At 45.7% G+C, this 72,089-nt stretch overlaps 2 protein-coding genes across 2 annotated transcripts; both read right to left on the bottom strand.

Moving 5' to 3' along the window:
• Positions 1-28,306: 28,306 nt before the first annotated feature.
• Positions 28,307-32,160, bottom strand: LOC120845257. Its single transcript, XM_040217080.1, has 3 exons — positions 32,057-32,160; positions 30,356-30,400; positions 28,307-28,597 (listed from the first exon to the last, which is right to left on the bottom strand). Exons 1-3 carry the CDS (start codon positions 32,124-32,126, stop codon positions 28,425-28,427), a joined length of 288 nt encoding a protein of 95 aa, XP_040073014.1. The 5' UTR covers positions 32,127-32,160; the 3' UTR covers positions 28,307-28,424.
• Positions 32,161-41,720: 9,560 nt separating this feature from the next.
• LOC8032852 lies at positions 41,721-57,382 on the bottom strand. Its single transcript, XM_029981694.4, has 3 exons — positions 57,328-57,382; positions 57,057-57,101; positions 41,721-41,896 (listed from the first exon to the last, which is right to left on the bottom strand). The coding sequence occupies exons 1-3, from the start codon at positions 57,380-57,382 to the stop codon at positions 41,721-41,723; spliced, it is 276 nt and encodes a 91-aa protein (XP_029837554.2).
• Between the last annotated feature and the right edge of the window lie 14,707 nt (positions 57,383-72,089).

Genomic DNA, 72,089 nt, shown 5'->3' on the forward strand with positions numbered 1-72,089 from the left:
TTCAGAAAAGTAATATTGTCAATAAAACAAAAATTTTGTTGTTTTCAGAATTAAAACAGCGCAAAGGACTAGAGATGGGAAGGAGGACGGCACAGACACACAGCGTTGACTCACAACTAACTTCTACTGATCGTAATTGTGGAATTTATTCTTCCGCAGGTTCCCACATTGTCTTTCTTGCTAAGAAGATTGTTTTACTTAAATAAATGCCATAAGCTCCGACAATGCCCTTTCTCGTTTTCACAAAATCAGGCTCGGATGGACGTCGGCGCACAAAAAGATTTCGTCTTTATTTTTTATCTTTTGATCCAGAAAACGTCATGTTCTCAGGCTTCCAAGTGCTATCTCCATCACTATCGTTATTTTATGACGGAGCCTCAGCTTCCTGCAATGAGAAGTTAATATATGTGGGCCCAATAACCAGGCTTCATTTTCTCGATCGAACGCAGCACAGGTATATTTGTATTTACAGGGTGCTTCACCAACTGCTAACGGTGAACTTTTTTCTTCTTAAGGCACTTAAATAAAGGACTGATTCCTTCAAGGTAACGTTCTCATTCGCGCTGGATGTCGGGTTAGGAACAAAAAATGCTGAATATTAATTTGATTACTAAACAAGACCCATTAATTACCTTTCAGTTTTGTCTTTGCTGGTTTATTGCAATTATACATTTGTTCCCCACGGTCCAAATATCCTATAACACTTTTACGAGTAGAAGAAAGTACATAGAAGGCAGCTTTCAACACTGGTAGTCTATTCTGCACCGATAAGGACTGTAAGCTATTCCGAAATATATTTTGACAAGTTATTTCAACCTAAACAGGCTTTTCAAGTCCAAAACATAGAGGGAAAGAAAATATATACATATTTTTCTCGTTCTCATACCCTGTCTGATCCATACTTGCTGTCCAGTGTCGCAGAGAGCACGAACCAGCACGCGTTTCTACCGTGCCATGGCTATAAACGTGCCGCGAGATACAGCAAATCTAAGCTGCTGGCTCTTGCATGTTTTTTTTTTTTTTCTGTTTTCTACCTTTTAATTTTATTATGAAGGCAGTCAGAATAGATTGTTTTATTGTTAGGGCTACAATACTTGTGGGGGTCAGTTTTATCAAACTTTTGCAACAAAGCCCGTCACGAACAACGATCACTGAGAGCGTAATGTACGCAGGGCATGACAATTATTATATACACATTTCTCGCTTCGTGATTCGTGCTTCGGTCTTCTTATCGGTTAATGTTGCAATACCATTGGCTGCCGAACAATAATAAAAGTGTCAAAAACAAACACACCCAACGTTTTTTTGTTTTTTTTTTTAAGTTGTTGGAAAGTACAGCAAAGCAGGCATTTCCAAGACTTGACACGAGGGATCGTAGTTTTTCCAGCGAAGCTCGTTGCCGCAGTTGGCTACAATTTTACTTCATATGAGTTTGAGGACAGTGATTCACCGTTCGCTACAAATGCCATTCAACCAAATGACGTGCAATAAAACGGAGAGTGGGCAACTATACAGCACGTCTAAGCAAGTTCACCTACCTCCAGGATAAAGGCAATAGGGCTGATGAACAGCTGCCGCAGATTCTGGAATCAAGTTCGAACCAACATGCTCATATAATGCAAAATAAAATAGGGTTCTTCAAAGGGGACCACAAAATAACATTGAGTTTGAACGTCTCTGCACTTTCCATACTATGTTCACACAAAAGCTGAGACTACAACCATAGCTGCAAGTGCGAACTAGCACGCGCTCCTGGCTTTGAGACGTGCATTTCTAACGCGAGTGCCCATTCGGCGGAAGAACGCTTCAAAGCAGCGAACTCGAACTTTCGTGCTTGTGCCATTGGCTGCAGTCTCAGCTTAAAGGCCTGTTCACACATGCAGCGGAGTGCTACAAGCATAGCACTGACCTCACGCTAAGCGCGTGCTGACAGGAGCGCTCACCAGCCTCGTATCGCACCATCAAAATTGTTGCTCATGGCAGACGATAAGCAGCTGACGACACGTGAGCAGCACTACATCAGCGCTTCGCTGATGTAGTGCTGCTCACGGGGTTACAGACAAGTTACAGACGGACGTTCATAGCTGTGTAATGTATGCCATACACAGATCGAAAGATACTCACTGCACACCACGATGAAACAAAGTACCAACAAGATGACTGCCTTGGAAGTGGACGACATGCTAGCTGCCATTGTGTTCAGCTTTTGCTCTGACCGTTTGAACGCGAGCTATAGGCTCACCGCAACTATGAACGGCTTTTTTTATGCTCTTAAAGGGATACTGAATCAAGGAATTTAGTGTCCATAATAAGTGGCGCACGTTCTTTGCATGAGCCAGCAGCCGCCATTGTGCGCGAGCACACACAACAAAAATGACGTCAAAGACCTCCATTCGTGGTTAAAGACCGACCAACGAAACCATTTTCCGCAAGGTAGGAAAAAGGCCCTCGCGCCCTCCTCTTTTCACCCTCTCCCAAAAATCACGTGACGGCAGGGGCTCGTTTGTGTCGGCTTTTCCTGTAGGGATAATCCTCAAAAACCGCGAAATGAGTGGCTACTGCGAGCGCAACAACGACCTTGAGACGTCCAGGTGCCTTCCCTCGATGACGCGGGCACGCTCAATCCGCGAGATTGAGGAAGCCAGCGCGACCGAACGCTTTCTTCCATGAGCTGCAGGTCCGAGGCCGCTTGGTCGATGGAGATCGAAGGGTCTTGGTATGCTGGGTTCGTTCCAGCATCCGCTCTCTGGCATCGCGCGGCTGCTGGAACCATTCCCGTGTCTGCACAAGGATTGGCTTGTGCAATGAAGGGTTCAGGTCGTCGATAATACATTTATTTTTGAAAATTATAAATCGAGTGGCTTTCCCTAATCTCTTCATTACTGTTTGAAACACATCTCCTCTGATAGGTTGTTCATCCCAATTTTGGACTCTTTTGCGTATTTATTCGTCCTTACCTCTGCTTGATGACTGTATGATAACTTGATAAAGACCTTTAAATATTGGCGCGGGCTTGCGCGATCAACGCTGTCCCGGATTTCCCCGAAATCGGAAAGATTGGCGTCAGGAGGAGTTGAAGACGCAAACCGAAAATCTTGCTACTAATGAAGACGTCACAATCGAAAGATAGGTCTTTGCTTCACTTGCCTCCACAACGCCCCATCGTTTGCACTATCGCAACTTCTGAGTAACATAGCTGTATTCCACATTTTACTCATGGTTACTATAGATGTGGCCCCATAAGCTTTCCCGTTATCGAGTCGACTTTTTAACGACCGGCGACTCTCCTGAGTGAGAATAAATATTATCACCTTCCCACAACATCCACCCCTTTCTCCCCCCCTCCCTTTCCCGAGTTGGGGAGATATCAGGCCACTCCAGGAAGCAGCCTGCAGACTGCACTTTTCGGCTACTCATTCTCAACACATTCGAACGTGGAAGTAAACACATCGCATGAACAACGCCCAGTTAATTTGCAACCTAAATAATGTGGCTCTATACTGTTGTGACCCAATCAATTTCATCATCAGTCATTATTTGTTACGATTTCATGGTGAAAGTACGTTCGTCGTGATGCCACAAAAGTGATCGATTCAAAGGGAGAAATAGATTATTTGCAATTTTCCCAAGCGCCCAGGCCCGCGCGCGAGGAATTGTGGGAGAGACTGTCTCTCGCCTGGCCGCTCTGCCTTGAGATCGCATTGCCTTTTCGCTTGCCTCCTCTTAATCGTCTGTTTTTCGATTCCATTACCTATTTTTATCTCTTCCAGTGTATTTTGTATTGCTTCTAAGTGTTTCTATTCTCTTCTGCGCGCGATATTTCCTGTATATATAGTATTTGTGTCTTTATTTTGCCTTTTTCGACGGGAGTGCCGACAGACAACACGCTGCTTCGGGCGGCGTTCCCGGGGTGAGTACTACCACTGCTACGGATTCCTATCGCGCTGTTAGGTGTTAATTTTGGTTTATTTGACCAGCGTGCAGTCGAGAGGAGCCGTTTATGAGCACCCGCGCAGATGTCATAGCGGTAGACAGAGCTCTAAATCAACAATCGCGAGGCAAGAGCCGAGTGCGCTGTGATTCGGCCGACCACGCTCACTCCGTCGACTCGCACTATAGCCTATGCCTTCGAGTGCCGCTTGCTTGACCAAGATACAGCACGCCGCTTTGCGCTCGCGAATCATTTGTGCGAATGCCTGCGAAACCGTAACACCATTCGGCATATCCAACGCTGCGGCTCCTGACAACTGCACGCAGCGGCTCGAGCCCTTAGCAAGCGCCGGCGGTTCAATGTCGCGGCTTGTATGCGCCTTTGGCATGCAATCATGATCAGTCTGCTTGGTGGTTGTCAGTTGCTGACATCTTGACTCGAGCATAAGCTGACATCTTGACTCGAGAAATAAAATTACCGAAGGAAATACGAGTTTCAAGATGACTGCCTGGGCGACAGCACATCTCTGCACTTGAAAAAGGGTGTTTGCAACTGACAACCGCTTAGCAGATAGATTAAGAAAGCATACCATAAGCGCATACCAGCCGCGACGTTCGGCCACCGTCGCTTGCGAAGGGGTCGCGCCGCTGCGCGCAGTTTGGCAGGCACCGCAGAGCTGGACATTCCGAACGGTGTTACGGCTTCCCAGGCATTCGGATTAATAATTTGCGGCAATACAACTCTGCACTTGAAAAAGGGCGTTGGCAACTGACAACCCCTTAGCAGATAGATTACGAAGGCATGCCATAGGCGCATTCAAGCCGCGACATTGAGCCGTCGGCGTTTGCGAAAGGATCGCGCCGCAGCGCGCAGCTGTCAGGCGCCGCAGCGTTGCATATACCTCAGCCTGGCAAACATTCGGACAAGCGGTTCGCGGCGACAAAGGAGCGTGCTGTATCTTGGTTAAGTAAGCGGCACTCGAAGGCACACGCTACAGTGCGAGTCAACGGAGCGAGCGCGGGCGGCAAAATCACAGCGCACTCGCGGCTCTGGCGTCGCGATGGTTGATTCAGAGCTCTGCGCGAAATGAGCCGCTTCTTCAATCTCGCGGATTGAGCGTGCCCGCGTCAACGAGGGAAGACACCTGGACGTCTCAAGGTCGTTGTTGCGCTCGCAGTAGCCGCTCATTTCGCGGTTTTTGAGGATTATCCCTACAGAAAAAGCCGATACAAAACGAGCCCCTGCCGTCACGTGATTTTTGGGAGAGGGTAAAACGAGGAGGGCGCAAGGGCCTTTTTCCTACCTTGCGGAAAATGGTTTCGTTGGTCGGTCTTTAAGATGACAATAGAGAGTTTTAGTAGATCGTTCCGATACCCCCGATAGCCCCGATAACGATACTATGCATGCGCAAGGGAGGCGGTGGCGGAGTATCGGGTATCGTTATCGGAGTCATGGGAGCGATCTACTAAAACTCTCTAATGAAGGTATGGGCTTCGGGCCAAAGGAGCTCGCGCTGCAGAACCCAGGTATCCTGGGTTCAATCCCCACCCCTGCCCGTTTCGATCTGGATGAGCATCGTACCGGCGTGCGGTCGTGTATCACTACTACGTGGTGCACGTTAAAGACCCCAGGCTAGCGGTTGTACCGCACTGATTAAATCGCTCATTTACAGCTGGGAGACTCATCGCCCGTTGTGGCAGACCGAGTTCTAGGCTGTATAAACATACACACAACCCAATTTTTTTTTTCAGACCAAAGAAACATATAAAGACAAGTTTTCATCCACACAGGGGTGTCTGTTGTAAAAAGCAAGCGATTAATTGGTTTAACAAGCACTTAGCTTTCACTTGTGGAGATGAAAAGCCTGTTTTTATTCTCCTTTGGCCCGAGGCCCATGCATTTCACTGTCCTCTTAAGCGTCATTGATGTCATTTTTGTTGCGTGTGCTCGCGCACACCGGTGGCTGCTAGCTCGTGGAAAGAACGTGCGCCACTTATTATGGGCAATAAATGCTTTGGTTTAGTATCCCTTTGACCTACGGTACCCAATCACGATTCTACGTCCGCCACGTGGAGCTCGCAAACTGCAGTAAATGTTCCAGGTCAAAGACTGTAGCTTGTTTCATTATTGTTCTGCTCTTTAATGTAGGCATGGTAAAGGAAGAAAAGAGACACGTTCAACATGAATGATCGCTCTTCAGATCATCAATTTTGGTATTTTCATAAACGAAATTTTACGGTCCGTACCCATCCTCCCCGACAGGAGTGATACACCGGAGCAAGCGAAGGCAGCACGTGTTCAAAGAGCGCGGCTGCAAATTTTTCTTCCTTCTTTCTGTCAACGTCTAGAGATTGATGCTGCACTCTAAAGCCGGGGTCACATTGCTTATACATCATACAAAAGGCAGTCTGCAAACATCAGCCACCGCCATATCCGTGATTCGAACGCCGCGCCAAGTTTCCCCTCAAAATTAAGTTATCACGCGGCATTCGAAGCACGGATCTCTTGTTGACTTGCGTTCGACTGTGTTTGCAGACTGTCTTTTGTATGATGGTATAAGCTCTTTGAATTCGGCTTAAAGCAGTGATAGCGCTGCTAACGCCTCATTCAAAAGACAGTCCACAAACACTGTCTGAATCGTGTTTTCTCCTTGTCTGACGGTCTTAAAGGGGCACTGACAGATAGTGATGCCAGGGCTCGGAGACAAACCAGAAATGTTGGGAAAAAAACTGTATTTTCTAGTTTTCTTTTTTGACATAGCATTCGCAAAAAAAAAAAAAAAAAAAAAAAAAAAACGACTTTCAAGTTTTTTTTTGTTTTTTTAAGTATTAACAAACCAATTAAGCACATTTCTGCAGTGAAAGTAAAAATTTAGATCACTGACCCCATCGAAAGAGAACATAATCATCACGTACCTCTCAATTGAGTGTTATCGGAAGAGCAGGTGAAAACTTAATCACGCTATACTAAACATACTACATCTCTAAACCTCTAAAAAAAAAAAAAAAACGCGACGACGCGCTTAGTGAAGAAACACAAGAACCTCGGGTTGTCGGCCGCCTCGCCCCGTCGTTGCACCGTTTGTATTGTCTAAAAAATATGCACCAACCATCCCGAATGACTGTTGCTTTACTATTCAGTATGGCAATAAATATTTAGGACTTTGGTGAACGCTTTATACAGACGGGAAATTACAGTGCTGTGCGAGATTTCTTGGTGTATTGTGTACGCATGTGATGAAGCCGAGTTTCTAAGTCATTTATGGCGTGTTTCTCGATAAATAAATCCATATATCAGATTCTTAACTCACAACCGAGCCTCCAATACCGCATCAGCATGAACATAGCTTTAAGTAACATAACAGCAGATGGACAAAATATAGTCACATGTCAACCATTGATGAAAGGAATTGCTGTATGTAGTAGTAACATGAAGCTAGTGCGATGTCTTAAATGCCATGTTAAATTAGCATATTCAAAGGCAGTGAAGTTTAACAACACTGATGTATTTTGTCATGACCCAATGGTACAACTAGTTCTGCATTAAAGGGTAGAAGACCAAACTTAAAACCAACATTGGACGAGGTAGATATGCGCGAACCGACTCCATGCTTGAGTCATCTCTGTTGTCGCATTTCAGGTCAGGGCTCCTCAGCTCGAGATTGGAGCGAACAAACACCAACTTCTACACTCTGTGTCCTTTGAGTCGGTTCTTACTTTTGTTGTGGACACATGATGAACTTCGACTAGTTTCGTTCGCACGCAGCGGAGGAGGGTACTACTTGAAGAAGGCGACAAGCAATTGGTGGCAGGGGTTGAGAGGTACACAGCTCTTGCTACCACGTGGACGGTGGAATATGCTTCGCCGAGTCCTCCAATGCCTTCCTAGACCCAGCACCTGACAGGACCCGGTATTCGGCAGAATTTAACAACACTTTTTTCGCATCGAGACACAGCCTCTCTGCCGTCTTTGTTTTCTGGTCCATTGCTTGGCATACCTTTTTTTCACTTAAGCGCTGCCCTTTGAACTTCGGGTAGAGCGTATTTGCGGCCGCAAGTGCTGGACGCAAACAAAGTTGCGTCGCTTACGTAAAATTTCTGGTACTTTTTCCTTTTCGCCCGTTGTCAAGGTAGAGTTTGGAAGGCCCTCTTCGACTTGTCTTGTTACATTGACCAGGATCTCGTGAACGTGTGAGAGAACAGCAGTGTCTGACTAAGCCTCGGAAATTGCACGGGCAACTGCCTGCAACACGTGGAAGGTGCTCTGCACATCCCGCGAAAAGTAGTCTTCATCTAATATCGTTCTTCGTTTTTCGCTAGTCTATTAAATCTCCGCAGCGGTCACAGTTTTCTGTAAAACTTCTTTGTTCTTCAGTGACATCAAAATGCCCGCTCAGCGAGTTTCAACTGGCAGTTTTAATCATGGTCTGGTTTTCAGCATAGCACTCTTCTTGCCTCTTAGCGAAGCGAGCCGCAACCACGCGAGAGTTTCTGGTATACCTGATTACAACCTTGAACCTCTTGCAAACTTCTTGCAATGTCAGCAGTTTGAGCATGTCCGACAGCAACAAGTTAAGTCCATGAGCACAGCATCCAATATTAGTGATGCTAGAATAGCACAGACTAACAACTGTCCACGCGGTCTTCATGTTACTTGCAATGTCAGTAATAAGAGCGAAAACCCTTGTCCGTTCCAAGTTTCTCCACAACTTTCAAAATCTCTCGCGCGACGTAGTCTCCTGTGTGCCTGTGATCTTCCGTCTCTACGGCGCTGTAGAAAATAAGCTCTGGTGTATATGTACCACAAAGTTCAAGATGATCTGGCCCCGTACATTTGTCCAGCTGTCTGTGCTTGGGTACAGTGACGCAAAGAGCGGCGTTTACTTTCTCTTCCACCTGCGTCATCACTTGGGCATACGCGGCCTCCAAGAGTTGTCCACCTAAAGAATGCCTGGAAGGCGGAACGAATGCGGGCCTGAGGAGCTTGAGCGCTTCTCGCCATTATTTGTTTTCCGTAACTGATAAAGGCGTTCCACTGGCATGTATCGCTCGAGCCAGAGCCTAATCAACGAACGCTTCTACAGAGGTTCGCTGCTTGTATTGCCTGTAGGCCTCACTTGAGAGCTTGGGCTTTCATTTTCCAAAGGTGGGCGCTCTGATCATAAAACTTCCACAGATAGGCTCCTGGACCGACATCCCCAGACTCTGATCGTGTCCGGTTGTCCGATGCTGCAGACCTGACGTCCGGGGAGCACTTCGGACACCTTGCGATGTGCTGCCACCAGCTAGTTGCGTTGCGAAATTCGTATTTGGCACAGCAAAATCTGCGCACCACTGGCCATCTTACCACTGTTTAGCATGTCAAAGTTCCACCAAACGTTGTAGCGCGCCCTCACCGTGGTGCACAGTGCATAGTTTTGAAGGATCCATAGCGAAAGTCCATACCCGAGAATGATGCGCACGAGGTTTTGGAAACGGCACTGGGGAAGCTAAAGCAATATAGCAGTTCCGGCTGGCCTCTCTACGGCGCAATGCACACAGTTTTGACAGATCAACGGACCACAGCAAGCGTCCACACTCAAGTGTGATGGGAAAGCTAAAGTGATATGACTCCTCCGGCTGCCCGTCGAGAGCGCGAACGGCACTGACGGCGGGAACGAAGAACTAGGTGATATCGGTTGTTGCCAGATCAGCGAAATTACCAAAAGTTACCGTAAACGTTAAAAAAGTTGATATAAGATAATTAGGGGGGTCGCGAACTTTTGTCGAACCGAATTTTTAGGTCGAACTTTCGAGGTTCGACTGCGTCGAACAGGTTCAACGAACCTTCGAAACTTTGCACCAAATTCGACCGGTTCGACTTTGCGGACAGTGTGGCCAGACCTTGATACAAGCATGTCTAGGTTTGGAGAATTTTTTTTTATGGAAAGGGTGATTTTATTTTATTTACAGTTGCGATTAAAAGAAACCAATTCTAATCACTAAAGAAGTTAATCACTTAAGTTTTTGTTCTGTATTAACTGAAATAACCAATCGGCGATGCCCTTAATTTATCCCTTAGCCATCACCATTCAATCCGAAGCCAACTGACCAGCCTGTCGCGCATGCGCACACGAGTCGAACTTCAAAACAAGGTTCGTCGATATTTCCACAAAAAGGTCGAAAAAGTCGAACCTGGTCAAACTCGAACCTCGGCCGGTTCGCGACACCCCTAAATATAATAGTTCATTGTAAAATTGGCGGAAATATCTTGCGGCTGTTGACCTCTGTCAATATATTTCGAATCATTACGGAATTATCGCTGTTTAAAAAAAATCGAATTTTGCCAAAAATATTCTTTGAAAACAACTTTCTTTCGTCGTTTTTTCCGGCTTTCAAGTTTTTCGGAAATTTTACATCTCTACTAAAAGGTCAAAATCCTTTTTTACAGCGGAGCTGTTTAGGGCTAGTTTCCCCAGTATTTGTCCGTCGGAAAACAAATGTTGACACGAAACTCTGGACAGCTACCGCCATCTATGAGCGACGGCGGCAACCAGACAACCAACCTGCCGATTGTCTGGTTGCCGCCATCGCTCATAGAGGGCGCAAACTTTCAAGCCTTTCCAGTCTGGCTTGCCGACTTGCGGCCGGCCATTGCTTCATTCCCGCCATAGTACAGCTTCGCTGGCCTTCCTTCTTCACCAAAATGAAAAAGGTGATTTTTTTTATTCAAAACGATTGAAATTAGTGCCTGACCATTGTCATTAAAATTCACAACTTGGGGACTCAGTCTTTGTGAAGTAAAAAAACCATTTTCCAAAGCCGAATTCGAAGTTTCCGTGTCCTCCACGCCCGTGCAGTAGTGTCAAAGATTGAGCCGTCAGGCAAGTCGAGTTTTTCTCACGCCTCCGACCCGTCCCGAGCCCAAATGTCGTGTTCGCCCGCGTCGGGTCCATATCACAAGAGCGAATGACATTTTAGCGAACGGCGACATTTGAGCGAATGGTCGTTTTAGCGAATAACGGGGGCGCGCGTTAACCCATCCGTCGCGCTGCGCTTTACGCCGCTTCGCGGCGACAGTCTTCGGCAACTCATTACAAAAATGTGAACCCATTTGGCCCACCCGAAAACGCCGCTTCGCGGCGTCGGACTATTCGCTAAAGTGTCGTTCGATGAAACGTGGGCGTTCGCTAAAACGTCATTCGATCAAGTGAGTGCCTCCCGCCCGCGTCCCGTGACAAACCGCTCTTCTCCATGCGTGTCGCCTATCGCTGCGAGCCGACGACGCTTCGCTTTCGAGTTTGACATTCTTTTAAGGCTCTTTCAGCGATCTCAAATTCTTTGAGACGGTGTGAGGTCGAAGAGAACGTGCAGTGGACCTTTTTGAGCGACGCGAGGGGCCACGTCGCGCCGGTTCTCCGTCAAAGGCTGCCCCGTTGGAGTCACAACCGAAACTAAGGTACACAGACACGAAACCCAGTTGTTTTGGCAGTTTGACGATTTTCTTCTCGAAATCTGAGAGGTCGTCGGGCACCTAAAAAAGAGAAATTTGTGCGATTCCCAGACCATCCTCAATGATGCATGTGTCGAGCGATGCCATGTTTTCCGAGAGAGGATAAAAAGGCCAGTTGGCGGTGACATCGCTCCTGACTCGGATTTACGGTATTTCAAAAAGACGTGGCCGTTCTGCGTTCGTAATTGCTTAAATATCAAATAAACATGTTTTACGGGCCCTTTAAGCATCCTAGAAATCTATAAATTATCTCGATATGCGGCTGATTTCCCTACCCAAAAAAGCAATTACAGCTCGAAATTATCTCCGGCGATAAGAGGAGCGTTGTGCCGGCAGCCGCCGGGGCGGCATGTGGCCGATGAAAACGCGACATTGGGTTCAGATTGCAAACGCTGTTATTACAAGGTTTGTATGCTTTTCTAGATGATAAAAGAAAATAAAAGTACTCGAAAAATGTCAATTTTTCGCGGAGAACGAACATAATAGTGCAATGATCGTTACAAAAAAGAACTTACTATTTTTTTTTTTCGCGGGTGTGATAAATCCGGTCGTGAGCCCTCGACCGCACGCTCGCTGGACCGGTTCGTATCACCTCCAAGGGCCGGTTCAGACACTTGCGTTTGAGTGCGTTTGACTGCGTTGCGTCGAGAACCGAAAGCGAGTCACCGGCACATCTGTGCTTCGTATGAAGCGTGGAATCCAATCCAAGGAATCATATTGGCACGCGATAGAAGCAGCAGGGATGTCCTGGTTTCTCGCTGCCACAACGCGGTCAAACGCAGTCAAACGCAACTGTCTGAACCAGGCTTAAGAAATGCCTGCGCGTCAACTTACCCGCAAAACACTCAAAGAGCCAATCTCTACGATTGACGAACTAAGCCCAGCGAATGATTAGGCGGAACATACTTAAAAATAAAGTCTGCGCTGTTGCAGTACGCAGTGCAGAGCTTCATGCTTGCATTGCGTAATGCCACAGCGCAGACTTCATATTTAGGTCTAAACAGATGTTTAACCTCATCATTCGCTGAGCTGATTTCGTAGGTCGCAGAGATTGGCTTTTTGAGTGCTTTACGGAACAGTTGACGCGCAGGCATTTCTTAAAGTATAGTCCGGGTTTTATGAGCAACGAGCCACGCGCATTCGGGATGTCACACAGCAGTTCCACCGGTCGGAGGTGCAAGAATCCTTCGCCCGGTATTGGCTGACATTGGTCCTGGTTTCCGAACACGCTCCTCCCAACGCCGCAGATAAAATCGATGTGTTGCGATCTTTGATTTGTTTTTCCTTCTTTTTAATAGGGAAATCGGCCGCGTATCGTCATGATTTAGGGATTTCATAGACGCTTAGAGGCAGCAGAGTGAGTTATCGCCATATTTAGGTGATCTCAGAAATCTCCTCCGGCGGGCACCTTTAATGTTACACTGGTGATACAAAAACGGTCTGGAGATATATCCGAGGAGCAAATCGTCTGCTTTTTGCCCAGTGGTTGCGATGATGTCAGAATGCCGAGCTCTTATTGGCTGATTAAAAGAAATAGTGGGTAGACCTCGAGGCATCTAGCATTGAGGTCTACCCACTATTTTTTTCAATCAGCCAATCAAAGCTCCGCGTCATTCTGACGCCATAAATGTCGGCAGACAAATCCCTGTCTCTTGTACGACGTATGAGCAGTCTGCAAGCTGAATGCTGGTGCCGATGCTGTCTTCAGAAGCAGCGGACACTCTATCGTGCAGACGGCTTGCACGCAAACACCCCGTTCATCTTCGCAGTACATGGCGCCATGCATGGGCGACAAAATATATTCCATCTTCACAAACAGACACACTGAAAACCGTTTTATTTTTACCGTTCGAACACTTTGTCTTGCCCATCCACGCGCACGTGTTCTCAGAGATGTCCCACCTCCCTTGTTCTTTCACCTTTTATAGGGACTAATCACTGGCGGCCGTAGCTGTGTGCGCGACTGCTGGGGACCATACCTCGGCATTCTCACTCATGAGTGCGATCACTCACGATCACTCACGCTCACCGTCAGATTTGAGGTGATCGTGAGTGAGGCCGCGAGTCTCGAAAAATTGCGAGCGTGGGTGTGAGTGGGATCGTGAGTTATGTGAATTCATGACTGTGAGTGTGAGTGTGATCGTAAGTTATGGGAACTCATGAGTGTGAATGTGAGTGTGAGTCCTGAGAGCTCATGAGCGTGAGTCTGATTGTGAGTGTGATCGTGAGTACTGAGAACTCATGAGTGTGAGTGTGAGTGCGAGTCCTGCGAACACATGAGCGTGAGTTTGATCATGAGTGTGATCGTGAGTTCTGAAAACCATTGAACGTGAGTTTGAGTCCAGAGAACTCATGAGTTTGAGTGGAGTTCTGAAAACTGATGAGCGTGAGTTCTGAGGACTCATGAGTGTGAGTGTGAGCTTGAGTTCTAAGTGAAGTACTCATGAGCGGGAGTTTTGTGATCTTTTGAGTGTGATTGTGAATTTCAAGGCTCATGAGCATGAGCCTGGATCAAGACGTGAGTCTTACCGCTCATTCACACTGGAAGCGGATCCGCGTTCGCAAAGCGGTTGCGAACGCGGTTGTAGTATAAAGATCCAGTACAATTGCACGCGCACTTGATGCGATCGAGTGCGCGTGCAGTTGTACTGGATCTTTATACAACCGCGTTCGCAACCGTTTTGCGAACGGATATCCGCTTCCGGTGTGAATGAGCGGTTAGGGCAGATATGAGTCCGGTGGTTGCATTAGTCCGCCTGATGACGTGAGAGCTGCAGGGCCATCTTAGTGTGCGAGGAGACTCCCGCTTCGCAACTACTGTGTGGGGCTCAGGGTTGGTTTGGGTGTCACTCGCCTGCTCCTCCGCCATGTAAGCGCGCTGGGTCTTGTGGAGGGTGGAGGAAAGGGGGGGTGTGCTTGCTCTTGCAGGCTCCTCCTTGCCAGCGCCCTCTGCAATGTCTCAACCAGCTGTGGACGGCAGAGGGAGTATGGGGGAGGGGCGGGGGGTCGCTTTCGTCTCTCCTCGGCGTTCGCTCTCCGCTTCTCGGCAGACGGCGAGACGCCAACGGACTGACGGCGCCTCGTGGCGGTGCGGTAACGTCGGAGTTGGGGAAGCGCTCCAAACGGTTAGCGCTCCTCTCTTTGTGGCATACAAAGGCTCGTGTGGATTTCGGCTCCTGTTGCCAAGTTGGTGCCGGTGCGCATAGAATTTTATGATTGCGTCAACTATACCGTTCGCACGGCTGCGACAAAATTAAGTGACTCGCATGATCCTCATCATCACCCAATCGAACAAACAATTTTACCGTTCGCACGGCTGCGACAAAATTAAGTGACTCGCATGATCCTCATCATCACCCAATCGAACAAACAATTTTATCTTTCCGCACACCTCACCGTACTTTTCGCATATGAGTTAACACTCAAAAAGTGCAACGAAGGCGGTGTCATGTATGATCAAAGCTTCGAGTGAGATGTTTTACATTGTGCGATATCGTGCTTTTATGTGTCGTTCGGGGCAAGATAGCACAAGCGCATGATATCCAGCCAGCAATGGCCAGGCGGAGCCACGAGAGTGCTGCATTCAGCTCCACAAGCGGAGGTGCCTCTGTTAATGGGGTGGCCAGTCTGCCCGTCAGGCTGTGGCGAGCGGCGGCGACCCTAATTTCAGCAGTTCCTGTGTGCACGTGCGCGCCATGTCCCCGTTCATTTTATGTTTCGAGCATATTCTAAAGTTGTAATTTGAACACCAGTTTGAGTTGTCTTCATCACTTGTGGGGTCGCTCTATAATAATCGCCGCCCGATCGGTCTGAGAAGGCAGCGAGAAGGCAGCGAATGGGTTTACTGCACTTCCCGGTTGCCCGTCTTCGAGAGCCGGCAGTCGGACCCGCCGACCATAGTTGTTGCCCGTCGTTCATAGCTCGCAGTCGGAGTCCGTGTCCAGGCCTGCGGATCGTCCTTCCCACGCCAGCGCTGCGTTGGCTAGCTGTTCCGGGCTATCACAGTCAGAGTCTCGCTGCAGAACCACTCCTGGACCGTCACGGCCTATAGGACGAAGGGCTCGCCATTTCCGCCAGTCCTGATCCGAACCTCGCTGGTGGAATGCTCCGGGGATCGACGTGGCCCGGACCAGCCAGAACGGCCCTATCGTTCCTGCTCGGCCCCAGCCTCGTGCAGCACGCTCTTCCTCTTTCCTCACCGGCTGGCCCCCGCTCGCGCCTCGCTCGGCCGTCCTCTTCTTCTCCCGACGCCCCCATGACACTAGAATGAAATGTGGATAATTAGAACCGAACTCTGCATGCTAGAGAACAGTACAGAAGCCTGGTGTAAAAAGGCGACAGGCAACAAAGTGCACGTGAGAAGGATATTTACGCTTCGCATGAGCTTTTTCAATAGAAAACCTTTTGCGTCCTATTTTTTGCACGCCGTCACATTTTTTTACCAGACTCAAGATGAAATTTTGTAGCCGAAACAAACATAACATTTTTTCTACGAAAATCCACTATTTGAAAACTTGCAGGTTTGGAAGGTTTTGGTTGCGACCGAGCGTGCCGAACGGCTCGCGCGGTCGCAACCAAATGCACGCTTAGAACTACGAGTACCGGAACGGGGCAACGGGCATCTCGCCTCAAGACCTGATCGCCTGATCCTCGACGACACAGCGAACAATCGGCCCGATTTTTCCCACTGTATTTCTCTATGTGGCTGTCTCAGAGACTCGTAAAACAACTTGTTCAATATGTTATTTTGCCGAGTAGTCTGCAAAACGAGTTTGTCCAGACCACTTTCCAAACCTGCACATGTATTTTCGTTCACTTCAACAATTAATGTAAAATTCACTTACTTGATGCGTCGCACTGCAGTAATCCACTACTGTCGCCGTGTCGCTTCCCAAAATCTTGAAGGGAAGCGGTAAAGTTTGACGCTTGAGTCACCTTCGCGACTGTTGCAGTCTTTCACGCAGCAATAACGACGTTTATTTTTTGGGGAAACTCTACGAGTAGGCGAAATGTCACAGGAACCCGGTGAGGTCATGGAGACGTGACGTTGAGACTTACTTTTACGAAAAACGGTTCCAAAAAGGCTCACGCCGATCCGAAATGCCACGTTCACACGCGGTTCCTAAACGCGCCCGCCCGCAGTCCCCGTGCGACCCGGGTCGCCCACCTGTCTCGCTTCAATGAATTTACTGACTCCACGGGATGCGTAGAATTCGCCGTGTGCCGTGCTTACACTGAGAAGTAGAGGACGGCGGCACGCGGCGCCGCAACGTCGCGGCGCCTGCCCCACGGCCACGGCCGGCTTGCCGGCGCTCCGGCTGGGCGCGACTGCGAGGCGCCAATTGCCCGGGCTTCACGGGCTTCGTGCATGACGCTGTGCTCCCCTTGCCCGTTGTTTACTCATGCTGCGTTTTTACGTTATTATGGTTGAATGTATGGGTACTCAGAGGGTGGTAAGAACTTCTTGTAAAAGAAAAATAATATATTTGAGAATCAACTTTTTACAATTAAATTGATCAGATTCTAAAACACTTCTTATCGCTCGAAGGCCTATGACACATATCGCGATGATTCAAGCCCGTAATGAAATTTTACAGTGGTGTAGCACGGGGCAAGATTGATCGGCGGGTCGTTGAAGACTTGAAGTACGCTACTGCGTTGAATGAATACTCGTCAACCGAGCGACAGAAAACCTGTCTTGAACCGATGGCTACAGAAACGACGCAGGTTTGACAATTATGTAACATAAATTATAATATTTCTTGTGAATGTGCAACCAAATGACTAGAAAAACGGTTTGTCATAATTTCTGCCAGTTATGAAAAAAAGAATGCCACTCAACTTCAACTTCCCGAATGTGCTGCTAATTTCCGGGAACTAAATGCGCGAAATAATGTTAAATATTGTGTTTAAGAACACCGAGCAGTTCAATTTTGATTGTGCCCGTGTAAGCTGGTGTGGTCGCAAAGCTGTGACACTTCATGTCGTGCAAGCACGCACACTTAAAAGGAAAATGAAGACACGTGCACCTTCGATATTTTATTTTACAATTGGAATAGGCTTCAGGCAATCTTGACAAAGTCATAACTAAGGATGCCGCGAACCACCCTAGGTTCGAATTCGAAAGGTTTCGATATTTTCTAACCGAATTGAGGTTCGAAATCGAAATATATCGATATTTTCAACAGTACCGAGGTTCGAATTCGAAAAGTTCGCAACTTTCAAACACCGTGGAGTTTCGCAATCAAAAAGTTCGAAGCTTTTACGGTTTCCTAAAATTCGGATTCGATTGTTTTGAATATTTCTTTACTTGTTATTTGAGAAATTTGAAGATTTCTAACTTTCCTAACTTGAAATTCGAGAGATTCGAAAATTTAAAACTTCTTAGGATCTAAAGCTAGAAAACTGCGAACATTTTGAACTTCTTTGAATCTGAATTTCGAAAATTTGAAGATTTTCAATTTCTTTGGATCTGAATTTCGAAAAATTCGAACGTTTCAAATTTTCATAGACATAAAGTTCGATAAATTTGAAGATTTCGAGTTCATTTCTGCACAAAGTTCTAAAGTTCGAAGGTTTCAATTTTCTTTTAAGGCTAAACTCGAAAAGAACTTAGAAGGTTTCGAATTTCTTTAAAGTCCAAGTGCGCAAAGTTCAAAGTCGGGTTTTCATGTTCCTCCACAGTTTCAGTTTCAAATATTGTTTTCACGCCTCAGTGGTTTTCATGAAATCAGGTTTAGAAAGGTTAGGGTGTGATATTTAGACTGTGCGAAGTTGGTCAGGCAATTAAATGAGACGACGAGTGTCCCGATGTACTGGAATATTTGCCAGTGCAGAGCGACGTGTGACAATAGAACAGTGATTACAGTGATTGTGACCGCCAGCCCGGGGGGGGGGGGGGCGGTAATTAACGTGCATCACGCAGTAGTGATCACATGAACGCAATGCTTAACGATACAGTCGATACTCATCCAGTATGAAACGGCCAGGGGAAGGCAAAAGATTGAGGCTCAGAAAAGCTTGAAGCGATCTGGCAAACTGCCTCCCTACCCCCTTGCACGCTGATAGTAATCCGATCGAACGCCGCCCGAGTGACGCTGGCATATAGTAATATTAGTTTGTACATGATGCAAAACCATGATGGAATGAACTTTGAAAGAAAAATTGTACGACGAAAGAAAAACGAGAAGAGAACGTCTCAAACTCAGCGAGCTCAGGACAACGTCGAGTTTGAGACGTTGTCCTGTCCCCTTTTTTCTGTCTTCTTACACTTTTTCTTTCAAATTTCATATCCAGTCTCAGGATTTTGCATCACGATCAACATACACCAGCTCGCCTGCACCTTGGCAATTTTTCAGTTTGTAATTGCTCTAGATGTTTATTTTCCGGGACGGAAGAAACGCCGAGCAAAACGCACAGAAGCCGACACAACTCGAGGTCGAGGAGCGTTCTACCATACCAATGACGTCAGAAAAGTAAAAACTGGGGACAAAGAAAAAAAAAAAGAGGGGGGGATTTTGGATTGTTAAAGAAAACAATACGGGGAAAGACGGTGTGGTCGAGCTTATTTTAATCTGAAATTATTTATGCATATGTATAGCTACTGTCGTCCTACACAGCATAAAAGATCGCGTAGATGGTCGTTGTTAGAAAATCGTCACTACTCGTCACATGCTCAGTGGTTCGGAAGTTCAAAGCTATGTCTTTGCAACCTATATAGCTATGCCAATAATAATAATAAAAAAAAATTAAACATAACAATAAATGCGGGAATAGAAAGCTGGCGAGAAAAAAGAAACTATCAAGAATCCGCCGGAAGTCTTGTATTCTTGCAGATTCAGAGGCCCAGAACTACGAAACAAGTTTCTCCTACCAAAATGTGTACAGGCTAAAAGAAACACGTTCCAAAAACGTAAAACGACAAAAAAATTATATTTTTTTTAATGACGTGCTGAACTTGAACAGTATTACAAACCTTCCCCCATGAGTTAATTTATTCCTCAACGCTCTTCCTCTTTCCTCACCGGCTGCCCCCCCCCCCCTCCCCAAAGAAAAAAAAAAGAGAGAAAAACAATTTGGTCAGTGCATATGTTTATTATATATATGCTGCATAAACTTCTATAGAATTACGTGTGGGTGGCACACGAAAAAAGAGACGGGGACGATATATGTATTAATCGTTCATTTGTGTACAAATGAGCGAGGTATGCACAGCGAGGCGATGCTCTAATCACTGCGACGTTGTCTGTGTAACCTGTCGGAAGGCGCGTTTGTGTTTTTTTGCTGCCCCTTGTCAGCAGGCGAAAGTTCAACACACCCAATTTTGTCAGCTTGCATTTAGTTATTTTCGTAACTAATCAGGGTGAACGAGATTTGGCAGAAATGTGCGGAGCATAAACATAAACATAGTACATTTCTTTCAAATTGGATAAGCGGTTCAGAAGTTCACTGTTTTAGGGTAGTTTCGCCGTTGCACGACTCACGCGGAGACAGACCAACGGCTTGCGAGGAACAAAAGAAAAACAAAGAAAGCAACCTGTAAGCGTGATGACCTGTGAGTGTGAGGACCTGTGGGTAAGATGAGCGTGAAGATCTGTGTGAGTGTGAGGACCGTGAGGACCTGTGAGGACCATGAGGAGCTGTGAGTGTGAGGACCTGTGAAAGCGAGCACCGTGATGGCCTGTGAGTGTGAGGACCGTGAGGACCTGTGCGAGTGCGAGGACCGTGAGGACTTGTGAGTGTGAGGACCGTGAGGAGCTGTGAGTGTGAGGACCTGTGAGTGCGAGGACCGTGATGGCCTGTGAGTGTGAGGCCCGTGAGGGCCTGTGTGAATGTGAGATCCGTGAGGACATGTGAGTGTGAGGACCGTGTAGAGCTGTGAGTGTGAGGACCTGTGAGTGCGAGGACCGTGATGACCTGTGAGTGTGAGGACCGTGAGGACCTGTCAGTGTGATGACCTGTGAGTCTGATGGCCTGTGAGTCTGATGATTTGTGATGACCTGTGAGCGTGATGACCGTGATGATATGTGAGCGCGACGACCGCGATGATGACGGCGAGTGAGTTTTGGTTTTGTGTTGAACCGTGAGGGTGAGTCCGGGTGATGACCCTATTTTGAATAAATCGTGATCGTGAGTGGGAGTGAGTCCTGATTGAGGAAAAAATAGTGATCGTGAGTTTGAGTGAGGACAGCTTAAAATGCCGACCTATGCTGGGGGCGTGCTGACGGCGAGCTTCCACAGTTATTTTTCAGCGTGCATTCCACACCATCAAGCTTGCCGGTCTTAGCAGCCTTTTAATGTGACCTCGCTCTGAGCATGCGCTTTAAAGAGTACGCACAAATATGGCGTCCAGTGAATACTCCCTATATAGTCGCTGACAAAATGAGACCAACAGTGCGAACGCCGCACCGCCTCCAGCACGCACTCCATGCTTCACAACGTGTTAATTCTGACTGACTCGCGCTTGCTTGCTCGAAGTGCACTAAACGCCGAAGCGTTTGTCGAAGGTAGTGCCACTAAATAGGCTACGCTTCAGAGTAACAACGCTTGCCCACGTTGTGGCTTAATATCATGGCTGCCAGTCATCTGAAGCTTTATCTGAAATCACAGGAAGGTCTCGTCCGTCCTCCACAGATGTCTAAACAGTTCGCGACAAAGCAAAGCAATATTACATGAGATTCCTAACAGCGAATCTAATGCTGGGGAAGTCGCACTTTTGAATCATGACGATTGGCAGTTGCGTCTGCTCTGCACAAGCACCAAAATGGCGGCGCCCACAAAAATATCGGCGAACAGATTGCCGATACTTTAAACGCAGCTCATTTAGCGGCTCTAGTTGAAGGTACACGAAGTTCGCAATAGAGACGGAACAACTGCAGCTCCTCCTCAGCGCCGTTTTCTTCACGCCCCTGCTTTCACGGAGGAACTCCCTTATTCCCGCAGGCCTCGATGCAGTCTTCCAGGAACTCGAAGTGGAGACAGTCTCGAGGCCCGGTCACCGACGGAATGGCCGTGCACTTTTTCGTAGTCGGGTCGTAACGGGCGGTCGAAGTCACGTTGTGGGTCGGGTCTGGTGTCCCCAGATTGGTACAATCTGCGGAACAGGAAGATGGCGTTTTCCAAATTTCCGGTAAGTATAGACCCCGTTTCGTATCCGACTGATTCGAAGGTTCGTATACCATTGGTGCCAACTAAATAAATCAAACGTAAAAAAGACCGCGGGATTACGCTGCATTTACTGTGCGCGATTGTTCCAGCCGGTGATGGAAAACCACCGAGGTTGAGGGGCTTAGAGCGATAAACTGGTATCCCGTTCACCAGGCAACATTGACCCCAAGCGACTGCTGCCATGTTGTACAATTTTGACCACTAGACACGTGACCGTATCAAATACCGAGGTTTTTACCTAAAAGTGAGCCGAGATTTGAATTGTGATCGCTGGAAACAAACACGAGAAACTATTTTTTCATGGTGTTAGGCTTTAAAAATCAGTGTCTAGCTCCGATAAGAACAAGAAATGCAGCACTGCGGCTGACGGCATCTAGCGGAGCCATTGCGAAACTGCCCGAGGTTTTGTCGTGAAAGTGCCATGTGTATTTAGAACGAACGAAACGTAACTTGTCTCTTAGGTACTCTTATTAAAAAGTAATAAGAAATTAACTGTGCGCGGTACTTCGTTAAAATCTAGGTGTTAGTTGTTCTATCAGGTCACACGTATAGAGGTCAAAAATGTGCAACATTACGGTGATTCATGGTAATACAAACCCGAGACTCAGGAACACAGAAGGGGAAGAACACAACACAACGTCTCACGAGACGTTGTGTTGTGTACGTCCCCTTCTGTGTTTTGTAGTCTCGGGTTTTTGATTACCATGAATCATCCCCAGCTCGCTTGTTTTTTTAAGTATTATAACATTGCGGCGGCCGAATGAAGGTCACTTTTGGTGTCTAGTTTATCGCTCTAACGCCCTCTAGGTCGTAAAAAACGCACAAAGACGACGTGCGCCGTGACTATGCACTTTTAGTGCTGCTCCAGTGGCTCCATCGGATCTTTAGCATTAACTGCGGTTGGAGTTGGAGTGAGACGGAGTACAAGTTACAAGCTTTTTTTGACCGTGAATGATGTAACTTTGATTTCGGGCGTATAAAGTGTCTCTAAAGGACTTGGCTAAGTTTTGAGAACGTGGCCTAACGTAGGTAGAAAGATGAAACAGAAAGACAAAATTGTTTTTCTCTGCACCAACGCACCACCACCGACAAAAGAAAATTTACACTGTCTTTTTTACCGCAAAAATAAACTAAGCATCGCCGAACGCTCATTCTCCGCCCAAAGATAGCGCTACAGGTCACAACCAGATGCCAAAGTTTCAGCCCGATCCGATGACTTAATCAAAAGTTATGAGTGATTTTCTGAAAATGTCAATGGGAAAATGGCGGCCGACGGAGTTTTCAAACACATGGGGCTCTATGGCACCAGAAACCGAAAACGGGCGAAAATGGGCTCCATTTTCCCATTGAAATTTTCAGAAAATCACTTATAACTTTTGATTAAGTTATCGGATCGGGCTGAAACTTTGGCATCTGGTTGTGACCTCTAGCTCTACCTTTGGGCGAAGAATGAGCGTTCGGCGATGCCTAGTTTATTTTTGCGGTAAAAAAGACCGTGTAAATTTTCTTTTGTGACACCCTGTACTTCCTGAACATAACTAATGGAATTGCGGGTAATCGTGGCATTTATTTCCGTAATTTATATTCGTGTGACCAAGTTCATAAAAGAATATTGTCTACCTTGCTGACAAGTTCCAGCGGAAGGAAACGCAGGCGCCCCTCGCGATGAGGAAAAGCTCGCGCTGGGCGCCTGTATTTTCCTCACTCTGGGTTGTACACGTCCTACCCACGCGGTTATGTCTTAATTTTCATAGTGCAGAGAACCTTGGCATTGCACGTGATTGCACCAGCAAAGGAAGTTGAAGCATCCTGATTCTGGGTTGTGAAAAAATTCGGGTATAATACTGTCAGCAAATATGCATTGTCAACTATGCAACCGTTCATTGCTAATTTAAGTTAAATAATGATGTGCACTTTATTGAGGAATTATTTTCAGCGCCATGTACGCCAACTACTCATTGCAATGCGAGATTCAATAAATATTTAAGCTTCCATTTTTAGTGAAAGCTTAAACAACGTGGAAGATTATTGTAACTCTCCCATTGCTTTGTAATTAGTTCTTTGGGGCTCTAATCTGCCAGTGCGGGAGCCCCATTAACCGCAGAGCGATGATAAATCTCCTAGAATCGCCACGCCCAACGTTGCTGAAGTTGTCGCTGAGTATAGCGGATTCAACGTCTTCAATACTCCCGATCACAGCAAAGTAGATTTTTTTCTTCAGCGAAGGTTGATGACGCAGCTGGCTCGATTTTATTTTATGAGATGACCCCGTGACAACAAGAGCAATTACCCGTTCGATAGAAACTTCATTAAACAAACAAGCTTACGCAATTAAGCGTTGAGTCGGCAACTAGAACGTCAAAAGAAATTTACCTACCTCGAGGATAACGGCAATGTGGCTGAGAAGCGCCCGCAGCTATTTCTGGAATCAAGATGAACAAACGTGCAGATTTAATCCGAATTAAATTTTTTTTAATGGGCCACGAAATTACATTGTGTTTGATCGGTTTGCACATCCTGTGACGGTAAGGTTACGGACCAACCTACTGATGTGTAATCAATGCGTGCGAAACATGAAGGTTCAAAGGTACTCACTGCACACCACGATGAAACAGATGACCAACGAGACCATCACCTTGTAACCCCACGACATGTTAGCTGCCAGTCCGTCGAGCTTTAGTTGTAATTTTTTGAAAGGGGTGGATGCTCACCACAGCGACGAACAGCTGTCTTATACCCGTATACCTTATGCTACCCGATCTCGGTTCTATACGTCCGGACCGTGGAGCTTGCAAACTGCAGGAAATGTTCCAGGTGAAAGCCATTTTTTTTTTCTTCTGCTATCAAATGCGGAAATGGTAAAAGAAAAAGACAGACATGTTCAACATGAATGGTTGCTCTTCAGATAATCGAGTATGGTATTTTTTATAAACAAACTTTACGGTCGTGGCCTCTCCTCCCCGAGAGAGAGTTTAGTCTTAGCTATGCGCTCTAGCAAGCTACTTTGTGGTGGGGAAGGGGAGGGAGACGGAAAGACGATTGACAAAGGGTCAATGATGATAAGATGAAATATTAAATTATATACACGCTATAGTGTCTAGTTTCAGAATGAGAAATAGAGAAAGACGACAAAAGTAATTATAGCACTGTCAGCAAGTCAATGTCCTCGAGGAATTTAACGAGAGCTTTTAAGGTTGCTCGATGTTTCTTAGCAGGCCAAGGTCCGAGAAGCTTTGATAGGTCAAAAGGCCTACAGTCCAGAGCATTCGTAGAGTTCTTTTAAGCTTTGCGTTCATTTTCAAATGCTTGACATGTGAGTAGAATGTGACTGATGGTTTCCGGCGCACCGCATTTCTTACAGTCCGGAGTCGCACGTTGTTTTATTTTAAAGTGATAGTTCTTCGTGTATGCACAGTTGAGAAGTCTATGTATAAGAGTTTCTAAATTTCGTGGTAGGTCGCTTGGTAATCGTGTTGTTAATAAAGCGTCTATGTCATACAAAAATTTGTAGTTAGAATCCGTTGAGGACCAAAGCATCTCACGTGCACTTTTTGCAATATTTCATGTCAGAGATGTACAATCGCCTTTTGTAAAAGGAACCATTCGTGTTGAGATGTGCTGGTGGGCCCTCTTGGCCGATTTGTCAGCACATTTGTTACCCCGTATACCGGAACGTCCTGGTATCCATTGAAAGGTAATTTGGTGAAACGTATTCGAATGCTAGGTGCCGGTACTCAGCTATTTCTAGGGAAGAAATCGAATACATCGATTTCTTTCCTATAGGACTGAGCGACTGTAAAGCACATTTCGAGTCTGTAGATAAGGTTCATTGTTGTGGTGGTTATTGACATATATACTTGATTAATTCCTTAATTTCGTGAAGCGCAGCGGCTTTTGATGATGTATGATGGTTTAGACGAGAAGATCTTGCAAGAAATCTCGATGGAACGAAGAATGCTGATGATAAAGTCGACACCGTTGTTGAGCCCTCGGTATAGATGTGCGTTGTTCTAGTGCAAGTTTCATATATGGAACTCATTACAAGTTGTAGCATAACTAAGCTACGCCGTTGGTGTTTTGCAAGGATTCGGGGGATGTTTAAATTGATATCCACTTTTTCGAAACGTCCATGAAGGTATTTTGGAGTATTCAATAAAAGTTGCCTGTTTTGGAATGTTGTCAATATTTCGACCTAAAGCATCCCCATAGGTGGAGTTCGGACGTTTTGTGTGTATTTTTGAAAGATAGTGATTCTTATGCTGCGTTTTATGGCGTAAATGAATTCGTGCTTTTTCTTATTTCTGTTATACTTCCAAAGGAAGGCATCTGGCTTCTGCTACCGTGCCAGGTCCAGATGAACCTCTGGGTACACCAAGGCAGATTCGAATGCATTTGTTAAGCGCCCCTTGAAGCTGTCGTTTACTCGTCAAGTTTATATTTGTTAGGTGTGGAATGGAGTGTCTTATTAGACCTTCAACCAGAGATTTGTACAGTAGAATCATTAATCTGCTGTTACATCCCTAAGCTGTTCCTGCGAGGCAGCGTAGAACATTGGTTGCTCCCGTGATTCGTTTTTTTTTAGAGAATTAACGTCTTTCGTTCATGAGAGATTTCGATAATTTTTTCCCTAGAAATTTATGTGCTGTGACGTAAGGAACTGTATGTCCGCCTAAAAGAATCGGATACTTTTCCATAGATTTCTTCGTAAATGCCATGGCAACCGTTTTCTTGGAAGAGATCTGGAGGCCTTTGGAATCTAGAAAACTTGCCAAAATATGGAGAGACTTTTGCAAACGCAGCTTAACAGTTAGCCTAGAGCGGGATGTAGACCACACGCAGATGTCATCTGCGTACCGTATATGCTAATACTAACTCCTCAACGAAGATGTTTTTGTTAATGCTATCAGTGTGATGTTGAATAGAGTTGGACTTAGTATTGAACCCTGAGGCACTCCTTTGACAACATCAAAATAGTTGGAATTTACTTCTGAAGTATCAATGTAAATTTTTCTGCACTTCAGATAATCGTATATCTATGTATAAATGCGTCCTCCAAGTCCTAGCTCTGCGAGAGCTATTAATACTGCCTTATGCTGAACAGATTCGAATTCTGATGTAATATCTGAAAACAGTGCTGTGGTCGTGTGACCTTCGGCTCTTCCTTCTTCGAGACTCGTTGTAAGATCAATAATGCAGTCTGTGGATGACCGTCCGCGGTGGAAGCCATTCATTTGCTCTGAATAACATTTGTTTTGTTCTATGAACCATGAAATTCTACCGAGTACCATTTTTTTTTTCATTCGCCTTCCTATACAACTCAAGAGTGCAATTGGTCGAAAAGATTCCAAACAAGCGGGCGGCTTACCAGGCTTCAAAATTGGCACAATCTTTGCAACTTTCCACTCTTGTGGTAAGGCACCTTTGATCTAGGAATTGTTGTAGGGTTCAAGAAGTCTGAGTTTGGAATGTTGGGATAGGTGTGCCACGGCGTTATACGTAATGCCATTTCTACCTAGTGCTATATGAGTTGCACCTTGAATTGCTGCATTTAATTAACCCATCAATAGTGAACAGCAAATTTAGACTTTCGTTTGTTGCAGCAGGTATAGTATGTCCCGGAGTCGAGATAGTACTACTATGTGTACCACCACTTGTTAGGAAAGCGCAGTAATTGTTCGCAGTATCGACTTCACTTTGATTTTCACTTAATGAGAGTGCTTTAAATGGATGTCGTTGTTGGAGGCTTCTCCTTAGACCTCTGATAATTGTCCATATGTATGTAAATGACTTAGGAACATCGAGATTTCTACATACCTTCCCCCACCTCTTTCTTTACTAATTTTTCGAGATGTCTCCGAATGCATAATTGTGCCCGTCGTGAAGCTCGCATATCTACCGGGTCTTTTGTGCGAAGAGCTTTCCGCTCTGCCTTCCGTCTTAAAGCACGTAGTCTTGAGTATTCTTGATCGCACGCATTTTCAACTTGACGCACAAATTGAAAAAAAAAAATGTTGCCTCAGTAAGGGAATATGATAAAGTTGGAATTAATTCATCACTTGTTCCAGCTGTTATGCCTTGTTTGCCATTTCTCTATATTTGTCCCAGTTAATGGATTGTACTTGCTTCTTCCATGAGGGTATTCCTTATAATGTCACGAGTATTGGATAATGGTCACTCCCTCGCGTTTCAAGGTCCGTGCGCCAGGACATTTGGTTGAAGAGGTCACTAGATGCGAAACAAACATCAAGTCAGCTTCCCGATTTCGCTGACATGACCTCCCCAACATCAGTCGTACACCGTGTCCAACAAAGAGAGCTTGTGTTCGAAGAGCGCTGCTGCCGATTTTGTTGCTCCCTTTCGTAAACATATGGAGGTTGATGATGCAATCTAAAGCAGCGGTAACACTGCCCCCCCCCCCAAAAAAAAAGAAAAAAGCAAGAAATAAAACGGCGTGCTGTGTCCAAACAATGGCGGACTCGGCTACTAGATGGCGCGCGCATCGGCAAAGGGTTTATTCTCAAAAAGAACCCGTTACCCCGCGCAGTATACACCATTCCAATAATGGCCTTCTTCGCGCTGCCATCTTTGTCCAGTGGACTATGGAACGCGTTTCAAACATTCGCAGTGGTTCAGCATTTTTGGCCACTGCGATAAGCGCCTGGAAGGGTATATATATATAAAACAACCTGTCTGGAAAAAAAGAAAGAAAAATGAAAATTTGATTTTCGTGACGCGGTCACGTTCAGAAGAGCTTTATTTGCACCATCACGTCGCATGAAGTCGTCGATGACGTCCATGTGCGAGCTTTCTGAGAACCTCGACCCGTGCGTGCCGTTCACTCTTTGGTGTTTTCGCAGGCCTCCTTGCACTTCTTCAAGCTTGCGAACTGCTGACAGTCGTGAGGTCCGGTCACTCTCCTGATCCTCTCACACCTTTTCGTAGTTGGGTTGTAACGAGTGTTTGCCGTCACGATGTGGGTCGTGTCCGGTGGACCTGGATTAGTACAAGCTGCAAAAAAAAATATTAATATATATTTATATATATATATATATATAATTGGAGTTTACAGAGGTTTGTGTAATGCACTCCAGTCACACTCTTACACATCGTACTCAAGACTCGGTGTCCCCAGCAGATATGTTGAAAGAATTGTCTGCACGCACGCTTCGAGCTATTTTAAAGTTTCTTGGTATGTGTACTTGGAAAATGTCTGCAGACGGTTTTTGTATGGCCCATGGGACGGGGCCGTCATGCAGGGAAGGAGCATAGTTCAGACAGTGTCTATAGGCTGTCTTTTTTATGACGTGTTCACAGTTGGACTGCGGCTCCCAGGACGTAGCCTGTTATGATCACGCTGCTTGGGAAAGAATGGAAGAAAGAAAACAGAGAAGCCCGAGAAGAGAAGTGCGTGAGCGGGGAAGGCACGCGGACGGGTTCGAGGAGTGACCAGCCAAGACTGAACCAGCCGGACGTTGCCGTGTCCTTGGGCCTTCTGTCGTCACGGCGCCGACCCGTCTAAGAGTTCGACGCTACACACGAGCGTCACCAGGCACCATGATATCTCCTTCTGGCCTCAGAAGGTTGCTCGAAGACCTCAGAAGGCCCCAGAAGGTTGCAGCGCGACGTCATCTGACTGCCGGATCCTGAGCTTCTTCAGACCTTGCTGCTTCCTCAGTCGTAATCTGACACCTTCGAGTCTGCAGCCGAGAGCCCTGAACCGAACCCACCGCGCCACTTCACACTGAAGGACGAGCGACTTCTCTTCCATCCTGGCAAGTTCGGCAGCAGTAGTATCCGCCAAGCCCCAAGGTTGACAGATGCGTGTGAGGCAACCGAACTGTCTGAAGAACAGGCTCGTTACTCTTCCTATGGCGCGTTGTAATACATATTGTTATATACGTCGTTTTCAATCCCATTTCCAATGTAGAGTAAATGTTTTCCAAACGCACTAAGTGTCTCCGTCTTATTTCCTTAAAACATACAAAAACAAAAAAGAAAACTAAACTCGTCGCAAAGCTTCTGCCGCGATCTTATTGACTGCGCAGCGATATTAAAATGCTCGGGAATTTCCACGTCCCGAATTTCTTAAGTTGTCAATAACTCTATTGAACAAATAATCAGTTCTGTGTGAATTTACAGTACAGCCGCAGCGATATCCACGACATTTCATCGAACTCTTGCATCTTGCCGCAAACATGCGATGATCTCATGGCCACCCTGTAATGGCGTTAGCATTAATCTGTGCGAACCTTGTGACACCCCTGAACGTGAGCATCAACCCTTTTTAGGAACACAACGAGGTACGCTTTGTGGTCCGTAAAGTATGCGTGGCGAAGAGCGTACAGGGAGACTCGAACGGCACGATGCGACGCCACCTCAACTGCGTCCTTCTAGCGGGCGCTGCGCGAGACTTACGTGCGCAACTGTCCTCAATATGTGCGGTTTATTAGGCGGCGCGTTGAAGGAAGCTGGAGTAACTCTGTGGTAGCCGGCTCGCCTTACAATCAGCGGACAAATTATCGAATCCTGAGAAAAACCGCGTCGTTTCTTGGTGGGAGTTTATGTTGGGAAGCACTTGGCGAACCGCCACTTGGGATGATCCCACAACACATTTCACTCTAAAGCACCGGTAACCAAGGTATCAGTTACAGTTCTTCCTTGAACCTGGCAGTCATGAGATCGTATGCTCACCGTTCACTAAATTAGGTAATTGAACAAGCGCAGTTCAGTTGAACGCACAGTGACCAAAAAACAACGCGAGCCTACCTGCAGGATAGGGGCAGACGTGCTGTGGACCGGCCTCCGCAATCTCTGTAATCAAGGAGTACAGTTGCGTCATAAATCAGCAAAGAATGTTAATGAAAATTATTCAATTATTAGACGTCACCTGTCAATTCCTTGAGCAGTCACACTTAATGCCTGTTCCCACATGCAGCGGAGCGCTACAAGCATAGCGCTTACCTTGCGCTAAGCGCGTGCTGATGGGAGCGTTCACCAGCTTTGTATCGCACCGTCAAAACTGTTGCTCATGGCAGACGATAAGTAGCTGACGGCACGTGAGGAGCGCTACATCAGCGCTTCGCTGCATGTGAGAACCGGCCTTTATTGAGGAGATAGAGCCTAAACGCTACAACAACAAAAAAAGGTTTGTGAATTCACTCTTCGGCGGAACGCTCAGAGAGCCAATCACGGCGAGAAATAGGTGAATGACAGTGAATGATGAAGTTCAGTATATGATGAGATCTAAAAAACTGCTACATAAATAGAGACAATGAGCAAGTGAAAGGTCATGCGCAGTGTTCCTGCAAACATCGCATTTTTGGTCTAATTGTATTCTGAGCTTCGTCGTTCGCAGTGATCCTGCTATTGTTCGCCGTGATTTGCTGTCCCCGTGTTCTGTAGGAAAGTGAAATCACGGACTCATTTTTTTTAGAGTGTAAGATGAATCTCACTTATACCGGTAATAGTAATCTCTAACTTTGTATGTATTCTTCAATATTCGTGGAACGAGAGTGACCCATACTCTCCCATAAATGACCCCGCCATTCAGCTTTGACTAATGTTCAATTAAATTTCGATTGAGTCGTTAAAAATGTTTTAGGGATCAGCGTTTATACTTGATGACCAGTCAAGACGGCTGCACTTGGCTGAAAGCTTGCTAAATTTAAATATTAGCTTTGGGTGGACCAGGATGATGTTGAATGTTCTGAAATACGATCAGCCGGCTTCAAGCTGCAATGATTCCATCTGCTACAGCAACGGGAGCGGCCTTTTTTATTGAGAAAGTCGACCATTTAAATTTTTTTCCTGCCATCTAATGCTACTAAATGTGGCGAATATGAGCAACAGTGTGACTTCCACTGAACCTTATTTATTCATTTTTTTTTTAATACAGTAGCCAAAGACACGAACCGAGCGAGATGTAAATGACCAGTCGTCCACCGTGCTTCAGGCGCGTGCAGATTGTCTGATAGTAACGCCTATAGAAACAAAACAAGCTACGCTTAAAAGTCACGACACTTAAGACATCTTTGTGCTTAGAGTCATTGTTCTCAGTCACCCGAAGCTTTATCTACAAACGCAAAAACTGTCTCTTTCGTCCTCCATAAATGTTCAAAACAGTCCACGACATCGATATCTTCTAAGCTTCCTGACTCCGTGTCTGAAGCTCAGGGAATCGCATTCTTTGAATCTCAACGGTCGCCAGTTGCGCTCGCTCACACTGAGCACCAAAATCGCGGTTCCCACAAGAAAAGAACAAACAGAAGAACGGATTGCCGATACTCTAACCGTAGCTTAGTTGGTGGCTCTAATCAAGGCATGCTAAGTAGTGCCCACATTCGCCAGACTGGCACCCAAATCAATCTTTTTTTTTTTTTTAATTCGCAGTTGCCAGACTAGTTTCTGAAGCGTGGCCGCTTGAGAAACGCCTATATGAGACCGGAACGTAGGCAGAAATATACTTACTACACACCAGGATGAAACAGAGTACCAGCAGGATCATCGCCTTGGTGGAGCACGCTTGCCTTGCTGCCATTGTCTTGAGCTTCTTGTCCGAGAGCCAACGAAGAGGAGAGTAACTCAGTGCTCCAATGAGGAGATATTTTTATACTATCAACAGTGACTAATATAAGCCCCACGTGACTTGCTGTAAATAAGACTGAGGGCGGTAATAAAAAAAATATATCAATAAAAGAAAGCCGTAGAGCACGTACATGCATGTATAACTTTCTAGTAACGGAGGCGGATGACAGACATAATTTGTTTCCTTCTTTGATGTGCATAAACAGCGAAGTCCTGCTCTACGTGAGACATCACACTTCGGACGCGCGGAGCCCAGAGCGTGTGGATTTCATAGGCAGATTTCCTCGCCGCCGCAAGTTATTCAACGGATGCAACGGGGATCTAAACAGGTCACGTTTTCAAAAAGCGCTGCCGTCGACTTTGTCTGTCCTTCACGCCGATGCGAGAATATTTATTTCACCGCTCATTTTGCAGTCTAAGCCCTGAAACAAGCAACTCTTAACAAAACAAGCAACAAAACAGATGATTTTACCGCTAATAGGAAACTATAGACCTTTCCAGCGGCAGACTCGAACGAAGCGATTTAGAGCGCGCGTTCCTGGTTTTGAAAGGGTATACGCCAGTGTTGCCTGACTGCGCTAGGCTGTGGGTTTTCTCGTCAGTAGGCTGTGGTAGCCTGCGTAGGCGCAATTCCGGACGCTGGTGGCGCTAAATTGCCGCGTTTTATTTATCTATTTATTGTGTTCTATGGTGAAGAGAATTTCTCGGAGTTTTTTAAGAAAGCATTGCATTATTTTTGGGAACAGAAAAAACAAATGAAAGCTATTTTTGCCGAGTCCGTGCGCGACAGACCAAATTCAACTAGAATGTTTGTTTCACCTTATGTTGATCTTTTTAACAGCACCATACACTCAGCAGTGTGAATCTACTAAGGTCTTAACTGCCTAAAATATTTAACCAGACCACAGGATAGCCGAACTGCATGGACATTCCCCGCTCACAACATGAAATTCAACGAGTCTAATCAATCGAACATATCTTGTACGAACACCACGGTGCCGCATTATCCAAACAGGATTTGAGAAAGCTCTCAAATAACACAGCATATTCAAAATACAGCGTCGACGATAGTCGCTTCACGACGATCGGACGGAATCCGCGGCTTGTCCTGGTGTACGTTTCGAAGAGTGATGCTTTTTGGCACAGCACTAAAGCAAATGACCGAACGTGTCTATTCAGTCCCATACTCCGGACACTATCAACTACTTCTCGCCAAAACCGGGAACATAGCCGGAAAGGCTTTTTGAAGATTATTTCAACGGAAATCATCCTGGAAGAACGTCGAACGGCCCGCGTCGCGGGCTGCTTGACGTTCGTTCTCTTCGCTCGTTTCCTGCGAAGGTGGAGCAGGCTACGTACGAGTCCTGACCATTCCATTTAGCGCTCTCTGGGCGGCACCATTTTGTTCGACACCAGCGCCCTCTCCATACATCCGGGAAATTCAGCGGGTTCGGCGGGGTAAAACGAGAGAGGGGGCACGCGCCCGACTCCGCTAGCAGACGACAAAACGGGAGGTTGCCATTCTCCATCTTTGGGCTGTATCGGCGGGCTGTACGGAACAATGAACTCTCGCTCGTGGCTGCCGTTGTGAAGTGGTTCGCGTTCTTAGAATAGTTATGGCTACTCCAAAATCCGCCAAGAGCCCTCTGTTGTTCTACTTCGGTAAATGATCAACTGACATATCTTTTTTCCGTTACTTAAATAGCGGTTGAGTCAGCCGGCAGTACTACCCTCAACTACTGCGTGTATTGCGGCAGGAGAGCACGTTTTTATTTATTATTTCAGACATCCACTCATGGTCACTAAAGGCCTACACCAGTACGAACTTTGTATAGTAAAAAAGGTACAGCCACCGGATCCACTTTTCGCCGGAGAGACCGGCCAGTCTGACACAGTTTTCTCTATTTTTTTTTTTATTTGCACGCAGATAACAGCGCAATTGGGCTCTGTTACTCTTTTTATCTAGCATAGTAACGCACGATAACGGGCATACCAAAATCTGCGCATCTGCGCTTGAAATTTCCAAAATGACGCGATTTTAAACCGAGTTTGTACGCCAGCCGGATGCTATAGGTACTGCCCACTCGGCGGAGCAGACGACATATGGGTGAGAGGGGAGGCATTCTTTTTTCTCTTTTTACCCTCTCTACTATTACCCTAATGGGGTTTTCCCAGCGGAAGATAACACAAAACACGCAAGCACCCTGAACAGGCAAATAAAGTAAAAACTTTCAAGGAAAGCCGGCGAACTCCGAATTCACAATGCAGGTGGGGAGCTGCACTGACCAGGTTTCCACGGCTCAGTAGGGTAGCAGAAATGTTTGGTTGATAGGGGTCGCTCGAGTCGCAAAATGGCGGCGGCCAGAGAACTCTTTTTGCAAAGGTCTATACTAGACCCAAAGTTTTTTCGCTTAAATTATATTTTTGACGGGCAATTTAGGACTCTGAATCTACCAAAACTGAGGTACATAACCAAACTTAAAGGGCAACTCCGGTCCATAATTTCGATTTTGGGATTATGGCTGTTTTTAGTGCAGTTAGCGCCCCTGAATTGCAAGGTGTAATTTTTTTCTCGTTATTGTGCGTAGTTTTAAAGATATCGACGTCTCAAAGTTTTGTTTGGGGCGCGGCCTACAAACCGAAACTAGCCGCTCGAGGTTCCGGCAACACTGGAAATCAGCCGTTATGTGGACGTGACGCCAAGATCGTTCTCGTTCAGCGAGTACGCAGTCCAAGCGGCACCTACCTCTGTTGCGCTAGCCGTCTAAAGATAGAAGGTAAGCTGATTTTGTTTTAACTCTGTATACGTGGTAGTTATCCAGCATATGTAGCAAGAGTTAGTGCGTATACCCAAAAGCTAGCGACTGGAAAACCCGTCAACTCGTTCGGTGGCGTACTCGGCGGCCGCCACCGCGCGTGCGCTATGCCGTGCCGTACGCGTTGCTTGTATACCCAAAAGCTAGCGACTGGAAAACGAGTGAACTCGTTCGGTTCCGTACTCGGCAGCTGTCGGCGTGCGTGCGGTCTCCCGCACTCGTCGCTACGCCTAAATTGTCATCGGGGCTCCGTGGATGGAGCGGCGTTGCTCTACGCTGCGCAGCCAGTGACGCACAGTGCTGGCGCTTTCGCGCGGCGGGTCAGTCCCATACACGAAGCTTTGAGGCTCTCCGGCGCGTTCCGCGACAACCGAACAGACGTGTGTCAAGCTGTAGACTTTTTAGAGCGCAGCTCTTAGGGGCCCGTTTCCGGCTTGAGCGGCGTCGGCGTCGCCGTCGGCGTCGGCGTAACTGCGCGGTGCATCATGGGAAATGTCCCATAATGCACCGCGCGAGCCCCCCACCGGGGTCACGTGACCTCGTGGGGGGCACGTGACCCCCCCCCCCCCGAAGTCACGTGACCCCCCGAAGTCGCGTGACTCCCCTGAGGTCACGTGACCCCCGCCGATGTCGCGTGAGCCCCCAATGACGTCATCGTCACTGATGACGTCACCGGCATCCACATCGTCATCGTCATCATCACTGATGATGTCACCGGCATCCACATCGTCATCGTCATCATCACTAATGACGTCACCGGCATCCGCATCGTCATCGTCATCATCACTGATGACGTTACCGACATCCGCATCGTCATCGTAATCATCACTGATGACGTCATCAGTGACGTCACTGATGACGTCACCGACATTCGCATCGTCATCGTCATCATCACTGGTGAAGTCATCAGTGACGTCACTAATGACGTCATCGGTACCCGCATCGTCATCGTCACTGATGACGTCATCAGTGACGTCAGTGATGACATCATCGGCATTGGGGGTCACGTGACCCCCAATGCCGATGCTTTAGGCAGTCATTTTAGAGCGCAGCTCTTAGGGGCCCGTTCCCGGCTTGAGCGGCGTCGCCGTCGCCGTCGCCGTCGGCGTCGGCGTAACCGCAACCCTCGTAACCCTCGTGAGGGTTACGAGGGTTACGAAGGTTAATCTCATGAGGGTTACCCTCACGAGGATCACGAGGGCCACGAGGGTAACTAACCCTCGTAACCCTCGTAACCCTCACGAGGGTTACGAGCGTTACGAGGGTTACAAGGGTTAGTTACCCTTGTAACCCTCGTGAGGGTTACAAGGGTAACTAACCCTCGCGAGGGTTACTTACCCTTGTAACCCTCACGAGGGTTACGAGGGTTAGTAACCCTCGTGAGGGTAACCCTCGTGAAGGTAACCCTTTTGAGGGTTTCGAGGGTTAGTAACCCTCGTGAGGGTAACCTTCACGAGGGTTACCCTCACGAGGGTCACGAGGGTTATGAGAGTTACCCTCACGAGGGTTACTCACCCTCGTAACCCTCACGAGGGTTACGAGGGTTAGTTACCCTCACGAGGGTCACGAGGGTTATGAGAGTTACCCTTACGAGGGTCACGAGAGTTACCCTCACGAGGGTCACGAGAGTTGCCCTCACAAGGGTTACTAGGGTTACCCTCACGAGGGTCACGATGGTTACCCAGGTCGTGACCCCCCTGTGGTCACGTGACCTGGGGATACCCCCCGAGGTCACGTGACCCCCCGTTGACGTCATAGGCACTGATGACGTCGTCAGTGACGTCACTGATGACGTCACCGGCATCCGCATCGTCATCGTCATCATCACTGATGACGTCATTAGTGACGTCACTGATGACGTCACCGGCATCCGCATCGTCATCATCATCACTGATGGCGTCATCAGTGACGCTACTGATGACGTCATCGGTATCGTCACGTGGCCCCAGGTCACGTGACCCCCCGACGTCACGTGACGCCCCAAGGTCACGTGACTCCCACAAGGTCACGTGACCCACAAGGTCACGTGACCCCCAAGGTCACGTGACCCCCCGCCCCCCGAGGTCACTTGACCCACCCCCCAGTACCCTTCCCTCCTCCTCCTCAAGAGCTGCGCTCTAATTCGGCGTTACAGGGAGTTGTAAACGGCTTTCATTTTTTTTAAAGCTAGCAAAAGTTTTTGTGGGTGATAAAGGAAAACAGAGAACGTTAGCAAGGTGAGAACACTTTCTTTCCCTTCCGCATTCCCACCCCCACCCACAACAATTTTTTTTTATTAGAATACATAGGATTTTAAGTTTTCCTTCGTAACTTTTGACTAAGGCAAGTGTGTTTTTTTTTTTTGTTTTTTGCATTTTTAAATATTATATTTACCTCCAGCCGAACTCGGGCAAATTAGAGAGTTGTAACTTACAAATCCGAACTTTCGCGATGTTAATTAATAGCGCAATGTTAATTAATACGGCTGCGTAACAGGTTCGAACGATTGGGAGGCGAATGTTTATATCGCATGAGCTTCACACGCCGGCTGTTCGCTAGTAGTCGTTACGGACCTGAATACTACGCACGAGATTGCGTAGTAAACAAGCAGTGACGCAAAGCAGAACATTGTTTTCGTTTTCATTACAAACTTGAGTGTTTGGAGCTAGTTAGTGGTTGTACTCCATTCCCCATTCAACAGACATCCAATGGACCGTGAATGCTCAATCTTCAACACTGCACTTGACAATGACTGTTTTATTTATTGATCAGGATACTTTTATCATGTTTACCTTTTCTGTACATGTACGATGGGCAAAGAGCGACGGCACGGCATCCTTTTTAAGCCTCGACCCCTTCGCTGACAAGCAACAAGTAACCAACACCTGTATATAGGTTTCGTTCGTAACTCTCCGGCGAAAAATGATCGGAGCAGAGCTTCGATCTGGGCGCCGACGTCCAAGGCTTTCCAAAGTCCACTCGTCGAACAGCGTTCACCCACACCTTCTCCAATTTCCGATCCGTTGGAAACTTGTGAAAAAGCACCTCCGGGTTGCGCAGCGGCTTGTTTGAGCAGCCCACAGCGCTTTAAGTTGTACTCGGCATCTTTCGAGGAACAGCTGGGCAGTCTTGGGCGCACCGAGTTGCTCGCTAAAACGAGTCTAGGAGTCCTCACAAGCAAATAAACAAAAGGCTATACCGAAGCTACACGGGCTACAGGTAAAAGCAACGGCTGAACACGTAATTACAAGCCGAAGTAGCGGTGGTAACGGCACAAAAAAGCGCGCGCGACGGCTGCGCCGTGCGCCCGTCCGGAACGGAGGAAAAAAAGAGAACAATGTTGACATCACGGCCCAATGTTGCTTTAGCGATCGGCAACCCGCTGGCCGCCCGCTAAGGAGCAGCGGCTCGCGGCGGGTCGCGTTTTTATTATCGGCATTAGTTGAGAATGCGGCGTCCCACGGACGTGAAATTTTGGCTGTGGTCGTATTTTGTGTCACTAAAGCGATACCAGTAATTTAATTCATCTTGAGGTTCGGCCGGAGTTGCCCTTTAACTTTCTTTGGCCAGAATCGGACTAGTTTGACCCTGAATTGACAAACAAGTGGCGGAGTTATGCTTCATCATGGTCTGTTCGTTTGTCACCTGGCTTCTGTGGACCTCAGTTTCCGAGGAAGTACCAGAATTGCACTTCCATTCTGATTGTTCGGTTTTCACTCGGAAACTTTGGGCTAAATTGCTAAACTTGTGCCAGAAATAGGTTTCACTCCTGTTTGATCAGTGGATACGTTGCGTCTTTTGTTCATGTCCGACAATATAGGTTTCAAACAAGCAAAAAGTCCTAAAAAGCAAACAAAAAATACTTCTGCACTGACTTCGGCACAGCCTTGGAACAAAACCTTGTTAGGTCCAAGCTATGACCCTATAGGGTTGCAAAATCTTGGGCCAATTTAGGCGTTCCTCTAGCGCCCTGCTTAGGGTCCGTCTTCTGAACCAACGCGTGTTTAAAGTGCGATTCGCCATTTAGGAAAAAAACATATTATCGACGTCAATAGGTTCTTATTGATGAGATCTTATGAGATCGCGATTACGCACTCTGAACTATGCGTGCTGTGTCGAGGCCATGTGCCTCTCTGCAGTTTTCTTACTTTTACAGCTATGAATCTTGAAAGGAAAACGCCATCTACACACCAAGATATGTTACGCCCTTAAAGGTGTCAAAAAAAGCAGTTACAGATCCTTACACCCATGGTTACACCTTTTCAGTGCCTCTATAGTTTGAGTACTAAATCGTTCCTAACCATAATATAGGTGGCTGATGCAAGAAACACACTTCCACTTCCTCTCGTGGACTTAAAGAAAGGAGTATGGTGAGGCTCTGTGACGCTTTACTGATATCCCGCCTCCGCTACCACCTCCCGTACACTAAACTAACACAAAGACAAAAAATAAAACTGGATGCTCTCATTCGTAAAGGCATCAAGCTCGCCATGGGCCTACCCATCACCACTAGCACCCACCGCTTCCTCGATATGGGCTATCACAATACCGTAGATGAGCTCGTTGCTATTCACAAACGCCGTCAGGAAATCCGACTCCTTCTCACCCCTCAGGGAAGACACATACTCACTCAACTGGGCCATAATGTCTCATCCTCACTTCCTCCGAAAGAAGCAGCTCTCTCCACCACCACCCGTTCACATCTTATCATAGCACCACTCCCTCGACACATGCACCCGATGCTGAATTTAGCAAGACGCGCTCAACGTATTGCCTTTTTCACACGTTACACCGCCCGCACTCCTCATCGCACATACCTCTACACAGATGCCAGTACGACTGATACTCGCACGGCAATAGCGATCACAGATCATCATTTCACTACAATACACACCGCCGTTCTTCCTCCCATGGAGCCATGCTTGGCGGAACTACACGCCATTGCAGCGGCTATCACATATACCTCCTCAGGCTCTTTTGCCTCGTCTATTCCCATCATCTTCACCGACTCTATGGCCGCCTGCCGGCGACTCATACACAACTCGATTCCACTTGCCATCGCAGAACAATTAGAACGCGACCTACTATCACCCGTTGAGGTTGTTTGGATACCAGGTCATGGGGGCATGCCGGGCAACGAGAAAGCACACTTGCTCGCCCGCGAAACGCTTCACCGGGCACCCGACATCCCCAGATCTGGCCAGACGTTTCCCGTGGCCTTACCTTCCCTCGAGTCATATAGACGAGCCCGTCGAGTCTTTCCCCCCTTCACACTCACCTCACACGTTACCAAGGCACCATCCTGCGCAACGCCCAAAGTAACACTCTTCCCACCCCAGCCCGCATCCACCTTCTACGAGGTCTACTTCCTGAGTATCCTCCCCCCTGCATCCACTGTGGCGACCGCCCAAATACACATCACATCTTATGGATCTGCCATCCCACGCCTCCACCCCTCCCTAACCTCACCTCCCTCTCCTCCCCCCCCCCCCAACCCCCCCACCCCGAGTGGCTGACTACGGCCACCACATTATCGGACCAAATTTACCTGGCTGCGTACATCCAGTCCTCACTGGAGTACGCCACCAGAGGGGGCCTGGAATGAGGCCCCCTGCTCATATTCTTTGGGCATAATAAAGTTTCATCTCCCTCCCTCTGTCTCATTTTTTAGGGCTCCTGCAGTACTGACACCTGCTTCAAACAGGGTGTTTAGCTGCGGTGTCGGATAATTATTACCTGCAACAATGCGTTTTATTTGGAGATACATTTTTTGAACATGTTCTATGTGAAATCCTGACGGGAACAATGGAGCACATGTGTTACCTTCGTAATTGCCGAGACGAACTCCCGCGAATGAAAGCCTTTGGATTTTCGAGTGCATAACGCAGTGGTGCAATCGACATGGTCGCCATTCCCACGCCGCGCGTAACTAATAGCGTTTGGATTTGCCGTTCCTGTGCACGTGAGAACTGCACGTGGGTGCTCGGTGCTTGTAAACGATTTCCTCGTAAATAACATCCTTAGGACGCCGCACCGGCGCACCGGTGCGGCGCACCGGACGCCGCATCGGCGTCCGGGGGTGGGTGCTATAACACCCTTCGGGTGTTGTCCCTGGGACGAGCAAAATAAAACACCCTGGAGAGTGCAAACTTTTTAGTTTGAAGAGCCACTAACTAATTTAAGCTAAGAGTATCGGTGCTCAGTTCGTCAAACTCCTTGGGGGTGCTTAGTGCGGATGAGGCACAATAGACCCTTTCCAAAAGTCCGCGCCAACACCTGTCCACAAGCGCCGCATCAGCGTCCGGCGACGACTCGGATCCAATCACGTGCTTCGCGGCCAAAGATAGATAGGTGGATGGATGTTAAGGGCTATACCCTTTCTAAAAGGCGGTAGCTTGCGCCACCTAGCCAAAGTCTAAAAAGACAAACATACGAATCTTCTTCCCCTAACTATCAAGTGTGGGATATCACCAAGATAACCTTTGGGGGGATCGGTCAAAAAAACTACAAACATCATTCCCCCCCCCCCCCCTCGTATCTATAATGACCGTCGACCTCCAATGTTGCTCGATGAACTTCTGGAAAGGGCCTATCAACGATCTTTTCGATCCGAAAATATGACCTTCCAAGCTTGAGATATGGTGTCAGGAAGCTCAGGTGATAACATTTTGTACGGCTTTTATTGTCACCGTTACAGAAAGGGGTCGTCGTCGACCATGCGTGTTCTCAGGGTTGCCAGCTCAAGCCTTGCTTTAGCCACTCGCAGTTTCGCAGTTCTCCTTGCACTCTTCGATGGTCGCGAACTTCTGACAGTCGTGAGGTTGGTTTATTTCCGGCGTGATCTCCTCGCACTTCATGGTGGTTGGGTCGTACTTGGCGGTCGCATTCACGAGATGACCCGGGTCAGGTTCTCCCGGCTCGGTGCAAGCTGTGGGGCGGGAAAAAGAAAATGACTATTCACATGGGTTCCGCGACGGATAGGCTTAAAAAAAAAAAAAAACGGTTTTAATCATCCCATGTCTGCTTACAAGCGTCTGCGCTGGTGCCCTGTCGGTCGAAGCAGTTAAAAGAGGCTTACAAACCGATTGAGGCACAGTCGGTCGTAGTCAAACGCAATTGTCCGCACAAGCCTTTAAAAAAACCAGGGACGGGCAGATAAACCCTATTAAGTATTCGGGCATACCGATACTAGAATGCGTGGCAAACAGGCCTAAAATGCTGACAGTCAGCTACATTGATGAAAAAAGGTGTCGCGACACGTGTCAGAAATACAGTTTCAACATATAAAAAGCATTTGAAAAACGAATACGGAACAGTAGATATATACCCTCAAAAATATTTGAGAATTCAAATAATGCAGGACAAGGCAAAGAAGCGTGAAATGTTGAAACTGAGATACATTGGTAAAAAAAAAAAAAAAAAAGGTATCGTGACACATGTCAGAAATACATTTTCAAAAAATAAAAAAAATATTTGAAGAAACAAATACACGGATACATTTCGCAGAAATACATATAGTGAGATACATCATTTCATCAATCAATTTGAGACGTGCTCATACTCTGTAGGACTGGTCGAGTGCTAGTGTATAAGAAGAAAAAAAAAACAACAAAAAAAAAAACAAGATCTACATTAATTGTGGAATATTTGTTAACCAACAAACGAGTGCCCACGGTAAGAATTCAACGTTGACGTTTTTGCGCCCGATATCAATAAACGACTATTTTAAAACTGCAACGGCACGGATCAATCGCCCCTTACAGTATCGCCCAGTGCTGTAGGCGTCCTTGAAAAAAAGTAACGAAATAGGTTACTCGTTACTTGCAAATAAAAGGACCGCGTTACCGACCTACTGACCTCGAAATAAAAGGAACGCGTTCACGTTACCGATAAAAAGTAACGCACGTTACTGTTGCGTTACTTTTTTTTTTATTATGAATGAGCACGTTTTATTTTTGACCTTACAGCTATGCGTAAGTGTCATATTTCAAGAAACATTATGTCCATACCGAAACTAAGCATAGTTACCTTATTTTTTTTACGGTTCCACCAGAATAGTCAAGAAAAAAAAACGCAAAAGAAACGAAAATAAAACGGAAAAAAATAATAATGGCTGGGCACCTATAAGCTCAATAAAAAAAGTGTACATTTTAAAGTCTTGGGAAGAATATATAACGAATAACGTAACTACGTTGCTGGTTACTCAAAATAAGTAACGTAAGTACGTTACACGTTACTGTTTTAAAAAGTAAGGAGCAACAATATTTATCCCAACAATATTTATTTACTTGGCACTGGCGTGATTTGCAATGTTACTCGAAGTCCCTCCCAATACAGGGGAATGCAGATACGTAACGGGAAAAAGTAACACGTAACCGGTAACGCCGTTACTTCTAACGCGTTACCGCCAACACTATCGCCATACCAGGAATGCACCAGAAAATATATCTTCATTCAAAGAAGCAATAAAAAGCTGAAAGAAAAAATTTATCGAGATAGAATGTGTGTATATTATGGTTGGTTCAACTAACTCAGGCACGGATTTAGGATCGAATTTTAAATTTTTAAAAAAGAAAAATAGATATTTTAGGGCAATTTATATAATAAAAGAAGACACAAACGGCAATTTCGTCAGATTTTTCGTTCTCAAGTTATGGACAGTTGAAACGGCCAAGGTGGAAACTGACATTTTTCCAGCTTATCGCGGGTGCCATATTTCACTCCATCCCTTTTCCCTACATCTTACGCTACATTAATATCACTTTTCGGGAACACTCTAGACATATCCTCTTTTATGCTAATTAAGCGTCTAGGTCATAACGTTTTTAATTTTTTTTGTCAACTTTTTTCTCTGTGACGATATTTGACGAAGTTCAGCAAGTAGTGCTGTGTGACCTGATCAAGATATTTTTATGATCTTTATATCACCATAAAGCGCCAATTAAGTTATTTCTCTAGAATATTATTTTAATATTTTGCAAAAAGTATATAATGCGCTACATGTGCCTGAAAAACGAATATTTCGAAAAACTAGAAATTTTGGAGTCGATTTCCTAAAAAAAAAGCACTTATTTTTTTTTTTTTATTCACAGCTAGTTAATATAGTAGTCTATCAGGAACTACCGACAGAAATTGTAATATATTGTTTGTATGACCGCTATTAGAACTCGAATATCGTGCTATGAGCGTTTTGAACGGGACTTCGCACAGGCGCTCTGCTGAGCACAATTTTTGCCTATGTAAGGATTTCTATTTATCGTTAGCAGTTACCTCAATATCTAACCATAAACATTATATCAAGTTTTGAGTAGTGTGCTTAAAAAAAGAATTAACTTCGAAGTCCGTATCCACAAGGGCGGGCACAGCGCTTACTCTCTCCCAATACGGGGGAATGCAGATTGTTAGAGAATTCCTCTGGGGCCTTTTGCTTTCGGCTTTGAGCTTGAAATACCGAACTTGACATGTAATTATCATATTTTCCTATGTCAAACAGATATGCAGTGCATATACATATGTACGATCTAGTACCTGACGCTTAGGAAGTACGGTTTATTTTGTGCGCGTACGGTCTCTTTCGTAAGTTAACGAGCATTTCGTAGCGTGGCTTCAAATGTGTTAGTCATGTGCTTAGGTTTCATTTCTAATTTCAGTGATTCATGCCGGGTTACTTAGACTTTTCCCTCATGACTTAAGTTGTCCATGAGTCTAGATGTTACGTATCTCCTCCGTCAAAACATAGGGCGAAGCCCACACACCTCGCAAATCACGCCAGTGCACTGCCAAGTAAATAAATATTCTTAGGATAAATATTGTTGCTTCACTGGCTTTTACGCCAAGATATTGAAGTAAGTACTAACATTAAATAGGAAACCTTACATAGGTCAAAACTCTGCTCAACTGAGAGTGTATGCGAAGTCCCGTTTAAAACTCTCACAGCAACAAATTCGAGTCCTAAAAGCGGCCATACAAAAAATATATTACAATTTCTGTTGGTATTTCCTGATAGACTACTATATTAAATAGCTGTGAATAAAAAATAAAAAAAAATAAAAAGTGGTTTTTTTTAGGAAATCGACTTCAAACCTGCTCGTTTTTCGAAATAGTCGTTTTTCAGGCACATGTAGCGCTTTGTATACTTATCGCAAAATATTCAAATTACATTTAAAAGAAATAACTTAATTGGACCTTTACGGTGATATAAATATCATAAACATACCTTATTTAGGTCACACATCACAGCTTGCTGAACTTCATCAAATATCGTAGCAGATAGGCGGTTTGACAAATAAAAAAACAAACGTTAAGAATGTTATGACCTAGAGGCTTAATTAGCATGAAAAAGCCCATGTCTAGGGTGTTCCCAAAAAGTGATATTGATGTAGCGTAAAAAGTAGGGAAAAGGGATGGAGTGAAATATGGGCACCCCCGATAACCTGGAAGATTGTCAGTGTCCGCCTTAACCGCTTCAATTAACGGTCCATAACTTGAGAACAAAAAATCCGACAAAATTGCCGTTTGCGTCTTCTTTTATTATAGGAATTGCCCGAAAACACATATTTTTTAATTAAAAATTCGACCCTAAATCTGGGCCTGAGTGGAGATGAATCCACCCAGATATATATATATATATATATATATATATATATATATATATATATATATATATATATATATATAAACTGTCTTTCTAAAATACTATCGCGATACATTTGTATCGCAATATTGCCCGACCTTATAGAATAGAACACATATGAGAACGAATAGAAAATTGGACGGAAATGATGACCTGCACGACAAATTCTAAATCATTAGCTTTTTTTTTTTTTTTTTCCTTTTTTTAGCAAACCGCGTTTGGGGATTTCGCGTATCAAAGTCGAAAATACCGTATTCCTCGGATTACTGTCCACGGATTACGGCATGTTGAAAAGCCGAAATTTTACATGGTTCGGAGTTTTACGGGTCTACGGACTTGTTACACGAGAATTTGTATTCGCTAGATCGTTCAATATGACAAGAAGTGTCCGATTAATAGGATCGATCGGACGCTTGAGTTCCTGCTTTCATCCCGTTGATTCAAGGCCGGGGTCTCCAAACCCCGGCCCGCGAACTAAGATCCGGCCCGCCAAAGTCTTACGACAGGCACGCGGTCGTCCGCGGTGTACTTCCAATTGAAATAATAAAGTATACGTGCGTCGACCACCATTAGGGTACTTTTTTTTAATATTTAAACTAACAATAATTTTTTTATGTTGAATGGTTATCTAGAAGTGTTTATTTAGTATTTATTTTTCTATAATTTACGCTCCCCACCCCCGGCCCTCGAAACTACGACAGATCCCTAATCCGACCCGTTAGGAAAATATTTTGAGACCCCTGATTTAGAAGATCGATGGAAGCATAATTAACGTCTTCTGTTCTTTATTTTTAAGTTATTTTTTATTTTATGAAAATCAACGTATTTTTTCTACATGCGGGGGTTTAGACAGCGAAAAGTTCCTTCACTAAAATAGTGTATGTCGCCTTCGTTGGTAATGGTCGATTTGTCCAGTGCAATACTATGGTGCCTGGAACGCGTCTCCGACTGGTGTGTTTACCGCGGCCAAAAAAGTGGTCCCTCGATTTCCGCCTGATGACGTCATACAAGTGTCAGGCTGTCGCCGGTCGCGACCCTGGCGGCGTCCCAACAGTTGTGGTATAAATGGCAGACGCCTGACCTGCTGCAGGTTTCTCTCCACTGTGGCAGTTCACGGAAGCTAGAGCAGCCGGAAGTTGGGACGCCTGGGACGCCGTGACGACAGTGACACTCGCGTTCGCTCGTGCTTTTCGCCAGCCGCCAGGATCGCGACAGGCAACAGCGTGACATTCCGGCTTCTGTTACGTCATTTGTTGCCACTTGGGGACCAATTTTGATGTATGGGCGGTATAGGACGCTAAGCACACCAGTCGAAGACGCGATCCAGGCGCCATAGCAATACCGCTAGCCTGGAATCTTTAACGCGGACTACAGATATAGTGCTGACTGCACGAGCTCCTGCGCAGTGCTCATTCACATTGGACTGTACGGGGCCTTGAATAAGCCCGAAATGAATAAATCGCATCCTCACTCAAGAGAATCGCTAATAAATGCTTTCAATATACTCAGACAAGTTTTTTTTTAATATATTCATTATTAAGATTTATTACTTATATGGTGCTCACACATCGAAAGCTTGAGAATCACTTTTAAGGCTCAAACGCCTTCATCTGCCAAGTATTTTTTTTTTTTTTGCTCGGACATGACATTGAACTTTACGAAAATATAACAGTTTTAATGGACAGAAGGTTCTACCAGAATTGAAAAATGTCTACCCCATTGTACGAGGTTGAATGACAACCCTGCGGTGAATCATGATATTATCTTAAGGTTGCGTGTAAATGCAACTTATTTTAATATTACGTAAGAACAGTCATGACGGACGCTCGGCTGTCTAGTGCTCAATGGAGAAACACAAAAAAAAAAAAAAAAAAAAACAGACGAAACAAAAAAGATTTAACAAAAACTATAAGGAAAAAAAAGAAGAGAGAAGAGACGATAGAAAATCTCAAAGTTGGACAGCGTGCTGGAATAGATAGGACGAAATATAGCGAAGACACTCAAACGTCAATCATCCGAACTTGTACCATTCTGTATTTTGTTCCTAATGTGTAAAGATCGTACCCACCCGCTCAGCGATATAAGAAAAAAATCTACCTACCAGTTATGTTGCATTCATTCCTAATACGTTCCAAAGGGCGGGTATATATCTTTTTTTATCTTGTTCAGTGAAATAAACTAACAATCTATAGACACAACAAACTAAGCGCAAAAAAAAGTGAGAAGTTTTCCGACGATTGCCATCTACAGCAGAAAAAGCAGAAAGCAACGCAAACATATTTTTCCCGAAGGCGGCTGTTTCTGGCACGTTTTGACCGTGAGAGTGAAACGCCTGACGCGGTCACAGTAAAAAGTAGCCTACGAAGGATTGGAAGACAGCAGTACGTACACCCTGCAAGCTTTGCAAGAGGATACTAAAATAGGACGGCTGTTACAAACACTGAGAGTTTGCCGAAGCGACCAACGATTTGCAGGACAGATGTCAGCGATAAAACGTTCCGATTTTGCTTAGACGGGCGTCTTTTTGAAGCCCAAACACACGTCGCCACAGAAAGGATGCGTAGGATCGTACATACAAATTGAGAACAGCGACGCCAATGGTTCGTGAGCGCGCTGTTTCAGGGTGTCTAATACGAACCAGGTTTTATCAAGATCATTCTAGAGGCAATACGCGAGCTACGCTTGAGAGCATTAACACTTCAGCCACCTTGTTTCACTCCTTGTTGTCAGTTATCCGAAGCTTAATCTGGAATTGCAGAAAACTTTTTTTTCTCTCCTGCAGAAATGTTGAAAGAGCCATATTCAAATCAACACCGCATCGCTAAAGAGCTTCCGGACCTTGCACTTGTTTTCACCTCAAGAAAAAAACAACAACAAATATTTGCTCATTGTTCATACGCCGCACGAAGTATATAGTTCTTACAATTGATTTGGCTGTCGGAAGAAGAAGAAATGCTTTTTGCTATGAAATGTATACGTCTTAATACGTTAACATACATCTAACCTAAAATTCACCTGCATACATTTTAATTAGCCACATAAACGCGAAAATACGTAACGCTCCGCGAGGAGTCGGGCATTTTTGACTACCGTTCTCGAGGAAGCATAGAGCTCAGTAGTGCCACTAAATAAGCTACGCTTCAGAGTAACGACACTTGGCCATATTGCGGCTTAAAGTCATGGTTGCCAGTTATCTGAAGCTTCATCTGAAATCACAGGAAACGCTTTTCCGCCTTCCACAAATGTTACAACAGTTCGCGAAAGAGAAAAGCAATATTACATGACGTTCCAAACACCGAATCTAATGCCGAGGAAGTCGCACTTCTGAATCATGACGATCGGCCGTGGCGTCTGCTCTGCATACGAGCCAAAATGGCGGCGCCCACAACAATGTCGGGGAACGGAGTGCCGATACTCTAAGCGCAGCTCATTTAGTGGCTCTAGAGCTCAGCAAGTCCTAATTCCGAATCGCAATCACAAATGGCGCCCGCTCTGCACTGGGTGACAAAGTATATGGCCGCGCACAAGGGGCACTTTGGCCATATGGAGTGTCGATGTTGATTATCTTGCGACTCAAGAAATACACAACGGGGTGCTTGCTTGCGATCCAGGCTTAACTTCCGCGGCACCGTATACAAAAGACGGTTCGCGTACACTGCCCGAGACGTGTTCCTTCCTTGGGCGGTCCTATCTCACAGGTCACACAAACACTGTCTCAAGACATATTCGAAGCATGCTTCGAACATGCTTGAAGTGTGTTTTCAGGTTATTTTTTGATCGCGACTGCAGCGGGCACTGTGTCCCCTGTATGATGTGCGAGCATCAGTGTGCACTCCGGCTTAGCGTGCGTGCAGCATCTATACAGGGTGTTTTTTTAGCTGCACCAAGTTTTCAAAAAAAATGTGAGCTGCGTTAGGGCACTTTTAGTTATGCCATTAGCATACCCGACCTGGCGCTCACTAGGAACCAAGCATTTTGTGCAACTAGGCGACTAATTAACGGAGATCTCTTAAATAACTTTTTAATTATTGTTTTTAGAGGGCCTATTGCATTTACGAAATTGAAGCCCAATCTTAATATGCTCCAACCCAACAGCGCAGTAAAGGCACAAACACTTTCTGCGCACGTTTCTGGCGAAATTATTTCCTTCCCGCAGGCTCTTTCGAACCTACACTGACCAGGGCCCCTAAACTCGTCAAACACAAAGTTGGGGCCGAAGTTGACGAAGCCCACCGATTGGTCTACCACGACGATGACTTCGCGCTTTTTTCGCCAACGTTCAATCGGCGCGCTCTGCGAACTTTTGGCTCCAACTTTGTGTTTGACGAGTTTAGGGCCCCAGAACAAGAGCGTCAATGACGTCGATATCTTCGCCCTCGCTTGGCGTCACAGCAGTGACGTCACCTGTGATGCAGGCACTGCCGTCAGCGCTTTTGCAATACGTTGTTCTCTCCTTAGTGTTTTGCTGACCGCGGCCGGTGTAATTTAGGCGTCTGCGGTCGGCGTCAACTGTGCTGTGTCATATCCCTCTCTTGACCTGCGGGCGACGCGACGCTTTCGTTGGTACGATAAATTCTGCTGCATGCATTACCAACGGCCGGCAACCTTAGACGAGCTTCCTGCGTTTTATTTGGGAAAAATATTTTTTTCAATGCTGGAGACTTCAGCTACCTATTATTTGCCACCGCTGCTTTCTTTCTAAGTTCTTGCTTTTTGATGCATTAAACTAGCCAGGTTTCTTTTAAAGAACAAAGTAGTCATGCTTGTGCAGGGATGGGAAAAATACATGCAAATATGTATCGAAATAGAAATACAAAATACTTCGTCAAAAATGTATTTAATTACAAATCTAATTACATTTCCAAAAAAGTATTTAAATACAAGATACAAATACAACCAAATGTATTTGGTCTCCTCCGAATACTTTTTCAAATACATTCAGCATCCAAATACATCCAAATACAATCAGCGACTTCAGGGCACCTGCAACGGGTTTCTGGGTATCTCATTTTAATTTTGCATTGCACACTCGGAAGTTATTGTGCGAGGCTCTAGCAACGTAATAGAAATATAATCACAAAAAAAAATGTAATCAGCTTGGACGTAATAGGTGATAAAAATACAGAGCTCCAAGCAGCTTTTTTTGTCGATTACATTTTGGTATGGACCAACAAAGAACCGAGACGACCAAGACGCGCAGCACTAGCTAGAGATTCTTTTATTGTTGCAACTCGCACCAGTTACAAAAATCTTGACGACCCGTTCATTTACCGCTCATTCACACTGGAAGCGGATCCGCGTTCGCAAACCGGTTGCGAACGCCGGTTGTATAAAGATCCAGTACAATTGCACGCGCACTTGATGTCATCGAGTGCGCGTGCAATTGTACTTGATCTCTATACCACCGCCTTCGCAACCGCTTTGCGAACGCGGATCCGCTTCCAGTGTGAATGAGCGGTTAGAATGTTCCAGGCAAATATATGGAGGGAAATCAGGCTGGAAAGCATCACAAGTTGTCACAGGCACTTATTTAGCCAGCCTGCCTGTGAACGTCGATTTCGTCACTAGTCTTGCCCTGGACTAGCACCGTAATCACAAAGTCACTAAACGCTTGTGTTTGATTGAGAGACACTGCATTCGGTGCAGAACATAGTTTTCTTCCTGCTCTGGACAGTAACAATAAATTTTAGGGATGTATTTCCGCCCACAAAATTGTATTTAATTACAATTGTATTTGAAATACCAACGTTTTAGTATTTAAATACACACGTCAAATACATTACCAAATTTGTAATTAAATACAAATTCAAAATACACAAAGTATTTGAAATACGTATTTCAAATACTTGTATTTGAAATACTGCCCATCCCTGTGCTTGTGTAATATCACTCGTTGGCCCCTCTGGCAGTTAAACTATTGCAGCGTGTAACAAAATAATCTTTCTTTGTTCTATTTTTATTTTTATTTCAAAATACTATCAGTTCCTACATGGGACTATGATAGGGAGGGCATGAGCAAAAAACTTGATAAACACTGAAGGAAAAAAATAAAAAGAACACAACAAAAACTTGACAACTGCATTCGTTGCAAACCCGTCCTAAAATTATATTACAGGAGAATCATTCGGCACTGGGGAAAAATGTAAAATCAATACAACAATGGAAGAATGACGCTGGCTGGAAGTCATGGCACGAAAAAAAAAAGAGGGAATAGTAACTAAATAAACATGCAATTTCAAGAATCGCTGCCCACGTCATCAAATGCAAGATAAGAACTAAACGATTCCAGCGATTGACACGATACTGCTTGTTCTGGGAGAGAGTTCTACTCGCTTATCGTTAGGAAAAAAAAAAAAAGAATACTTAAAAGGACTTTGAAGCAGCAGGGCTGGTGAAGGGCACGACTATGTTTGTTACGTGGAATTCCAGACGCATCGGGAATTAAGTAAGCTGTCTTGTCTATCTGTCGATAATCATTATGAATCATGTAAAAAAGTTTAACCTTTTCTCCTTACGCCTAGCCTTTAGTAGCGAAAATTTGGCTCTCGAGTACAAAGCCTTTGGAGAATCTAATCGATGGTCTTAATAAATGAGGAAGGAGCCTTGCACCGGCGTCCTGGCTCACGTAACGGTAGTCATGTGCTGTGCGCGGCACGCTGTGAACACGGCATCGCCGCTTTTTCAAGTGTAGCTCAAACAGGGCACTCTTGAGAACTAAGTTTTACTGCCTCACTTAGAGCCCCAAATAATACTGAAAGAATAAACAGAGGGCCGGACAGAACAACGCATAATTCGTGCTTTCGTGCCTCTGTCCGTCCAGCTCTCTGTTTATTCAGCTGTCCGTCCCTCTGCTTATTATTTCAGTATTATTAAGTTTACCAACACGCTGACGTCTGACTCAGAGCCCCAAACTAGCACTTTTCACAGCACCAGTATTTTCTTCGGAAGCCTTCTAGTTCGTCGAGAAAAGCAGGCAAAAATATGGCTTAGCGCATGTTAGTACTTAAAAAAAAAAGTACTTAAAAAAAATTTTTGGCAGCCAAAGTGATTATGGCATGTGATAAGCCACCCAGCGTTTGCCGCCGCCTGGCCACTTTATGAAGTTGGAAACAGTTACGTTCAAAGCAAGTGCTCGAATTGGAGTCCATCTACAGAAACACACATCATCAGTCAGCTCCGCATGGAGCACAACACGCGCTCGAGCATTTCAGGCTGAACTGCGGCACAGGCGGCGACAATTCTTTGTTTCAGGTTGTCCACGCTGGTGGGTCCCGTGGCGTAGACTTTATTCTTCAGATAACCCCAAAGAAAAAAACCTAACGGGCTCAGATCTGGTAATCGTGCCGGCCACGGAACTGGACCACTGCATCCAATCCACGGCTCTGGAAAAGTTCAATGTAGAAATCGAACAGCACGCGAAGAAGAATGTGTTGGATGGCCGTCCTGTTGAAACCACGCCTCCTTCAGCCCGCTGAGGGGCAGGCCGGCAATAAACTCTTCCACGACTCCCTCAAGGATTCTCTCCGTGGATAGTTTTCCGTTCAGTGTGCCGTCAAAGAAATATGCGCCAATGATTTTATCCTGAAATATTCCACACCATATGTTAATAGACCATCTCACTTGATGCTTGTGCTGACGGAGCCAACGAGGATTTACGCTTGCCCAGTAATGGGCATTGTGGAGGTTCACCGTTGAATTTCTGCAGAATTGAGCCTCATCACTTCAAATAATTTTTTCAAGAATCCAGAATCCCGGTCCATTTCAATCAGGGCCCAACTGCAAAAGTCCAGTCGTCGTTGGAAGTCACTGCCATGTACCTCTTGGTGCACGCTAACGTGAAACGGATGCATACGATGCTTCACAAGCATTTTCCACACTGTAGAAATCGTTGCCCCAGAAGACCTCGCAGTTTCCCGCACGCTTGCTTCAGGCTCTGTTATGTACGCGAGAACGTCAGTCTCGAATTCGCGGCTAAGGATATATTTTTTTCTGTCTTCGCCCACTCACCACCGTGCCACTTGATGCAAACTTGTTGAAAACGCGTACGAAGGAAGTGTGGGCAGGAACGAAACGAGCTGGGTGCTGAGCGGCGTAAAGTTGCGCAGCATGACGAGCATTCTTTTGCATAGTTAAATATGCGATCACCATGTCTGTTTTTTCTTTAACCGAAAGCCTTGTGGCAATAAGCGATGCCATTCAGACGTGTTTCCTGCCACAGTCAGAGAAAGAAAGGCACAGTGAATCGCATAGCGCCTGTGTTATTTGTAGCCTTCGTCCTTCCAAAGATATGGGTGCAAACCTGTGTCTCTTACAACAGAGCAGCAAGTGACGCAGCGATCGTCGCTTTGTAGCACAATGGACCTTTTTCCAGTAAGGAGCGCCTCATGACGGTTTCGCCGCCTACTACAAATGGAGGGCAACCGGACTCGCCTTCTCCCATGGAAACAGATTAGTGTCGCAAGAAAACAGTGCCCCCCAAAAATGGCGAAAGGGCGGTCAAGGTCAAGGGAAAAGGGTGTGCGCGTGCGCAGACGCTTACTGGAAAAAGGTCCATTGGCACAAGTCTTCAGAGCAGCTTCTATCATATCAACGAAAGGAAAGGGTAGCGTCACGATGCCCGCTGGGACAGCGTGATTTACACCTGCCGCGGTAAGCAAAACACTAAGAAGAGAGCAACGTATTACAATAGCGCTGACGGTAGTGCCTGCATCACAGGTGACGTCACCGCTGTGATGCCAAGCGAGGCCGAAGATATCGACGCCATTGACGCTCTTGTTCTGATCAGTTGCGGTTTGAAAGAGCATGCGGGAATGGAAAATATTTAGCCAGAAGCGCGCGCAGAAATTTTTTGTGCCTTTATTTCACTGTGGGGTTGGAGCATATCAAGGTTGGGCTTCAATTTCGTAAATACAATAGGCCCTCTAAAAACAATAATTAAAAAGTTAATTAAGAGATCTCTGTTAATTAGCCGCCTAGTTGCCAAAAATACTTTCTTCCTAGTGGGCGCCAGGCAGGGTATGCCCATGGCATAACTAAAAGTGCCCTAACGCAGCTCTTGTTTTTTTTTTTTGAAAATTTGGTGCAGCTAAAAAAAAACACCCTGTATAATAGCTCCAACGGCAGTCCATGCCAACAGTACGTGTTCCGATAATGTTGGCGGTTAGGTGAGTTCTGGTGCAGCACGTCACCGCACTTCATTACAACATTGATCGCTTGACCAAATAATTGTTCTCTGAAGGCGCCATATGCTGTCAAAGCGAGTATATTTATTTCTTTATTTTAAAGATGCTGCCGGCCAACGTTTGAGGGCCAAGGAATGAGTGGAAGAAAGAAAAAAAAATGGTCAGTAAAAGAAATAAGTAGTTATAAACATACAGTACAATGCGTTAGCAACTTAGGCCGTATACAGTTCATTCAAGCAAAGAAAGGTTCATCAATGGCACTAGAGAATAAAGCGAAGGAGACAATGTCCATCGGGGCAGCTCGGTTCACTCACAAACAGTACGCGGAAAAAAGAATAATGTTTTAAAATATCTTTCATGCAACAAAACTCACAAATTAGTTTCTCATTTCTCTGTCTGGTGTCACAGCTTAACTTAAACTGCAGATAGGCGATAAGCTTTAAACAAGTTTTGTTACGTATAATGAGATGTAGAAATTTTAGGCGATCTACTTTCCTTCGACATGACAACTTAGGCAGCCCAGGCGCAGTGTACAACGGTGGAACGTGTGATACTTGGCCATATACGAATTATAAATGAATCTAACGGTGAATTCGAGTGGTCAGTTTCCGTCCGGCACGTATTTTTCATGGGTGGTGGTTCTCCGGCAAGCCCCGGCGATTTTTCCACCTGAGCTCTAAACGGCCGAGCGAGCAGGCGCCAAACTGTATCCGGTGTCGCCACTTCCGAAATGGGAGAGAAGATCAGTGAGAAAAAAAAATGAACGAAAGAACGCTACAGATCTGAAGTCACTTCAGCAGCCACTTCTCGAGTCAATCCAAGCCGCAGGACATGGGTGACGGCGGCGACAGCCTCTCGCTAGCGGTGTCGCGCGGGCAAGAGGTGAAGTAAAGCGCAGACCGCATGGCGCGTTTTTCTACACGCGAAAACGCGACGCGCTATGAACGCTCGCGCGGAAGCTGACGCGGGGGTACCCGCATGCAGACAAAGCCAAGCACCGCCGGCCGCGCGTTATCAGCGTTGCCAGATAACAGAATTCTCAACACGCGATGTAAATGTTGACGCAAATACTACAAAATGAGAATTAAATGAACAATTAAGTAAATAAAACGGGTTTGTATGTCAAAAGAAACAACCTTTCAATTTTTATACGAAAATAAAAATGCCTCTGAACACTTTAAAATGTGCTGAATACGAAACAGCGGACTGCGCAGGATCACGTGATAGTTCGACCGACCCTCATTGGGCGAGAGCCGCTTCGACGCCTCGGCGCGCGCGTCTTGTTCTGGGTCGGCTAGAAACCAACGCTCCCGCGAAAACGCGCCGCTGCGCGCAGGAAATGACGTCGATTTGACGCCGACGCGCCTGAATCGCGAGCAAAAACGCTCCATGCGGTCTGCACTTAAACTGCCACCGTCTGGCGTTTCATGTTCACATGGTGTGCCGCCGGCACGTTTCTAGTTGCCGGTTCTGCCGGCTCGATCTCGCCGGCGATTGGCCACCCGAATTCCCCATAAGAGACTTTCTTTGAACCCCCTCCAACAGATTTATATACTATTCCGAATGCGGGTCCCATAATTAGTCAGCGTATTTTAGTTAAGGACGAATTGGAGTTTTATACGCCGTTATCTTTTTTCTTGTATGCATTGAATCATAGTCCTCCGCAGTGATCAAGGCTTTCTAGAAGCTTTGGCAAAAACCTGCCCAATGTGAAGGGTCCAGCCTAAGGGAGAGGTAATTCTGACACCTATAGATACTTGTAGCATAGCCTCCGAGATCCCGAAGCGCGCACTCGCGCGCTTCGGGATCTCGGAGGCCATGCTTGTAGTCATGAACCAATGTCAACGCATCGGAGTTGATTGTATAGGGAGAAAAAAGGGGTAGATTCTTCAGCGTTATTTTCATTTGCACACATTTCTTAACGTTCAAGTCCATTTTCCATTTTTGACACCACAAAGAAATAAATTTAAGGCTACCATCTAAACATAATTGGTCAGGAACGCCATCGATTTTTGAAAACAATATACAGGCATCGGGCAAAAAAAAAAATGACACTGTGCGAGGTTAATCTATTATTAGATCGTTGATAAAAATTAAAAACAGCAATGAATCGAGCACCGATCCCTGGGGCACTCCAGACAGCACAGGCAATTCAATAGATTCTTCATTACCCACAGACGCGAACTGTTTACGGTTGGTAAGAGCTTAATTATATGGTACGAGTCTATAAGGTAGGAAACGAAGTGTGTAGGAGAAAAAAATAGCATACATACTTTGAGGGTAGGCACAAATGTGCTGAGAAGCGGCCGTCACAGTCTCTGAAATCAAGGAAACACACACAAAAAAAAGCAGAGGTGTTAAAGGTGTAGATTTTTTTCTGAGCTATACTGCGATTTTCATGAATGAAAAATTATATTGGTGTATTCGATGTCACAAATTCATTCGGTGAGCACAACAGGAATCGTGAATTATCCCTAGATAACTTCGAAAGACACCGTGATTGAACACCAGATTAGGTAACGCATATCTACGACAAATACTTACCACAAGCCAGGACACCACAGAGTGCCAAAAGGAGCACCACCTTGCAAGCTGCCATTCTTTTCATTTTTTGGAATAATTCCTGATGGAAGAAGACAGTTGATTAGTACGGCGATGAGCTGCGCCTTTTATATTGTTAGCGCACTACGCATTTTACGCCGTTATAAAAAAAAAAAAAATGTTTCCAGTATTCGAAAAACAAATAAAACTACACTCGGGGACCGCTTTCTGTGGGAGATGGGAAGAGCGCGTACAGACCTTTGATCCGCGCTCAGTCTGGGAGAGGGCACGCTTGCCAGAACCTTTCACAGCATCGGCACAGAAAGCTGCCCCCGATTATAGAAACATCTGGCAGCTGCCATGATGCGTGACTTTCGGGGAACTAGAACAACTCATTAGCCATTTTTATCTTTGTACGTTGATCTTCCACGGTGCGGAAAGTGTACAAAAATAGGTATTTTTAACTTGATTCATGGCACTGCCGTGTCGCGGGACTCGGAGATCTCGTAAACGGCTTTACGCTCGTGACTCCGCTTTTTACAGCATAGCTTACAGCCGGAAACATTCGTGACAAGTGTTTCGTTCTACTTCACTGACGCGTATGCATATACGAAGCGTGATGGCGAAACCTAAAAGGGATGCTCAACCGAAATCAGGATTCCACAAAGCACGGCGGCAGAAGTGTGCAATGGGACGCTACAAACACCAAAAAATCACTCATACAGCAATATCTAAAACGGATGACCGTATTTTTCTAAAAGAAAAAAAAAGGAGGCGCATTTGACAGATATGTTGACGTCTTGTTTCTAAGCCAAGAGTCGAGAAGGAAAGGGAACGGCCTCGCGTCTTCTCCACCTCGCCGACTTCAGGCACTTCAGGTGGGAAGAGAAGAGAGGAGGAAACGAGATAATGTTAACATTACGCGCCTCGTCGGCCTCGTTCAATCTCGACCTCTTTTTCCAGACATACGGCCGTCCATTCGAGATATCGCCTTACGATCGAGTGGTGTTGTAGGGATTGTAGCGTCCCGCCTACCGCTCCTGCATTGTTTTTTCTGAAATCCAAATTTTGGTTCACCATCCATTTAAAGGGCAGCTCCACTCAGTTCCGAAGATTGCTGGATAAGGAGTGATTTCGAATTAAAAAGCCCTAGTAAAAGACACTACGTCGTTTGCTTCGCGAAAAATGGGATGTATATTTCTAGATCTAATTTTAAACACGAGCGAAAATCGAGACCGAAACTTCGGCTCCGTCCGGCAACATTGGCCGCGGGCCGCCAACAACATGGCCATCACGTGATACGAGATGTCATGTGATCCTCGGCCCAACGACGGGTGGGATGGGAGCGGGCGGGCGTGCGGCAGGCGCGAGTGTCGTCTGCACCGCACTCTTCGCTACATTTTGGTATCTACGACATTCGACGACGTCTGCACAACTGCGGCATAAGTCTGCGCACGTGGTGTCCGTAGTGCGGACGAAACTCCGAGAGGAAATAATCACAAACGGTGAGAAGACGACGGCGGTTGTGACGCAGAAGACGGCGGTAACGTTGGGACCACGGCGGGGACCGGACGGCTCTCAAGAAGCGCACTGCGCAGGCGCTTTACGCCAATCATTTCGACACCGCTGAGCACCGAGAGGAAACGTTGCTGACGTCATGCGCTACGCTCGGCCGGAGAAGTAAAAACAAGCAAAAGGGAGCAACGGTCATGACGTTTAGCTCAATGTTGGCTACGCCCATGCCGTAGCCTTGACTGCGATGTTGGTTGCGCCCGAGTTCGCCTGAGTTCGCCCGCTCGAGTCAGCCGATTCCGGCAACTTGGCGAGTTGCACAGTTTGCCGGACCGTTTAAGAAACATTTAGACAGAACTCCGTCATAATATTTGACGTGTGGTCCTATGCGATACTGAGGCCAGATTCACGAAGAGCTTCTTAGTTTACGACAACTTAGCTAAGAAGTTCGTAAGTTAAGAACATCGTAAGAAGAGGAGAAATCGGTATTCACGAACGCGTTCTTAAGTGAGAGGAGGAAAGCGACGTTGTCGTACGGAGAAACTAAAACTTACCGGTGCTGTTGCTATGGCGACGGCGTCTTCGGCAGCACGAACAACCAATCGGAGAGCTCGGCATTTGTTCGGAGCCGTTCGGAGCCGTTCGGAGCACGTGGGTTTTTCATAACACAGGCGGCCTTTCTGCCACCGCTTGTATGGGGTTCGTATCCGTGCAGTGATATGTCGACGCTAACACGATTTAAACTGGCCCGAATGCCGAGGCCGGGATGCGTAACCACCCCCATTGACTGCTACGAACTCGATCGCTACCAAGTCAACACAACTGTCATCGTTGGTAAAAGACGGCCCGCAGTCGTTTGCAAACCGACGTAGATGGGAACGAATTGCCGCGGCGTTTTTTTGCGGCCTCGGAGATGCGGGAGCGAGCCGACGTTAAAAAAGATACGTTTGAACTACGACAGTGTAAGCAAGAGCCACGTAAATGTTTGTTTACACTACGGAGCGGACGCGCGCGTTTGATCGAAGTGCTGGATTTGCGCTGTTGGACCGTGAATTGATAAGCGCTTCGGGACCGATCCTTTACAATTGCAACTCGATGCTGACGTGACTCCCGGCGAAGAAAGGTTGGACCAGCATTGCGACCCACGAACTGTTACAGCGATCGACAGTGAGGTGCAGTCGTGTCAGAATAAAATGGAATACTAATAACAAAGTGTACATACCATGTTGCGAAGGTAATCCACACGGCGTTTATTTGAGCTTGATATCACACAAAACAGAGATAGAATTGATGAGAGCCCCTTTTCGACGACAGCGTTCGTCACCGTTGCCTCGGAAAACAAGGAGATGAAAAGAGGAAGAGATTGATCTCTTAATCTAGAATTGAGGTCAGCGATCAAACTATAATACGGGAAGGGTTCACAAGGGTCGCGCGGGCATATTCCATTCAGCACGCCGGCCGGTCGTGGGCAGACGGTCTGCGCCGAGACGGAGTGCCTGCTAGGCCTATCTGCCGATCGGTCGTGGGCAGACGGCTGCGCCGGGGTCCATATCACAAGAGCGAATGACATTTTAGCGAACGGCGACATTTGAGCGAATGGTCGTTTTAGCGAATAACGGGGGCGCGCGTTAACCCATCCGTCGCGCTGCGCTTTACGCCGCTTCGCGGCGACAGTCTTCGGCAACTCATTACAAAAATGTGTGCCCATTTGGCCCACTCGAAAACGCCGCTTCGCGGCGTCCGACTATTCGCTAAAGTGTCGTTCGATGAAAGGTGGGCGTTCGCTAAAACGTCATTCGATCAAGTGAGTGCCTCCCGCTGCGCCGAGTCGGAGTGCCTGCTAGGCCTATCTGCCGATCGGTCGGAGTCCGTACTCGTGGCCCTTGGAGTTTTTCCCGGGTGTCTGTAGATCCAGCGTTCTTGTTCGTTCGTCGTGGTCTGTTTCGAGTACTTTTTACTTGATTCTTGCTGCTTGAAGTCGGGACTCGTGAGAAGCGCACGTAGAAAAATAAACATCCGTTGGTTGTCGCGACCAACTGAGCGACGCTGTCGGCCATGCTGATTTGATCGTAAGAAGTGCGTAAGACAGCTTCGGAGCTGTCGCAGCTGTCGTAGGATTTCGTCGTAACCTGCGCAAAACTTACGAAAATTTCGTTTCGTGAATACGGATTTGTTCTTAAGCTTTGTCTTACGCACATTTTTGGCGTAAGATCGTTTCGTGAATCTGGCCTCTGAAGAGGACTGCATTGTTTTTTTTCAAAACCAAAAATGAAGTGGGGTTGCCCTTTAAGCGGGTAACACGGGTGGTTAATACCCCCCGTCATAGCCCTGTCAGACGACGCCTTCAGGGTCCTTTTAAAGGGCCCTCTAATAATGTTTGGACTGGTTTGAAATTTGTCGCCAGATAAAGCTCATCGAGCGTAGGAACACGGAGGAGAAACTTCATTTTTTTGAAAATGCTATTTATTTTGGAACTTACAAGCAAATTTAGATAATAAAAAATTAATGAAAGACGTGTAGAATTTTTTGTAATGCCGAATTAGAGAGCAGCTCTTGAGGAGGAGGAGGCGAGGGTACGGAGGGAGGTTATGCCCTCCTTCCCCTCCGTACCCGCCCCTCCTTCTCTCCTGCTACCCTCCCATTTAGCTGGAAATTTTCGCTATATTTCCTGCTTAATTGAGCAAAAATTTTTCTCGCTATATTTAGCAGATAAATATTTCCTTTATATTTCTCGGGAAATTTACAAACATTTTCCTGTTGAATTTATCGGGAAATTTTGCCAAAATGTCCGCGCTAAATATAAGAGAAAGCTTCCCGCTAAATTTAGCGAAAATATTTTTGCTAAATATAGCGGGGAAACTGAATTCGTGTTGACTTCACGTGACGTCAGTTTCCACGCTAAATTTAGCGGGACATTTTTTTGCTAAATTGAAATCTTTCCGCTAAATATAGTGGGGAAAGTTTTCTGCTAACTTTAGCGGGAAAAGTTTTCCGCAAAATCTTCCCTCTTAACGTCACACATAACATCACGTTTGACGTCGTTAGGAGAAATGTCACACATGACGTCAGGTTTGACGTCATTATGGGAAATGTCCCATAATGCAACGCGCGGCTACGCCGACGCCGCTCAACCCGGACAGGGACGCCTAAGAGCTGCGCTCTACTTCATGAGCGCTGGAAGCAGCGCTCATGTTGCACCGACCTGCGCGTGACGTAGCCCTCGGTTAGCGCTTCAGAAGCGCTCCAGTAGGCGCTCAGTTAGCGCTTCAGACGCGCTTCAGCAGCGCAGTGTAAGCGCTCTCACGCTCCTTGTGTCGTGCTTGCGGCTGCGAGCACGAAGCGCTATGTACTAAAGCGCTAACTGAGCGCTTCAAAAGTGCTAATCACGCGCTATGTGTGAACCGGCCTTTATGGACCATTGATTGATTGGAGGGTTAGAGCGAAGCAGCTGCACATTTCTCTCCGGGTTAGGTTCATGGCTGCCGCGCTGAGTACGGTTACGCATCGTCGCATCGTCGCCATAATGGTTATAGCTCCTTTCATCGGCCCAGATTTTGGCTCCGAACGTGATCGTGCCGACGTCGTCCACTATACGCTGATCGGTACCAACACGTTCGGTCTAATCGAAGTAGCGATTCGTGCCATGGGTTAGCTGCATCGTGATAGGTTCAAAAGAGAAACAAATGATGGAGATGACAAATTCAAGTAAGGCCCTTTTTTTTTTTTGGAATGTCCCACGAATATTGACAGAAAAAGATGACAATGTCACGCCCATATCAAAGTCGCTCGGCACAAATCTGCCGGCCGGCTTTTGTTTGGATAAATTGACACTTGGCAGCGCCGGCGCGCACGGCTAGCACGTAATCATACATAGCTTATACATGAGGTCGTCCTGGATTAAAACTACCTCAACCTTTGACACGTCGTCCAGCTTCAAGCTGTTCCGGGCAAGCGCCTATACGGCTCGTTAGGCCTACGAAGCTTCTTGGGGTAACGCCAGTAGCACGCACGGACTCGTCCAATCGAGCGCACTGATGTGGGAACCAACAAAAAAAACACGAAGACACCAAACTGGCCGGTGGTAAGAGGTAGCACAGGACACGCGGTCAGAACAGCAGATTCAAACCGGTTCGCTGGTCTCGCCACCGCTGATGTAGGGACTGGTGGGACGATTTTCATGTTCTCTCACGTTTAGTTACATCTTCGAGGCAAGCGAACGTGGTATTCAGATTCATGGGATAAGAATACTCTAGAATTAGGCTTTAACTCGTTTTCTTTTTTTTTCTTTTTTTTTTGAAGGAATCTTTTCAGCTTTTTCTTACAACATTGGCAGCGAGCTATACCTTCGAAGTCCCCTTATGCATGACATGCAGTATAAGGAATTGGTAAGTGAATTGGTGTGTCATGTCACGTGTATTTCACCGCTAAATTTAGCTGAGAAAACGAATAGTTATATACGTCACGTCTCGTCAGGTCACGGGACTATGATTTCTCCCGCTAACTTTAGCGGAGAAACTGGATTGGTATTTAGCTGGCAAGACTGAATTTTACCGCTAAATTCAGCGGAAAACCGAGTTGACGTGTAGTGGGCACAGCAGCCGCGCAAGGAACGCATCAAATATGCCACTCCCGTTTTTCATTCAGATGCTGCTGCACGCGCCAAGCCCACCAGCGGAAGGGAGCCTCGTCACCACGTGCGTCGGTAACGACTGCATCATCCCCACCATCGGCAACGGCACCTCGTCATGGGCGGATCTCAAGCAGAGCCAATGGAAGCCACGAGAACTCGGAACCATGGGACACCAGCCCTACGATATAAGCCCAGCTACTGCCACTTCGTCCTTCAGTGGGCACAGCAGCCGCGCAAGGAACGCATCAAATATGCCACTCCTGTTTTTCATTCAGGTTAGTGACCGAAACTATGGTAGATGTTACAAAAGCGATAATAGATGCTTATTCATGCTGCTGTGCCCCGAAGTGTTCTTTTCTTGTATGTCAGTATGCCCCGAAGTGTTTTGTTCTTATATGTCATTTTGTCATGGAAAGATACTGCTGATGTTCTGTGGAGACGTAGAAGTAAACCCCGGCCCCACAAAACTTGAAATAATGGTAGAACAAATTCTAGAAGGTCAAAAATGCATAACCAACGATGTAAAACAGATCAAAGATAAGCAAAATCAGTTCCAAACTTCCGTAGATGAAATGAGCGGAAGGATTGCTCGTCTTGAAAACTCACTAGTCACAATAAAAAAGAACGAAGAAGCTATCACGGTACTGCATAGCTCAGTAAACGAATTACGAAGAACGGTTACAAACCAACAAGCTGCGTTAACCAACCTTGAGGACAGAAGCCGTAAAAACAACATGATCATATTCGGAGTTCCCGAGCCTGACAACGAAACAAATGACGACGTTAGATCAAAAGTACTTGAGGAACTCTTTCGTGGTCGTCTCGGTGTGACAGTACAGACGGCTGAACGAATAAATCGACTTGGAAAGAAGCGCGAGCAACGATCACGTCCGATTATAATGAAGTTCCGAGATTATAACGAAAAAATTGAGGTCTTTAAGAACTGCCATAAGTTAAAAGGTTCCAGCGTCTCCCTTCAAAACGACTTCTGCCAGGAAACATTACGTAAACAAAAACAGCTTTGGGATAGTGCGGAGACGGAGAGGGCTACTGGGCGTCGGGTCAAACTTTTTGAAGATAAACTCCAGATTGGCAGTGATTTGTATTTCTGGGATAACGAGGCCAGCTGCCGAACTAAAATAACAAAAGATAGACACGCGCCAGTTGTAAACAAGTGACGTAAGGGCACAGAAGCGGCAAAGCAGCTAAGAATAATGAACGTGAACGCGCGAAGTTTGGTTAACAAGGTCGAAGCACTAGAGTATATTCTGACGCTTCACTGTCCACATCTAGTTATCGTGACCGAAACATGGTTAAACTCAAACATACAGGATGATGAAGTAGTTCCCCCTGCGTACAAAATTATACGCAAGGACAGACCAACACGAGGGGGAGGTGTCGCGATTATTATGAAGAAGTCAATTACTTGTCATATTATGAATGACTTACCACTCACAGAAAGTATTTGGTGCAAAATTGACTTTTGTGGCACGCAATACGTAATTGAAGCAGTTTATAGGCCGCCCGATTCCCCCTTGTCCATCATGGAATCCGTTTATGAATATGTTGCTACTAATGTCGCTAATAAATCAAATTTCATTATTGGTGGTGATTTTAACCTGCCTAATATTGACTGGGATACTCTTGAGGCTGGTGCCACCGAGGTTAAACATGCTCAATTACTGCTTGACATGGTGTTTAATTTCAATATGGCGCAGGTTGTAAAAGAGTACACAAGAAGGGGGAACGCAGGCAGTTCGGTATTAGACCTGATTTTTGTTAGTAACAAGTTACGTGATTTTTCTGTGGATATTCATGATGGAATTTCAGACCACAATCTTGTTTTACTGAATTTTTATACCACTTCTTCATTAGATCCCATCAAACGTCAGGATGCACGCGTGTATGATTTTTATAATGCAGATGACGTAGGCGTACTGGATTATTTGGAAATGTCTCTGTCTGGTCTCGATGGAACGGGTGATGTAAACACAATGTGGAATTACTTTAAAAAAACTGTAAATCATTGCTTGCAGATGTACATTCCCCAGAAAATAAAGCGCGTAAATAGACAAAATCCATGGATAACACGTGACATTATTCATTTAAAACGCAAAATAAAGCGGCGACGCAAGACAAAACCTGTCAGCAAAAGTGACGTTGCCGGCCTCTCAAATGAATTAAAAGAAAAAATTAAGGAATCTCGGGAAAAATATTTCGGCGTCACCTTGCCGGAGTTTATGAAGACAGCGCCACAGAAATTTTGGAAATATCTTGCGCCCTCAAAACAGAACATAGATTGCATTGTAGAGAACGGCGTTGTCATCTCGGATCATATCGGAATGGCCCAGAGGTACAATGAATACTTCAGTTCTGTTTTTATCGATTCATGCAATTGTCCTGTGGATCTGGAGGACGACGAAGGCGTACTTGCGTCTATGCCAGACATTGATATTTCAGAGGCCGGTGTCCTTTCACTTTTGTTAAATATTAACACAAAGAAAACCGCTGGACCAGACAAGATTCCTAATGAATTTTTGAAGCGATATGCGGAATGGGTCGCCAAATACTTAACAATCATATTCAAAGCGTCACTCAGTCAACACAGCGTTCCTTCGGATTGGCTTTGTGCAAAGGTTGTTCCAGTCCACAAATCCGGTGACAAACAAAATGTAGCCAATTATCGTCCCATTTCATTGACATGCACAAGCTGCAAACTTTTTGAACACATCATTTCTAAAAGTCTTTATGCTTTTTTCGAATCAAATAACATTTTTCACAAGAGCCAACATGGATTCCGGCGCCGTCTGTCAACAGTAACACAATTACTAGGTGCATTTGGTGACTTTTCCTGCTCTTCGAACGAGAGAGGCCAAATCGACGCGGTTTGTTTGGATTTATCGAAGGCTTTCGACCGAGTTTCACATAATGGACTGATACAAAAACTATTAAAATACGGCGTTAATAAGTCGGTAATTGCGTGGATACAGGCTTACTTGTCTAACAGAACACAGTTTGTGACTGTCAGTGGAGCAGTGTCGACCACCCGCAGGGTTACATCGGGGGTCCCACAGGGATCGGTGCTGGGTCCAGTCTTGTTTCTGTGTTACATAAACGACATCGTGAATGATCTCAGCCCCAACGTTACAGCTAGGATGTTTGCGGACGACCTCTTGCTCTATGCTAGAATACGCAACCCCATGGATCAAGAAAACTTAAACACGACTATCAACTCTGTTAAGAAATGGTGTGAAGAATGGGGTATGAAAATTAATCCAGATAAAACTGTATCCGCCAGAATCACTAGCAAAAAAGCGAACATCCTACCCTACACATATCGGGTTGGAAACGATCCCATAGCTCTAGTTGATCACTTTAAGTACTTAGGAGTTACGATATCAACCGACCTCACATGGAATCGCCACATCGACAATGTGTGCAGTACGGCTCGCAAAAAGTTGGGATTTTTGAAGCGAAACCTAGGCAAAACCACAAGTCAGGTGAAATTGACTGCATACACAACATTTATACGGCCCAGCTTAGAATATGCCTGCGCGGTCTGGGATCCGTACCGACACAATCGAATCGAAAAATTGGAAAAAATACAAAGACAGGCTGCTCGCTTCATCCTCTCGAGATACCGCCGAATGGACTCCGTTACTAACATGCTCGAACAGCTCAGTCTCCAACCTCTTCAGACCCGCCGAGAGATAGCAAGGCTAAAGGTTATTTATATGTTTTCAAAGGACTTACTAAATATGGGCACATCTGATTTTTTACAACCCCGTATTACTAGACCAGTAAGGGGGGGACACAATAGGGCTATGCAAGTTCCGCGAATTAATAATGACACATACAAGTATTCATTTTTTGTTAGAACAGTTGAAAGGTGGAACAAGCTTCCCGAAAGTGTTGTGAATTGTGACTCATTAGCATTATTCGAGAAATGTTTACTTGAATTATATTAGACTCTCTATTTCTGTTTATGAATGTGTAAAAGAAGTGTTCTTTTCTTTGTTAGATTCATTGATAGCTTGTGTAGCGTGATGTGTACCAGTGCGGTTTTGCAAATCATATGAAATATAAGATGTGTTAAGAAATGTATATAACATAGCATGAATTAAAACTGACGTTCCACTCCTGTAAAGCGCCCAGAAGGGCGCACAGTATTTACAAATAAATAAATAAAAAAAAGTCACACGTGGCTTCAGCTTCCCCAAAGTGCATGGGTCACATGACGTTAGAAATCGTCACGTGACGCCATTTTCTCTGCTCAATTTAGCGGGAAATGCATGCACGGACGGATGGACGGACAGAAGGACAATTTTTTCGGAATAGGAGGTAGCGTTGGAAAGCATTTTATGGTTAAACGCACCTAGGTCGTTTTTTCGTTAGAGAAAAAAAATTATTAAATACAAACAACTTGTTACTTATATTATGCAACATACAAGTCTGGCCAAGTATTTTAATCAACAACGAATGCCTTTTACAGCCACAGTACCATCAGCCGACGCCTGAAAAACCCATGACGAAGTTGGTCCTTTCAAATTCTGACTACAGGGAGACCGAAGCTACGGCGCAGAAACCTACATTCGGATATTTTTTTATCAAACCCAACTGACTATTTCCTCGTATGTTTTGCGTTGTGGCTATTTCCTCGGTTTGTGCACGTGCCGGTATCAAAAATAGACTTATTTTAACCGCACCAGATGTGCGACAGAATTAAAAAAGGGGGGACTCCAAAAACAGATTAAATTTAGTTTTGTAGGTTTCCTGTTTTCCCCTAGTTCGTGTCATATATCCTTGCCCTGCGAAGCGGCAACGTTTCTGCGAGAAAGAGCGTTTGGCGTGCGTTGATGCACCAAGGCCAAAAAACAAGCCGTTTTTCTGCAATAGATAGGAGTGATCTATCGCAACGTTCAAGGTTGATTTTTTTAAAATCTGACGTCACCGATCGATGTATATATTGACACGCTGTTTACAAACAGATCAGTACCTTCCCATGTGTGCGCACTGCGCGAGCGCAGAAACTAGATTCGAGTTTGCGCATGCGCAACCGCGACAGCAACGCCACCACTGCTGCGTGACGTCAAAGTCAGGGTCCGTGTACAGTCCCGTATGGAAATCTTATATCTGGCCATATCAATCATTATATGATAATATACGGCCTATATGCAGCCTTATCTCGTCTATATACAGCCTTATATGACGTAAATAGTCTTATTTGGCGTACATACAGCCTTATTTGGTGATTATACAGCCTTATCTAGCGAATATAGAGCCTTATCTTGAATATATACAGCCTTATCTGAGGCATAAACTTTGTTGTCTGGCGTATATACAGCCTTATATGGCGGCCGGATTTCAATATATGAAAAAAATTTTAAAAGAAAGTCATAAAAAGTGCTTTGTTAGCAAACTGTAAATGACTCATTGTTCTCGAACTGAATATTAGGACAAATAATCCCAAACTTCAGTTTTGGCAATCTTAAATTTGGGATTATTTTTCTTTTCACGAGAATTTGACTGTAGCTTAATTATTCGAAGTGTTAACATTAGAATGTTTGCCGAATCCCCCAAGCTCCCGGCCCATATTCGAGGAATCATTGAAACTGTCATATCACCTGGATGAGCCACAGACATCTCTTGCGTTAATATTATTATTCTACAGCTTCAAAAACGCTGAATTATAGAAACGCTAAAAATGCTAGGAACAGCCCCGCTGACTGCTAAATTGTGGTTTTCGTTATTGCGAATTCTCGGCTTTTTAAGCAATTTCTGCTAAAACAACAATCACGACAATGATAATATTGCAAGAGATGTCTGCGCCTCCCTTAGGTTGAAAGGTGGATCGCATGCACAGTATCATAAACGCTGGCATTCACGAGAAGTTTTAAAAGTGATATGACAGCTCCTTGGGCTCTATGCTTGCTTAGGGTGACTCCGAATTACGCTCAAACCTGTGTAACCATGAAGTAGGTCAAAATTGCCGATCACTAGGGAGCTGGAGGAGCACCATTACGTGATTCCTCGAGTGCGGGCGGGGGCACTTGGGGGATTTAGGAACTCATCTATTGTAGACAATAAAAATATATAAAGTGCTGATTTCAGGCTTGTGTGCTTCTTTTGATATGCCTGGCCAAATCTGGAATTTCCATACTTAGCCAGATCTGGGATTTCCATACCTGTCCAGGAAAATCAGACCATATCGGACAGATATGCCATATCAGGTCATATGTGGCCAATTTTCGATACGTTCCATATCTGAAATCTCCAGATCTGGCCAGATATAATTTTTTTGTAAGGGTGGTCAAAATAACCAAAATGGTTTCGTTTTCACAAGTGCCATAATTACGTCATCACGCGACGAAAACCAAGCGGGCAGGTATGTGAAATCGATTATCACAAATCGCAAGTTTTTATCGCATCAATATCTCGGCCACTTCTATCGCTCCAAGCGCCGGGAACGTTGCGGCTTAGGCTGACATATAGCACAGGTGGCATGCGGAAGTGACTGTGTCGTAAAATCTTCGACGTCTGTGTTATGCAATCGAGAGTATGCGCAGGTGCTGCCCGAAACCTTCTAGAGTTGGGTTTGGTTGGTTCGAACGAACTTGTTGGTTCCAGTGAACTCGACGAGTGTACCATCAACGCGGGTACTTTCGAACGTTTCCAAGGAAACGCATCGAGCGACTATTTTTCGCAGCAGCAAAGGCCACAAACAAATGGCGCTGACAGACCTCCGCGAAGCTAAAGCTATTTGCACGGAACAGTTTAACGAGGTAGCTTAATTTCCCATCACTATCTGCTGCAGCGGCTATGTAACTTATTGCAAGGTCTTCAGAAAGATACTAATCCATTGCTTACCCGAAGACGTTTTATTGTTCGTGCACCACAGTTAGACGCCTCTCGCACAGAATTATCCGCTGAAGACCACTGGCAGCGCGTTGCCAGAGCGCAAAGGAAACCACTGATCAGTCAACCGTGATTCGTGACCGAAATATTCGGGAGGCCCTTTCACTGCAACCAGAGCTCTGGCACTTGGACACGCACGAGCTGCCATAGAGTTTTACCATAGAGCCCGGCTTGTTGAACTCCTGCCGTCAGTTCGGCCGTCACTTTGAGCACGGATCAAGAACAAGCTCGATGGGTTGACGCGCCCGCAAGCCTCAGCATGGGATCGTAGGATCTACCAGGATCCCCCACACACCATGGGCAAAATGATATGTATTGCTATTATTCGGAAAAAAAAAAGCAAAAACTGATTGAATTTCGGTCTGTATCAAGGTTTAGATCCTTTGAACGCTCAAGACGCGCGCAAAACCGCAAGGGACAATGCCATGCTGGCTAGATGGTGACGAAACTGCCCAGCCTTCAAAACAACCGAACTTTCATTCAAAAAGTTTCCGAATCTTTTAAAACGGTCCTAAATCGAACCTCCGGAGTTTCGCCCCATCACTAATTACGTATATTATATTCGTGTACCAGTATTTCAGAATTATAGCGGACACTGAACTGATATATCTGAAGCTACTAGAGGGCATCGAGCCATTAAAGTAACTACCAATAAATACATGTTCGCTCGCATCATTCATACACACACATTTATTTCTAATCTGGAGAGAAGATTCACCTCCTCACAAGTTTAGTAGAGGTGCCACGGAACGATCGCAGCAACGAGTGAAGGGAAATTGTAGCGTGACGTGTCTGCCCCTTCTGTAGTCACAGTCTTGCGTTTGTCGTTCACTACGAAAAAGAGTACCCGAGTATACATAGTATACGTTCGGATGTTTTTTGTTGAAATACAAATAGTCATAGCTAAAAAAAAATATGTCACCGCCAACTGCATTCCCTTTTTTTGCTTTGTTATTCCCACATGAACAATGAGAGCAAAATTAAATATTCCGCTTTCCATCAAAACCAACACCGGCATAGGCAAAAATATTAGTGGCAGGGCTTTGTTTTCAGCCACATATTGTAAACACTGAGGGAATACACGTATTAAATTCTTCTGCGATTTGATTAGGACGTGATGCAACCTCATGAATCCTCATGACTTGAATAACTTTTTCTACCCTCAACAAAATAAAGAAAAAACATTTTTTTTTTCACTTTATTTGGACCTGAATGAATGCTGTAATCCTGAAAGCTTTTATGGGTCTTGTCTCTACATATAAAATACAATGCAAAGTACCATAGACGTCCCGGCGGTGAAGTTGCACGTTGACTTGAAAATCGAGCACAGTCTAATATTAAAATATAACCACAATTCTTTGCGCGCTTTTTTTATCGGGTTTTGTTGCGTGAGCTTCTTTTAGTATTAATTGCAAACCACCAAACTTCTTGTAGCCAGCCAGGAGCAAGCTGTCCTTCTCCTCATAGTACAACATGTGACGTCCCGTTTTCAGTTTTAACAGTAGGGTCTCGCAGCCTCTTAAACGAAATTTGAAAACCTTCCCACAAACAAATTATGCTGACTTGTATTACGGGTTACTGACTCATGTGCATCTATGGTGGGTGACAGGTTAAGAGTTCAGGTCGAGCGAAAAGAAGGCTGTGGAGGTTGAAGCAGATAGATTGCTGGAGACGAGAGGAGGAAACATTCCATTCGCTCCAGCATTCC

The sequence above is a fragment of the Ixodes scapularis genome, unplaced genomic scaffold (genome assembly GCF_016920785.2).
Source record: "Ixodes scapularis isolate PalLabHiFi unplaced genomic scaffold, ASM1692078v2 PGA_scaffold4__175_contigs__length_147842914, whole genome shotgun sequence".
Classification (NCBI taxonomy): Eukaryota; Metazoa; Arthropoda; class Arachnida; order Ixodida; family Ixodidae; genus Ixodes; species Ixodes scapularis.

Bases quoted from the DNA above. Each gene is read 5' to 3' on its own strand.
- LOC120845257 (XM_040217080.1), bottom strand. From the start codon at position 32,126: ATGGCAGCAAGGCAAGCGTGCTCCACCAAGGCGATGATCCTGCTGGTA. The intron at 30,401-32,056 runs GTAAGTATATTT...CCTTGATTACAG, and splicing joins CTGTTTCATCCTGGTGTGTA to AGATTGCGGAGGCCGGTCCA. The intron at 28,598-30,355 runs GTAGGCTCGCGT...TTTTTTTTGCAG, and splicing joins CGTCTGCCCCTATCCTGCAG to CTTGTACTAATCCAGGTCCA.
- LOC8032852 (XM_029981694.4), bottom strand. From the start codon at position 57,382: ATGGCAGCTTGCAAGGTGGTGCTCCTTTTGGCACTCTGTGGTGTCCTG. The intron at 57,102-57,327 runs GTAAGTATTTGT...CCTTGATTTCAG, and splicing joins CTGTGGTGTCCTGGCTTGTG to AGACTGTGACGGCCGCTTCT. The intron at 41,897-57,056 runs GTATGTATGCTA...CCCGCCCCACAG, and splicing joins CATTTGTGCCTACCCTCAAA to CTTGCACCGAGCCGGGAGAA.